General features: G+C 32.5%; 1 protein-coding gene across 1 annotated transcript; it reads left to right on the top strand.

Moving 5' to 3' along the window:
* The first annotated feature begins 6,985 nt into the window (after nucleotides 1–6,985).
* LOC124371245 (histone-lysine N-methyltransferase PRDM9-like) lies at nucleotides 6,986–43,510 on the top strand. The gene is made up of 10 exons (XM_046829581.1): nucleotides 6,986–7,318; nucleotides 10,104–10,156; nucleotides 19,101–19,399; nucleotides 22,741–22,878; nucleotides 23,233–23,340; nucleotides 23,979–24,062; nucleotides 29,105–29,181; nucleotides 35,334–35,522; nucleotides 39,644–39,905; nucleotides 41,217–43,510. Exons 1-10 carry the CDS (start codon nucleotides 7,205–7,207, stop codon nucleotides 41,888–41,890), a joined length of 1,998 nt encoding a protein of 665 aa, XP_046685537.1. The 5' UTR covers nucleotides 6,986–7,204; the 3' UTR covers nucleotides 41,891–43,510.
* The last annotated feature ends 23,096 nt before the right edge of the window (nucleotides 43,511–66,606 follow it).

Below are 66,606 nucleotides of genomic sequence, written 5' to 3'. Positions count from 1 at the left end.
GTTAATTATATCACAAGCTGCCAGACGTATTTATCCTCCAAAGTAGAAAAACGTAACTAGCCTAAATGCTACAAATTGCTTAGTTTGTTATATTTAATAAATGCACATAGCCTAGATAGTCTCCATCCTTCTTTAAATTATTTCTTTCTGAGATATAAAAACAGCTGAATGTTGTAGCCTAATTTGAAATACCTGTAATGTAATTCAGTTTAAAAACATTTTGGGGGTAGAGTACGATAAGTGGACCCAGTTTTTTATATGTAAATTATCAAACTATATTTAATTATTATACCCATTGATATAATCAACCGATAGTAATTAATCAGAACAATAACTAATCATCTGCACCTATATACAGGGTGAGTCAGAAATATGGTAAAATATTTTAAGACGTGATTGTAGAGCTAAAAATAAGAAAAAAATGTTATATAAAGGTAGGTCCAGAAACGCTCCATTAGTGAGTAATGGCTGGCCAAAGATTTTGCTATGTTTTCAGTTCACCTGGTGAAATTAAGTGATTCTGAAATGTTTTTTTCTTACTTTTTAACTCAAATAAGGTGGATTTATAAAGAAAATCACCTGAAAAATCAAATTAAAACCACTCTAGAGGTTGTAGTATGAACATTTTTTGAGAAAAAGTATGAAATTTGGAAATCTAATAACAAAAATATTGTCTTAAATGTTTGATGTCCAATAACATTGTTAAATTACCGATAAACAAATTGCTTTTCCTAATACAGATTGTAGAGAATGTAATTCTGAAAACAACCATAATAAGCAAAGTTAACTAAGTGTGTACAAAAGTTATGAAATTGACTCCTCACTTATTACACTACACAGCAAACTTTTGCTGTTTTATAATAAGGAATGAGTATCTGATTAGTAACAGCTGGTAATAATTAATCATTTAAACAGCAGCTGTTTAAACATTTTTAAATAATAAATAATCAGCTGGGAATTTATTATTAGAGATATATGTCGCCTCATTGTTGAACAAAACAACAAACTGTAAAGATACTGTGTGTTTGTGTTAAGTATATTAAAAAGTTATTTTCATCAATTTTATTAGTGATTTTTGTGTTGTGTGTTTCATTTATTAAAAATGGAAGATAATATTCAAGTTTATTCAAACTCTGAATTAGCAGACATGCATTTAATGTATTGTTTAGGACGCTGCAATAGTACTGCAGCAAGACGTCTGTATCAAGAGAACTTTCCTAACCGCAGGTTTCCAAGTACAAGATTTTTTGCCACTATTCATCAACGCCTATCTGAAACAGGTTCTTTGTAGTCTTCGGAGCATAGTAATGCAGGCATCGCCTGATCATGTAGGACTGTTGAATTAGAAGAGTTGGTTCTTAATGAAATTTCTGATTATCCTGAAAAGAGCACATGAGTATTGTCACTATAGTTCAATGTCAGCCAGTCTAGTATTCGGAGAATACTACACGAGTACCAGTTACACCCATACCAATTCCAGCATGTCCAAACTCTTTTTCCACAAGACTACGCTCCCCATGTTGCTTTTTTTTTATGGCTTCTGGGATAATGTGCTGATCCAAACTTTTTAAATACAATTTTGTTTACCGATGAGGCTCACTTTACAAGAGCAGCTATCATTAACTTCCATAACAACCACACTTGGGCAGACAGAAATCCTCATGCTATCAAACCTAAACGCCCACAACATCAGTTTTCAGTAAATGTTTGGGCTGGAGTATTAGCAGATCATTTAGTCGTATTCATGCTTCCTCCCAGGCTTAACGGCGTGGTGTACTTGAACTTTTTAAGAGACGAGCTACCTAACCTGCTTGATGATGTACCTCTACATTTACGCCAAAACATGTGGTTTATGCATGACGGGGCACCTGTGCACTACTCTCTGGCTGTTCGTGGACACCTAAATGAGTGTTACTGATTTCTTGTTTCACTGAACGATGGCAAATGTCCGAAAAAATCCTGTTTCCTTCACCTAAATGAGAGTTTCACAAATCAATGGATAGGCCGAGGTGGACCAGTTTCATGGCCAGCAAGATCACCGGACTTAAATCCTTTGGACTTTTATCTTTGGGGACATTTAAAAACATTAGTTTACTCATCCCCAATAGATACCATTGAAGAACTCTGATTAAACATTTCTAATGGAATAGAAACCATTAAGCAGACACCTGGAGTTTTTGAACGGGTCCGAAACTCGATGAGAAGACGCCTGAACGAACAAGGGAGGTCATTGTGAGCATCATCTTTAATCTTCCGGTGAGACTTTAAAGCGATTGTAGATATGTTTGTATATCACCAGCTGTTACCAATCAGATACTCATTCCTTATTATAAAACAGCAAAAGTTTGCTGTGTAGTGTAATACGTGAGGAGTCAATTTCATAAATTTGTACACACTTAGTTAACTTTGCTTATTATGGTTGTTTTCAGAATTACATTCTCTACAATCTGTATTAGGAAATCAATCTGTCTTTCTTGGTTTCAAAATGTTTGTTTTGTTGTTACGTTATCTTTATTATTTGGAATGACGTTTTCCCGATCACCCATTTTAAGTTTTCGTTTGATTAATGGTTATGGGCTTTGTATTATTTTTGACATTACATATTATTGTATTTAAACTATTTCTATTAATTTGAAAAATGTGATTTTAATTTAGTATTTTATATACGTTGATATCAATTGATGATTCTGTTATTCAATATATAAAGTATCGATGATTTACCGCTTATCATACTCTGCTCCATTTTGGTTTCTGTAGTTTAAATAATCATAAATATCAATATGATGGTGGTTGCTTATCATACTGCAGCCCAGTGTTCTAATGTATAGGCTACATTGAGTATTAATAGTATGTCTAAACAACAAGAGGGATGTTGAAACGCCACACCATACAGTTTAATGTAAGCTATCTTAATTCCAGGAAAATACATTTTACTACAGTAATATGTTGAAAGCATATTATTACCACCTTCCTGACTATGGTTTTATTAATTTTATTGGTAACCACAATGGAAATTTCATCTCTAGCCTGTACCACTATAGGTGATAGTGGTACAGGCTATCACGGACACGTGCCATGTTGGCATATGAAATGTAGTAATACATGTAAATTCCTAAATAAATAAAGGTTTTTTGAACTTGAACTTGAACTGTGATAGGTATAATATAGCTTAATATTAAATTTACACAGCCCTTTGACTTAAAATTTATTTTTTAATGAAATCTGTTGGCAATTATAAGGAGTTAATATAATATATTTTCACCATAAACATGGGGGGTGCTTATCCGGAGGCCACTATTTTTGGAATAGTTTTTCTTACCAGGGACCTAAAAAATTACAGTATTAGAAAGAACAGACTTTACTAGTCTTACTGTGAAAATTATATGTCATTATGATGATCGGTTCTTGTTTTTGTCTCCCAAAAGGAGGCAATGTCGTCCAGAAGTAGACTGCTCTGGCCTTATCTCCTTTTTGTTTTGAAGCGGTTAGATTAGGTTATCGTAAATATGTCACTAGTAGTACTAGTTAAAGAGAACCTGTACGAGCGCTCGTGTGACCTAAACTTGAATTTGGATTCTATCTCAAGGAATGTTTTTCTTTTTTGCCAGAATTGCGGGGAGGTGTCACCAAGCCCGCACTGATGGCCAGGGGTATTTCCAATTGGTACTTTCCTGCCTCAGATTACTTCTCAGATCATCCAACTTTTCCGACGTCGGATCTCATGCCAGATCGCCCAACGTGATCTGAGGTCAGAAATGTCCTTGGCCAACACCGCGGGCTTCGGTGGCGCTACCCCCGCACTTCTGGCAAAAAAAAAAAAAAAAAACACTCAAGATAGTACCTAAATTCTCATATCACGTGAGCGCTCGTAAATATCAACTTTTAACTTTTATACTTATAACAGGTATGTATTTATAGCCTGTAACAAATAGGTTATAGGGACAGAGTGGTTGGCTTCTCGCCTACATTGCTTCCTTTCGATAGGAAGAAAACAAAAATCAATTGTCGTATTGACATGCAATTTCACAGTAAGTCAAATAAGATCTGTTCTTTCTAATAATGTAGTTTTTTGTAGGTCCTCGGTAAAAAAAGTACTAAAACATGTTTTACTGTCCTATTTCCATCTTGTGTAATAAAATAATTATCTTAATACAAGAAGAATGACTATATATAAAGGAACAACGACCCTTTCAATTTTAAACTTTCAAATTACAATCCTTAGTGTCATAATTATTTTTGATAAGATACTATCTAAGACACCTTATAAATGATGCCAAAATGAACAGAATATTTAATACTTTCAGACAGTCAGGCAGTATTAGAGACTCTCAATGCCTACTCCTTCGACTCTAAAGCAGTAAGGAAATGTAAGAATGTACTAGCAGTACTGGCAAAGAGAAACAAAGTTACACTTCATTGGATGGTGGGCTACAAAGGTATTCAGGGAAATAAAAAAGCAGATACCGTACCAGCACAGAAACCCTTCTGGTGTGGCCAGATCCAGGCTGTAGAGTTGATTTTTCCTACAGCATTACTGGTTTAATTTTGGATCATGATAATGTCTCTTCTCACATGGTTGCAACAACTTTGAAGTTTTTAGCCAAAATTACATCAAAACTATGGTACACCTGCTTTATTCATCCAATCTTGCTATGTGTGCCTGACTTGTGGTTATTTTTCAATCTGAACAAACAATTGCATGGTCGTCTTTTTTTATTGCAAATCAAAATGAGATTTCTAAATATTTTGACTCCATTCCAAAAATTGAGTGGGTGTGTGCTTTCAATGAATGGGAAATTTTTCTCAAATGCATTGATTTTGGATTTAATTACTTTGATTATGCCTGATTTTGGTAAGTCTAGCACAACTCGCATCTCTAAGTTACCTTTCCATTAATTGACTTTTCACTTTGATGTATTGATTGACAAGAAGAAAAGATAATCAACCCTTGGGTACAGGAAAAGTAGTCCTCTTATTAATCCAATGAGCCTTCAACTACTGCACTTTATGTGAGACAAGATTTGTTTAACTTATGACTCCATTTGCTTATTCCCCTTTTACTCATAAGATCAAACTAAATACAACATATTTTGTCCCTCAGAATCTCAGTATGTATTTATAAAGCTGATATAACTGAAAGGTCACAAAATAAGTGACAAACTAGCTGCTGAGAACAGTTATATTAAAACCACCTAGGGGTTACATGGAGCTTCAAGACACAGTTTTGAAAGCAGGCTTTATTTTTGTCAAAAAGTACATGGTAGCCATTTCGAGCATCTCGTCTGATTGAAAATGCCGGGGTGAGATTTCATTAAGCCATTAAATTTGGTAGAGTAACATTAAGAGACCTCTAGTTTTTGCTATTATTCTTCTTTTTATAATACCTTTAAAATGATGAGTCACTTGCTAGGGGTTCTTATTTAAAAATTTTGACTTACCTCCAAACTACCGCATTTTGGGGGGAGGGGTTAAAAAGTTTTCATACATAAAAAACTCCTAAGATTGTCACATAAACATGTCCCAAAGTAAACCACTTCATCTCTATTTATAAGAAAGTTAATAGTGGAGGTTGGACTTTTAAGACACTCAGTATTATGTAAACCATCTACATGATATTATAAAAAGGTTTTTAATGGATTCTACGAGGGCTGTTCAGAAAGTAACCTCCGGTTGGTCACAGTGCGGGTAGTGGAGGGGAGTAGCGCGCCATCTGTGCATTCACGCACTAAGCAGGTCAGTCAGTCGGCATCAAGCTGTAGTCGAGTGAACATCGTACCTGCGCTAGTTTAGTTTTTGTGGCAGTTTTGAAATGTGTGCTGCAATAGAAAATACCGCCAAATGTGAAGTGCGTGCTGTTATACGGTTTTTTTTACAGCCAAAGGATACTCTGCAGCAGCTATTCATCGTGAGCTTTGTACCGTGTACGGACCACAAGTTATGAGTGAAGGAGTTGTCCGTGAATGGGTACGTTTATTTAAAAGTGGACGAGAAAACGTTCATGATGAAGAGAGGAGTGGTAGACCATCCTTGGTGACTGACGAACTCGTTCAGACAGTTGATGCAAAAGTTCGTGAAAATCGACGTTTCACAATGGCGGAGTTGTCTACTGATTTTCCACAGATTTCTAAGACTCTTTTGTACGAGATAGTGACAGCAAGATTGGGTTACCGTAAGTTATGTGCACGATGGGTGCCCAAAATTCTTACCGACCACCACAAAACTCAAAAAATGGCCTCTGCATTAGACTTTCTGTCACGTTATGCGGACGAAGGAGAACCATTGTTAAACAGAATCGTGACCGGTGACGAAACCTGGATTAAGTACGTAAACCCTGAGACAAAAGAACAATCAAAGATGTGGGCACATTCAGATTCGCCTACCAAACCAAAAAAAGCCCGGCAAGATTTTTCTGCCAGAAAACTGATGGCAACGGTGTTTTGGGATGCCAAAGGGGTGTTTTTGGTTGAATTCATGGAACGTGGGACGACCATTAATCAAGACGTGTACTGTGAAACACTAAAAACATTACGACGGGCTATACAGAACAAACGCCGTGGTATGCTGACTTCCGGTATCGTTTTTTTTTGCACGATAACGCCCGTCCTCACTCTGCTTGCAGAACAACAGCCCTTCTTAAGTCCTTCAAGTGGGACGTTTTCAACCATCCCACCTTACAGCCCAGATCTGGCGCCAAGCGACTATCACCTCTTCATGCATATGAAGAAATGGCTCGGGTCCCAGCGGTTTGATGACGACGAAGAGCTCAAAGATGCGGTCACAGGCTGGCTCAAGGCACAGGCGGGTGATTTTTATGCAGAAGGAATTTCAAAGCTTGTGAAGAGATACGATAAGTGCCTCAATCGTGATGGAGACTATGTCGAAAAATAGTGCAAAGATGTAGTTGTAAGATGTATATATTAAAATATTTTTACTTAACTTGGTGTATTTTTTTCAATCGACCGGAGGTTACTTTCTGAACAGCCCTCGTAGCACTGTTCAGCCAGAGTTATTAATACAGCGGTTGATGCTTACAACACACTAAAGGCCACACATGTACAAAAAGAACTATTCAGAGGTTTATATAAATTAATTAAATGTTTGTTATAAATAAAATCATTTATCTTATAATGTTTAATGAAGAAAATCTTGCAAAAAAACTCTCCGAGGTTTTATTTTAGGTTTGAATCCTGAGAAGCCACAATTTATGATTCACAGCTCTCAGAAGCCTTCTCTTAAGAGAAAAGAGGGCAAGAGTAGCGGTCCTGTCCCAGGAAAGAAGACACACCAAGAAATGTCAGATACAAAAGCTACCATTAATGTAAGTTATTAACATGTAAGCAATTGGTCACTGAAAATGTTAAATGTTTAGTCTAAAGGTGTTTAGTACATCCTCTTTTTTCCTACACTTCTGCACTTCTGAACACAATTTTCTGGATGAGGCCCTTTCTTTAACTGTCAGATTTGATCTTTCCCCCTCCTCTTGAAAGTTTAGTCTGGCTAAGTCACTGACACTGATAAACGTAAAGGAGCAAAACAATGTTTAGTTTCTTTTACATTCTTTGGTGTGGATGTGTACATATATCCTATTCAATTATATATAATTCAATTGTATCTTTCTGTCTGTTTGTGTATTACTCAATTACGTAAAAATTACTCGACCGATTGTACTGAAATTTTACATGTACATTCTTAGGGTCCCTGGTTAACATATAGAAATAATTTCTGTTTTGAAAATCCCTCTGGGCCATGTCCACTGGTTTCTAAAGTCGTAAAAAAATCATCTTGATCTCTGAAGTTACATTAAACGAACAATAATGTTACTAATTGAAACATTATGTTAAGTGTAATTAACTGTTCTGTGTAAACATTGTATTATGACAGTACAACCACGTATTTGATTAATTTTACCACTATTTTCAATTTGTTTACATTTATAGTCTTGAAAACATGAAGTACGCTTGATAGTAATACTTCTTATTTCAACCTTTTCTGCTGAGCATAGATTAAGCAAATATCCAGATAAGAAAATTATAAGTTTTAGTAAAAATATACAATTCTAACTGTATGTTTTAGCAAATATTAAGTATGCAGTTCTTGGTCAGTACTGTAATGCAGATATCAAAGACAAAAGTTACTATCTAACTTGTACTATATATTTAAAAACTGTTATAAAACCCCTTTTGGTTGTCTTTTGATAGAAGTGAGCTTCCCAGACCTGTTTTTGTATATATATATATATATATATATATATATATATATATATATATATATATATGTCCTAGATGAGGGCAACGAACAAACTCAATTGTATCACTAGAAATAATTTAGAGTGGAAGTAAATTACAATGGCTGAAAATAGACACTTTATGACCGAAGTAGGCTCCTCAAACCTGTGTATTGCTATTATATATTTTTTCTTGTAAGGGAAACAAGTCAAAATCGGCTATGGCATAAAAAATACTAAGATCACAATAAATTACAATGGGCATAAAATATGCACTTTTTGACATCATGTTAACTAAGATACTCAACATTGCCGTCGGAAATATAATTCACTCTAACCAGAAATGCTCATACATGTCCAAAGCCTACAAAATTGTGTGCAAAGCCGGAGGTAAATGCTAGTAAATATATATATGTATGTGATTCATTGTTTGTTGAAATTGAATTCGGCTACTGCCAATTATACAAATTTAATGAATGTGAATAAGTTGTTTGACAGGGAGTTGGTCTTCCAATCATATGTTAGTTTGGTTATTTAAATGCATATGTGATAGAAATGGCCAAGTACAATATAATTGAATCTTTAAAAGTAAGGGCTCTATGGTGTAGTGGTAGTGAGAGATGCAGGTTCGAGTCCTGGCGGATCAAGTACTTTTTGTGACTCAATGTTTATTGAAATTAAATTTGGTTATTGTCATTAACACAAATTTAATGAATGTAATATATAAATATATATATATATATATATATGTTACCAAATTCTTCAAAATCACTAGTAGCAAAACACGCAAGGCATATCCTATCATCGGCAACTTGTCTTGTGAATCTAAAAATGTGATTTACCAAATTCAATGTAAAAAATGTCCAGCAGATTATATTGGCTCAACAACAAATACCTTGAGGACAAGAATGACAGGACACCGATTTGATTATAAACACCAAGATTTAAAGAAAACTGTCGTGACTCATGGTATAAATCACAATGAAACTTTTGAAAATACATATTCAGTCAAACCTATTCGGCAAGTACATACAAATTCAAACCCAATTTACCTCAGAACATTAGAACAAGCACACCAATTGGTTTTTAAGAGCAAAATTCCACATGGACTCAACATCAGATAACTTAGCCAAAAACGTCTAAATTTGAAATCAACATATGGAAAAATTGTTTAGTTCATGTCATCTGTATTTATTATTATTATTTATTCACTGTTTATTTACTTTCGTTTGTACTGTTTTCTTTTATATTTTTATATCTTATACAATTTTTGCACCTGAAGACGGTTTTCACCGAAATATAGTGCCAATGTTTTAAAAACACTATGTTTTAATTGTACAGTAATTTACTAAAAATAATATATATATATATATATATATATATATATATATATATATATATACACATATTTTCTATGGATAGGTACACCATCATAGGCATTACTCAAAACTTGGCCAGTGAAAAAATCCAATTTGCGCAAATTTACTTATATGTGTATTTATCCAATAGTACAGTATGCAGCAATTAGAGATGCACTTGGCCACTAATAGTTTTTTAATTTTGAGTAACGTATTTCGTCCATATTGTTGTGTTGTAACACACAGTAGCAACAGTCAATTTATTTCTCTGTCTAAATTTGTAAAATATATCTTGATTTGTATATATTAAACTATACTTGTTGGTCCTTGGCTTTTACATGACTTTTCAAGCACTAGAACATTAAATCTAGTCTGAAGAAAAATGCTACGAGAAACAGTAGGTTTGTATCTGAAAAAATTGACCACAGCCTCTTTACCTGTTATTTAGAAATAGATTGCAAAATGTTAATATGATCTGAGAAGGTTGATTATTATGTCAATTCAAAATATTTTGATTTCAGGACAAATCAAAATATGAAGATGCTGGAACCATTCATACTGCTCTCAAAAATAAGTAAGATTATCTAAATAGGATTTAATTAAATGTATTACATCTAAGCTTTCGTAAATAAAACTTACAGTAGTCTCTGACATAAAGTGCTAGAATTACAGATATAATTAGAACTTGCTCATGCACCAACAACATATGTTTTCTACAATATTGTTTTTAACAATATATGTTTTCTTGATATCAAGTATTACAATCATTTGTAATCTATAATCCATATAGATATGACCGCTTTAAAACATGGCTACTGTCACTGCACAGGATTCAAGTCCCAAGCACAAATCACAAGAACAAGGATAACAATCACATATCACACTAGCACAGGCTACAGTGGGATACTAACAAGAATGATGATGTCGGCTTTTTCATCGGCACCTCGTAGTGTCATCTGAAACAATGGGACAGGAGGGCGATGGTCATAAGGGTGAAGGAGTAAAGGTAAGCCGCTTCCGGCCCTAAGTTTTGGTCCTAGACCTTAGTATCATGGTGTGTGTGCGAACTTTGTTGGTTGAGGTTTGTTTGATTGTTATAATCTTATTAGGTTACTAGTTATTATTTTTTTTTTTTAACCCTTTGAGTGCCAATGTCCGATTTTACCGGACGACAAAAGATGTCTGAAAAGTGCCAACGTCCGATTTTACCGGACGACAAAAGTTGGCCGAAAAGTGCCGACGTCCGATTTTACCGGACGTTCGGGAAAAAGTCACTAAAAATTGTAATCTTTAATATTTTTAAATAATACCATATTGAAATGTTTGTGAAGAATCGTTCTTTTCAAAATAAATTGTTATATTACACTTCCGATCAAACTTTAAATTATGAAACTAACATATAAACATTTTTGGTTGCCATAGCAACCGGAAACAATGTGACAATAGTTTTTTAAAAGTTGTAATTTATAACTTACTCATTATTGAAGATAACAATATACATTTTTCAAGATTTACAGACAATTGCATACACTTTCCAGTGATATGGACTAAGGATATATTATGTGGATATGAATTTTTTTGTCATAATAATTTGGTTGAAAAATGAAATTTAAAAAAAATTTTGAATTTTTTTTAGATGAGTCCATTTTTGGTATTCTTAAATTTAGTGTTATGGTAACTTTGTTATTTTATGTTAATGAAACAGAGTTATCAGAGAAAAATAAAAGAAGAATCATGTTGATAGCTTATTAAATAATCGAACTGTGAATTTTTTACTAAAACCTTGCAAATTGCCTGCAAAAGGGCTGGCACTTTTAGGTACACTCACTAGAAAAATACCTGGCACTTTTCAGTATACCCACTCAATAAATACTTGGTACTCAAAGGGTTAATATTGGTACCCACAGTGGTCTAACCTCAACCAAAGTTTGACTAAGCGGTGGGTCTGCTAATTTTATGTATAAAGCCTCAATAAGTTTGCGTTTGAAAACATTTTCCTTGCTGTGTATTTTCTCATTTCATGTGATAATTTTCAGACCAGCAATGTTGAACAATTTCAGGCTTTTGCACTAGTCCTTTTTTCGTTCTTTATGTTCTTTAATTCTCACATTTAGTGGTTTTTTTTGTCTCGCCTGTGTGTTTCCTATTACAAGAACATGTTATACTGTAAACACAGTTTTTTTCCAACTGTATCCCACTGTAGCCTGTGCTAGTGTAATGCAGTAGCGTAGCCAGAAATTTCGTTCGGGGGGGGGGGTCCGAAAGCGGGGGATCCGGGGGACGTTTTGTGTGTTATTTGCCAATGAATTCACTGGTAAAAGGTAAATACCAAAAATATGGAGCTTTAGTAACTACGCCTTATAGAAAGTGGAAAGAAGTAATAGGCAAATTAAACTCTCACAGCAACTCTAGTACCACAAATTTTCTTGTATAGCTACAGAAACTTTACGAAGTTCGATTCTGGCCGAGTAGAAGGCACCAAAGTGATGTTGGATTCACTGGATAAGAAATAAAAAGATCAAAACAGAGCATCACTCAAGCGTATAATTGACTCAACTATATTCTGTGGAGAAAATGAAATACTCCTTCGGGGACATTGGGCCACTGATGACGGCCGAAAACCCTTTAGAAAAGAAGGGCGATTTTCGAGCGTTGCTCGGGTACAGATCAAACTAACGGTCGGAAAATGCACCGGAAAAACTCTACTGATTAGAAGTTCGGCCACTTTGGATTTCACTGATTGGGGTATTTATGAATGAGTTATAATGACGATTTTTTTGTATCATTACACTATAGACGAGTATATAATTATCGGAAAAATCACTTTCGGTCGGAAATAAAATACACCTGAAGAACTTCAACTACTTCGGACTTCGGTTATTGAGGTAAACGTGGTATTTTTTTATTGAGTTAGGATGACGATTTTTTGTTATCATTAAACTGTTCTCGACTACCTATATAATTATCGAGAAAAAATCACTTCCGGTCGGTAAATACCAAAGAAAAGCTCTCTACTGATTCGTTTTGACGATTTTGGATTTCACTGGTTGAGTGGTTGAGGTAAAAGTAGTACTTATAATTATGTTAGGACATTGAATTTAGAGATTAATTCAACGCCGAATAATAAATATATAATTATCGAGAAAAAAAAACAAAAATAATCACTTCCGATCGGAATATACTAAGGAAAATGAAATAATACCTCAGTCAGTGAAATCCAAAGTAGTCGGAACTTCTTATCAGTAGAGTTTTTCCGGTGTATTATCTGACCGGAAGCGATTTTTTCAATTTTTATTTGATAATTATATATATATTAGTCAGCGTTCAATTGATACCTAAAATCAATGTTCTAACATAATTCTAAGTACCACTTTTATCTCAACGACTCAACCAGTGAAACCCAAAATCGTCAAAATCTGAATCAGTAGAGCTTTTCCTCGGTATATTCCGACCGGAGGTAATAATAATACTTTTTATTGTGTCAACAATAATAAAAATTACATACAATCGTCAAATTAAATTATTTAGAAATATGTATATCTATTTTAAATTGCCCCCGTTCATACACAGTCCACACTCATTCCTAAGACTGATACATACTTACAGCCATACGTTTTAAAATCTTCTAAATTTTACCACCAGAAATAGAGGATGATCGAATTACTTTAAATTTCATCCCAGCGGCTCATCTTAAACTCTTCCACTGAATAAAACACCCTCGACACCAAAAAGTGTCTCAATCAAGCTTTAAATTTTGTTGGTTCATTCAAATTTTTGATTTCATCAGGGAGCTTGTTGATCAGCTTAACACCAACCTCGGATGGCAAACGTTTAAATGCGGCTGTTTTGTGCGGATGTAACCGAAGGTTGTCCCTGCCTCTTGTCCCGTATTGATATACGTCCCTGCCCCGGACGAACTCGCACTTAAATCGGCAGAACAGGGCGACATCGAGGATGTAGAGACAGGGCAAAGTTAGCAATCCAAGCTCCCTAAAGGCATCTCTGCATGAATTTCGGGATTTCAATTTTGAAATGATGCGGACAGCTTTCTTTTGACTTCTAAATACTCGCTCAAATTTGTATTTAGAACAGCTGCCCCATAGCCTCAACTCGTACATTAGATGGGGGTGTACAGGGCCGAAGTAGGCCATTTTTAGTACATCCCGGGAGCAAAATTTTGAAAGGTTCCGTAGAGCATAAATGCCTGAAGAAACCGTTTAGCAGGTACTTTCAATGTGATTGTCTCAAGTCAGACTTCGATTAAGGTACATTCCGAGGAACTTGGTGGAATCAGTTTCCTCTATGAGGACATCGTCCGCCATCACAGCAGCGCGATCCTCAATCTCTCTTTGCCGCAAACAGAAATTTAGTGCATTTGATTTGGAGTTGTTGGTCCTCAGATTTAATTTAGAAAAAACTGAATACATGAATTCAGTTCTAAAAAGGAAATGATTTCTAATTCATGTTTTGTTGGAGCTTTAATGCAGAGTGTTGTATCGTCAACATACTGGACCATTTTCCCTCTCAGGAGCGATGAGTTCCGCCTGCTGATGTACACAAGGAACAAGACTGGTCCAAGTATAGATCCCTGTGGGACCCCATAGGAAGGAAGTCGCTAATTTAAAATGATTTCATTGTTTTTTTTTCTCGATAATTATATATGTATTAGTTGGCGTTGAATTCATACCTAAAATCACCGTCCTAACATAATCCTAAGTACCACTTTTACCTCAACCACTCAACCAATGAAATCCAAAATCGGCAAAACTTGAATCTGTAGAGAGCTTTTCTTCGGTATTTACCGACCGGAAGTGATTTTTTTTCTCGATAATTATATAGGTATGGTGTACAGTTTAATGATAACAAAAATCGTCGCCTAACTCAATCGAAAACCCCACGTTTACCTCAATCATTGAAGTCCAAATTAGTTGAAGTTCTAATCAGTAGAGTTTTTCAAGTGTATTTTCCGACCGAAAGTGATTTTTTCGATAATTATATACACGTTTACAGTTTAATGACACCTAAAATCAACGTCTTAACTTAATTCTATGTAGTCACTTCACGTCCCCACACGACGAATTTGAACGAAGTGGTCGCTAATTTAAACTGTTCGCCGTGTTACGGTTCAGGTTACTTTGCGACGTCACGTGACCGCGCCCTATAGAAATACCGTGATTACACTACACTATCCGAAAGACCGAGCCCAAAAGTATCGTTTGATACTTTATGATTTAAACGAAAGGACAATTATATTTTTAACAACGGTCACTTCAATCAGTGAAATCAATCAATTTAATGTTTGTAGACAAGAGTAATGATAACTGTCCTTTTTTCTCCTGCTCCATGCTTTATTTTTTAATATGTCTTAAAATTTCGGGGGGGGGGTCCGGACCCCCTGGACCCCCCCCTTCGCTACGCCACTGGTGTAATGTGTGATTGTTATCCTCGTACTTGTTATTAAATAATGTATTAAAAAATTTTGTGCTTTGGACTTGCATTCTGTGCAATAACAATGCCTGGACCCCAAGCAGCTTTTGGGTATGTTTGAACCCTTTACTTCTTTCTGTTTGTTACTTTTGTATGTATGTTACCTCCCCCACATGACGAAGAGGATAGATTCCAATCCTCGAAACATTGTGTTATGTCTTTTATAAACTATAACGATTACAAATGTCCGAAATCCTGTTATCCTTCCAAATCTTCCATCATCATAACAAACTTTAAACAAAGAATGGTTACTAGCTTTGTATTATAAGTAAGTTTAATTAATGTATTTAGGTTAACCTTTACACAAGTACAATTATTTCTTACTAGATAGAGTAGACGTTCTACTACAACTGTCCACTGCTCTTAACCCTATGCACTCGAAGGCAGTATTTATAATTTGTCTTTGGAGCTCGTATAGCCAGCTCTACTGGCTGCCGCAATTTTGTTGGAAGCACAGATTAATTTTTGCTGTAATGTTGTCTCAGCCTGTATATCCAGCTGTACTGGCCAAGATATAATAAGTCCATAGCTCGTAAGGCCAGCACCACTGTCCACTAAACATAGCAGTTATTTTCTAATATCCTCTTTGTTTTATAATGAATGGTGAGTACTAAAACCTATTGAGCAGCTGTTTTTTAAAGTAATTTTTAGGTAAAGTAATAAATTTTAAATTAGCTTACAGTCATTTTCTAAACATTAACTGTGCAAATAAGATGAATGACGTGTAGTGGTCCTATACACTGAAGTGATAGAAACCTAGAAAATTTTACTAGGAGATGTATGCGCTAACTATTCTTGACTACACATAGGTGTGTGTTTAAAAAGCTTTATCCCGTAAAAAAATGTAAAGACTGAGAAGATATAAAATAGTTCGTGTCTGAGTATAACATAACTGTACATGCTTAATTTATAATATTTTATTTACATATCATTTTAACAATATATATATATATATAAGAGTTAAATTTTCCAAATGTATGTTTATCTTTGCAATAGAAAGACTCATTAAAAATAAATTATAAATTATTTTTCATTTCTTCTTTAAACATTTTAACTTAATATACAAATAACGCAGAGAATATTGAAAAATAATTCAGACCTGCAGAGGCAAACAACAAAAATGGCCAATGAAAATAGTGCGGCCATCTGTACTGGCTATACGAGATGCGAGGTCAAACTATGAAAAAACTAAAGTGAGTTGTCTGAAACCTTGGTGTGGTCGGTGCTGCTGGCCTTTCGAGCGCAAAGGGTCAACCTTCAATGACTGAGGAACCTTGTCATCATTGTCGATACTCTCTGCATTCTATAGTTGCATTCATTTACTGTGCTGGTAGTAGTCACTTCATGTTTTTTATATTCAAAATAATAATTTTTTTTATTAGTTTACATGTTGATTTATGAATGTAAAAATTAAACAAGCATATTTTTACTGTATATGGGATATTATTTAATTCCTATATCTGTGCTCTTATGAATATAAATCAATGATTAATATAAATGTAATATAATTATTTATGCATTAATTCAAAGCAATGAATCATTGCAAGTTTGAGTTACAACCAGACATACATATTTAATCTTTTAAGGAGTAATCACGTCATACAACTTGGCACAAATACCATCGTAGAAAAATGTGGACTTTTGCATATTAACGTGGATAGAGTGAGAACTTTTTCATAGTAATTGTTGTAAATATGTCTAAAAGAGTTTATTTTTAGCCACAAACATACCAAATAGGTAGTAATAAAAATTATAATTTTTAAGATTATTTTTAACTGTCACAAAATTTTATAAGAATAAGATCAGAACGTTGTTTTTAGAACTTAGCAAAACGTGGATAAACACACAATGTCGCCATACATTCCTTGTGTTTTTATGAACTGTCTTTCTTTTTTCTTTATTGTTGCTGTAATCAAAACATTGGCACTGAATCCTCTTCCTCCCCTATTCTCCACTGAATGGTAAAAGTGTGGGAAAATGCCGCTCAAAAAGTCACATTGCATCCTTGTCCTCTAGAGTGGATGTTTAATTTTCTTTACCCTTGATACTGAATGAGCCTGCAGTAGTTGAATTTTGAGATTTAGTCTGAAATCGCAGAAAGACTTTTTCTTTTTGTTTTTACACTTCCTATTTTATGCATGTAATGTGAATGTGAACATGGTGACGTGCACCAAGTAGAAAAATAACTTGTCGTACCATTTGGTGGTTTTTCGTGAACTATCACTGAATGGTATTACCATATCTGCCTTGTTAACAGCTCCCATGTTTTTGTTTTTGTTACACACAGTTACTGGTTTGTTTGTAATCTTTCAAGATTTTTCTGTTACCATTTTGTGTTTGTGAATGGTTGGTAGCATAGTCATGAGTATTTTGTTATACCACTTATCAGTAGGCATTGTACACCTTTCTCTTTTTAATTTTTTGCATTGGTGGTTACTTCTAACAGTTCCGCAACTATCAGTGGCATTTTCAAACAGCCAAATATACAGCTGAGGACTAGAATACCGTGTAAATTATATTTTTCAATCCAATGTATGGTTGCATCAGTGATTGTATTACCTGTGCAAATCTACCTAAGTCTGTAGCTACTGTATTATCTATACTTGACTATATACTATGAAATCCTAAAGAATGCCACTGCTACAGTTACACCGAACAAAAAGTTTGATTTCAAAATGTTTGCTTTTTTGGGATTTTATTGTCTCCAACCTAATCTGCCTCCCCATCCAACCAGGCTTTCGTCAATTATTAGGTTTTGTTTTGGTTTGAGAAAGGTCATGTACCTGCGCCTCAGTGTTTCAATTAGTGTATGTACTTTACACTTGTCTCAATGTGTTTTACTTTTGAGAAATTACTAATCTCATTTTGCAAATTAGTGTAAGCATATTTATTAGTTTCTCCTGCTATGTGGGAAATATCCCAATTAAACAACTGATAAAAATATCATTTCCATTCAATGTCTCAAGAGGTTTGCCATTTATTTCCAAATGAAGGCCGGAGTTAGTAAGACACATTGAATTCAAATTTGTTTAGTCCAAAATTACCATTGTGGTGTTATTGATATAAATTATACAAAGAACCATTGTCTGTACTCACACCATTATTAGGTAATCCCTCTTTTTCAGGAAGGTCCGGTAACACTGAAACATATGTAGAATTCAGGGGTTCATTGCTTGTTGCATTGAAATAATTTTTTTTATGTCCATAGAGTCAAAACTGTTATTAATCAAACCTTCCACTTCTCTTCTATTTTCATCACTTCGTAACAATCAGACCTGTTCATGATAGTGCATTTTTACAATCACCAAAAAAATGCAATAGTTTATAGGGCTACACTTAACGTCTGTGCACCAAAAAGAACATGCAATCACTAATGGTCACATAAAAGGCGCAATGTACAATGATGCTGAAAGAAAAAGTATGAATTCCCACAATTATTTTGGTGGGCGTTTAGGTTTAGCATAAAGTAGATTCCCACGGGATCTGTGGGAAATAGATTGAACTACTGCTCTGTTGTTTGTTATTGGCTGCTAGATTATGTGCAGAACGTTTTACAACTATGGCATAACAATAGCACATTATGTATTCTATCGCATATTATTTCGTTAACATTACCCTTTAAAATATAAACTCCAAATATGTCATATGACGTGATTACTCCTTTACCACAAAGCATGAGCACACCAGATGATGTGATTACTATTTTAACGAAATTTTTTCATACTTGCTAAAGGTTAAGTATCCACATTACATTTTTTGTGTGAACTCTGTCGTACAGAAAAAAAGAAGCATTAGTTAAGTAAATAAAAGTTACTGTAACCGTAATGATTGATAAAATCATGTATTATACATACATTAAATCTTGATGCTAGTATCCTTTTTATAAATTATTTTAGCTATGCTGTATTCAATAGTACAGAATACGATTTTACACAAATCATTCCTGTATCACTAAACAAACAGAATTCAAACCAAAACTATTAAAAAATTATTGTTGGTTGTAAAAATAACTTATTAATTTCTATTTACAGGAGCATCCAAATGCATAATGTATTCAGTGAAGTATTACAAGTGTACCTACGCTGCGTTAGCATAATCAAAGGTAGTTACTTTGACCAAAATATGCCGACGAGAAAGACAATCACAAATGCTGTAAAAAAGAAAGAGGTTTGCATTGATAGTAAGAGTGCAAAAAATAGATTGAGTTTGGATACTGAAGTATTGAAAACACAAATGACATCTGATTCTGATATAGACAAACATGCAGGAACTGATAAGAAAATGCATAGCGATAAAGGGACCACATCTTCAAGAACTAAACACTTGGAAGGCAAGTCCAATGAGTAAAATATTGGATTTAAAGTATAGCTTTAATACCTTATCTGGTTATAATTTGCTGAAATAACTCCATATAATGATAATAAGAATAAGCTTTTTAAATTTAATAATTCAAACTGTACTCTTATAAGCTAGGTGCCTTTATCAATCCGTTCTCTTAAAGAGCAAAGATAATTTGGTTATAGATTTCACCACACATTGATGTCTGATTTATTTGATCATTCTAGGATTTTAACTCCAAATTAATTGGTTGGAGCTGTTTGCAAAGAATCGATCATATGCAGGAATTAAATTCTATCAACTCCCTAGTAATTAAAGAAACGAAAATAATTTTAAAAAACTTAAAAATCTAAGAGTACCTGGTGAATAGATATTTACATTCAATTGAAATTGTTTTGAAAAATTATAACTTTATTTTTTGTTACATGAAAATTGTTTTATTATATGACAAGTAGTAATAAAGCAGAAAATGTGAAATTTATTAAATGATTGATTAGTCTAAGAATAAAAATTACATTTTTAATTTTGATAATTTCTCCAAACAATTTAAAAAAAATATTGTCACCATTTGTATTGTACCATGTACTTTTATTGAATATGATTGATTGATTGTGATTGAATGGATGTAAACAGACTCTTTGGTGATCTTTCGGAGATTTGATCTTGAGGTTAATGCTTAGAAAAAATGCAATGCAAACGTAGGTCAGAAATGCTCGGTTTGCTGTCTGTATGTGCTTTTGTAAATTACACTTTTTATTTAAAAAATCAATAAAGGAAAAAATTGGATAAAAAAGGAAAAGGATAAAATTAAAAATTGTGCACAATTATTGTTCTTCTAATCTCAAATGAATAGGAAAATTGTATTAGATTATTATAACACGTTCCAAGATAACAGATGTTTAAAATCTTAAAATTATTATCATGTAAATAATAATAAAATTATGGAAGTTTATAAAGAATGATACAGTTTCTCAATTTAAGTACAACATTTTGACACCTTGACATTATAACATTATTTTTATTACCTTGGTCCATAAATAATGTATATGTAAACTTTTAACTGTTGTAACGCATCCCAAATTTTCGTTGTTTCCCTGTTCATGGCATCATTAACTGGTCCATTACATAAGTTAATAGCTTATATATGTATATATGTTATATATATAATTTACTGACCAACATTTCTATTCGAGGTGTCACAATATTTGTGATTACATTTTGTAACTTTTATTACTCTTTAACCCTTTAAGTGGCAGTAGTCTGGCACTTTGAAAAATGAGCTAATTTCTTTATAGGATGGTTCTAATGTTGCCAAATATGACTTAAAAAATAATTTCAACACAATTTTATTTGTTTTTGTGTTTTTTTTGGGTGGGAAATTAATATCCCAGCGAAACATAAGCAACCTGCATTTATCCATGTGTGGTGTATGATTTACTGGGATATATATTTCCCACTTTTTGGATATTAGAGGAATTGAATGAAATAATTTAGTCATATGCATAATATTTTAATAATAACAGCAAATATAATTATAATATTATTACAATCATATTATTACTAAAGATAAAAAACACTTTGAAACACAATAAATTATTGTGGGGCTCGTTTTGTATCCTTTTTTATCTAGTTTTGGTGGAATGGGGTAAACAATCCTTCCAGAGAGCAACGTTACAAGTCGGGCAGACCATATTGCTCCTCTTCTCCTTGGCCTTTATAGAACAATGTGCGCACCTCCTATACTTCTCAATTTTTAGGGGTAGATGTGCACCTACGTTTGAGTGCCGAACAGTATTTTGAACAGTCGCTCGTCCTTTTGTACTATTCCTTTTTCTCCCCCATCCTCTTCCTGGAGAAAATCCTTTCCGAAGTCTTGAAGAAAAACTTCCAATGAGGCCATTTACAAGTACAGATCTATAGTGGTTTGTTCTTTTTTGTTTTACAATCATGTGAGTACATGATATAGCTATTGACTACAGCTGAATCAATAAAATAATAAAAAAGCTTCATCCACCACTTTCTTGATTTCTGAACTATTGAGTAGTTTGACATATGCTGGTCAAAGCGATCAACGCCCCCCATGTACTGTAACAAAAATGCTAGGCATAAAATTATATAGGCCTCAACCTCGTAAAACATTCCTGTCTAAGTATGCAGGCTTACAGTGACAGCTAAATATTAACTTTGCCAAATGTGCTTGGACTAAAGTGGTAATGCCCTTTTGAAAACTATAATTTGCTGAATAGATTGATGTATAATACTGTGTTATCTAACCCTTACAAGTGTGTAAGAAAATATTACAAACTCCAGCCAAAAACATAACCTGCAAATCTAGTCTAGTGTCTTGCAACACAATAGTTTTCACTCCAATCATAATACATGAGAAAATGTATACATTATATCATTAAAAATAATCCTAATTGATCATAGATATGTTTACTAACCTTCAAAATATGCAATGTTACATCAGTAATCTATTATCTTGATATAAAAAACAAAGATCCAAGAAGAATCTGTAAGTTAGTTGTCCCAGAGTGCCAGTGGGATAATAATTTCCCACTTTTGAATAAACAGCTGACTGGCTTTACTATTTTTTTGTCAGCTGAAAGAAGCCTACTTCTCCATAGAGATATGTTTATTCATTGAAGGATTCCAAAGTGGGAAATTATTATCCCAGTGATTTTTTGAGCTGTAACAAATAATCCAAAGCAAAACATGGTGGGAAATAATTCACCCACTATCACTTAAAGGGTTAAACATTTTCATGATTTTGTAAGTTTTTATGTTAATAAGCTTAAAAAGTTTGAACTGTCTGCCTTCTTGCAATTATGGCCATTGATTGTTGTTAATAAATCATTGAAGAATCTTTAGTTATTTTTCTTTGTGCTGACAACAATTATTCTTTGAGCCATTTACGTAAAGGAATATATTCATAATAATTGTTGATTATGGAATCGCAAACAGTAGCAGAGTCATTCTAAGAAATACATATAAAATAGTATTGCTTATTTTAAATGATGCTCTGAGCTGTTTCCAGTTGTTTCAAGTGTGGGCATATAAAATAACCTCAAATCACACACTATCTTAATGCCACTATTAGGCAGCTTTAATGACTGGAATCAGTAATTCTTCCATTCTCTTTTTTAACCCAACACATACAAGTTATATGTCAAACATATGTGTCAAATTAACTTACAAAAATAAGGCATTGAAATATTACCGTTGTTTCAAAATCAAACAGCCTGTTTATTACTATTGTTGGTAATAATTTAGTAATAGTATATTTATTAAAACTGTATAAATATTTTTGTAAATATTTTTTTACTTTTTCAGTTGGAAGCAAAAATCAATCTAATAAGGCAGGTGGAGGGATTCCAGTTGAAAGAATAGTTCCTCAAGACATAGAAAATATTCTAAAAAAGGATGAAATGGAGATTTTTGCATTCTCTGATCTCTCAGATCAAGAAACTGGTCAGTACTGAGGTTTTCCATTAAGGGCTACTGTAACAAATAAATTAAATGTGTAGTTCTTGTTTGGAATATAATTTTCCCCCTTTTTCTGAAACTCAATAGTTTTATATTTTATTCCATATAATATATAAAAGATTAAACTAATTTTAAAATACATAGCTGAATCATTATATTCAAATATTTTATCACCCATAAGTAATATTATGGTTAATGCATATATGAACGCCAACTTTTGTAACATTTTACTGATTCCAGGTTAGATTGTGTAACATAAGGAAATATTGTATATCATTTTGATGCTTGGAACATTAAATTAAACACTGTTGTAACTGAAATTGACATTGAATGTTTCAGATGAAATGTGTAAGAAAACAGTTGGAGAGAAATTAGAAACCACTTTCATTACAACAAAACCCCAAGATCAGAGAGACACAGAAACTGCTGACACATCTGGGGAGTCTGGTATGTGGGAATACCGCTGTACAGTTAACTGTTGTAATAGTAGACTGAAGATAATATCTGTTAAAAAAAAGTTAGAATTCTTTGTAAGAAAGGAAACAGAATAGTTTTCTAAACTCACGCTGCAGAGATCTATCTTCAGTCAACACTTTTGGCTGAAGATCATTGATTAGCCAAGTTTCATTTCTGTTGACTAATATAGAAACTGCTGACATGTCCAGGGAGCCTTGTATGTGGGAATGTCTCACTGAGGCCAAAACATCTTCCTTGTGAACTTTTTAACTGGAGAAAATTGTTAAGATAGTTAATGTTTTATGTGGGAAAGCTATTTATTCATTGCACAAGGTATCATAGATTATTCTAATAAAGATACAGTATTTAAAGTGTAGGATGGGCAAAATTGTAACAATAATAATAAGCAGTTACTGGAAAATGTTAATTATAATTATTATTGGTTAGTTTTAATTTAAAACTGTGATATTTTTGTGCTTTGACTTGAAATTGTTAATTAAAGTAATTTGTTCAGTAGGTGGCATTAAAATCTATATATATATATATATATATATATATATATATATATATATATATATATATGTGTGTGTGTGTGTGTGCACGCGCGTTTAAAGTTTGTCTGCTCATAGTTTCAGAAAGACGCTACCCTCGGCGTAATGTTCCAGTACTAAACTACACAGAGTCAGAACTGATTGAGGATGACGAGTATTTGTGTAAGTTTTATTTCCAAAGATAAATAGCTTCATTTGAGAGTTTTATTGTAAGCTTTGTTTGGTAATTAGTAGTGTGTCCAAACATTAAGAGGTATTAATGTATCTTGGATACTGGACACTTACTTAAAGAAGTACTTTGTGTTCCAGTTGCCTCTGTAATATCATCTGTTACCCTGTCACTTCTTCAACTGAGAATGAGAATGAGAGAATGAGAATGAGAAAGTTTATTGTCTTTAAACATAAAATATGCAATCGACAAAGTCATTCTATGCTAAAGCTTAAATCCCACTAGTACATATTGTGTACAATAACAAACTTGTCTAGCGGGCTTAGTCCAATCAATGTTACAGGTAACAATTATTACATTCTTTCATCAACCAGCTTAGCTCTAATTTAGCTAAAATTTAAAAATGTAACAACGATATAACAGAAAAATTTACAAAAGGATAAATTGTAATAGATAAATTATTAACAATTAAATAAATAAACAGGGGGTACTACACTAATTTTAAAATCTTAAGGTACTAATATCACAGGCCAAATAACTTTGTACAGAGTAAAACGCTTTATCTTTGAGCCAATGTTCTAAAACTGCCTTAAATCTTTTTAATGTTACATGCCATGCCTCTTGAGGGCAGTTTAAATTGAACATCTTTAATTTCATAATACAGTGACTACTTCTAGTTTTTTCTAATTTTATTGGTAACATTTCTATCATATGGTTTTTCCTAGTAGGATATCTGTGGACTTCTTGTCTAACCCTGATGTTTGTAGATTTTCTTTAACATCAACCAAGCAACAGTAAATGTATAGGCTAGGTAGAGTCATTATCTGTAGTTCTTTAAAAAGAGGCTCACAGGACTCCTCTTTCTGGGACATTTTTTATTACCCTTAGGGCTCTCTTTTGCCATATGAAAAACCTTTTGAGAACCACAGCTATTACCCCCCAAAGTGTAATGCCATATCTAAGATGAGAATGGAAAAAGGCGTAATAGGTAGTAATTAGCATATTCGTTGTCACAGAATTCAAAAGCTTACGTAAAAGAAATGTGACTCTAGATAATTTTTTTGCATAACTCTTGAATGTGTTGGTCCCAGCTCAATCTACTATCTAGGTGAAGTCCCAACAGTTTTTACAGGCTTTACATCTTTATAAATTATAGTGATTCAAGGAAAAAATAAATTTTTTCTGTTTTGTTACTATTTACAACAAGGTTGTTTTGCTTCAAACCATTGTAATGCAGTTTCTATGGCTTGTGTTTCGTCCTCAAGCAGTGTATCCAAACATTTATTCCAGCTCAAAAAGTGTAAGTATCATCAGCGTATAAAACTGATGTGGCAAGGTAAATTAAAAGCTATGTCATTCATTGATATGATGAATAAAAATGGTCCAAGGACAGATCCTTGGGGGACTCCTGCATTCACACCTTTAAAACTTGATTTTTCTTGGCCCTGGACCACCATTTGTTTTCTATTGTTAAGGTAAGATGCTAATAAATCAAGTTTCTTTATTCTGTATTCCATATGCCAAACAGCTTTTTTACTAATAAATTGTGCGAGATACAGTCAAAAGCTTTTGTCAAGTCAATTAAAGTAGCAGATGATATTAATTTGTTCTCAAAATTAAAAATAACTTGTTCCACAAGTTTTTCTACTGCTTTTACTGTATTTCGCCCCGGTATGAAACCAAACTGTTCATTACAAAAGAGGCTATTTTTCAGTAAAATAGCCGTTTAAAAAAAACTGTTGCTTAATACAAGACTCCAATAATTTACTAAAAATGGGAACCAGAGATATTGGTCGATAGCTTGATGGTCATTTTTGTCTCCTTTTTTTAAATATTGGAGTAACTTTAGCTATCTTAAAAGAACTGGATATACACCGTTCTCTAATACCCTATTAAAAAGAAAATGTAGGGGCTCTAAGATTATTTCAATAATTTCTTTAACAATAAAGTTTGAAAACCCATAGTAGTCTTCACTACGAGATGTACTTAGATTTGCACACTTTTTTAAAAATATCAACTTGACTAATTGGTTTCCATTTAAAATGTTTTCCATCCTCAGAACAATTTGTGACATATGTATTTACATAATTAATGGCTTGATTCTCAGTTACATTTCTATTAGAACTACTTAAACCTAACTTACCTACTAAAATTAACAAAATAATCATTAAACGTTTCAGAATCAATAACACTAACTGTGTTCTAGACTGATTTTTTTTTTATTCTTGAGTATAAAACCTTACCCTTGGAACTAACATACCACAAATAATTATTTTTACAGAATTTATAACTATCTGCAACTAGTATTATGACAAAGACTTTTCACTTTCTGAAAATCCTGAATCTGTTCAGCTTCCAGCTACCCCTATATTATCATTGTAAAATTAAACAACCTGATCCTTAAATTTTGATTGACTCAAATGTCACATATCTGCTGCAAGTGATATATAAAGAATAAACACTATATCAGTAAACGCAAAGATCTTACTACTACTATGAATAGAAGGAATTTTTGTGTCCCGAAACCCTATATAGATTATTTTAGAAAAACATTTAATTTTATAGCTCCTCGTATATATAACGTTATTCCTGGAAATATAAAAGCTTTACCAAGTTTAAAGTTATTTTTACGCAGTCTAAGAAGCTGGTTGTTCAAACAAGACAGTATAGACTACCTATTCAATGTAGTGGGCTAAGGCGTGACTTGTGGCTGGGGCGCCTCGCATTACTGCCTTCCATGCATGGACTGAGCTTTGACGGGCGGAGTGTCTCCGCTCAGAGCCACATGATGGAGCAAGTGGCGAGGATGCCTTCAGTCTGAGTGGCGACCTTGCAGCAACATTCACAACAATTCGTACACTTACACCTACATACAATATTATCTAAGTAAAGAATGCACCCATACCAACACATAAACCGACACACACTCACACACACAAAACGCTGCTCAAATCACGAAAACCTACAGACAGACAAAGTCATTTTTTTTTTCTTTTTTAGTTTTTTTCTTGACACATTTAAACTTTTACGGCCAAAATTAGGGACATATGATCAGCACCTAAAAAAGAATATTTTCCTATCATTATTTGTAGTCTATTAATTATATAATGAGTAAGCTACTATATTATTTATTTAATTATTATGCTCGACTTATAATATTTTGTCAATGTAGAAGATGTACCTCTGCACAGGCTTGCCTTTAGAGGTATATTATATTTCCCAAAATATAAAAAAAGATGAATTATTTAGAGCTGGGGGAGAGTATTTTAAGTATGTTAGTTAACCAAAACGTGTTTTTTTATTTTTAATTTTAATTTTAGTACATTCTAGGAAAACAGTTAAGTTAAACTTTTAGATTATATTGATGTCTATGTAAATATTAATATTTTAATTTTGTGAGCTTCAATTATCTTAGTGTAAATCTTATAGCATATTTTTTCTGGTCGACACCCTGGCAGGTCAAGGACTTTATTGTATACATATCTGTTATTGTTTATTATGTATTAACTATGTTTTATTTTTGGGAAATAAATATTTTCTTTCTTTCTTTCTTTCTTTCTTTCTATGTTGTATATTAAAATTCACTGAGTATCTTGGATCATCCTTTAACTATTATATATCAAAGATCAACCAATGTTTATCCAAATACTGTTTGTAGCCAACCTCATTACGTCATTAGATGTGCGAATAAAATAAAAATAATTACAAGTACTTGGGTTGCTGTAGATGGAGCTTATATTGGTCACTGTTAAATTACATTAAAAACATAAAACCAATATTTAATACATTTTATTGTTTTGTGAGGCCTTTCGATATCTTCGATATCTTGGATATCAAAAGGCCTCACAAAACAATAAAATGTATTAAATATTGGTTTTATGTTTTTAATGTAATTTAAGTACTTGGGTATTTGCATGCAATTACATGAATAAAATACAAGCACAAGCTCCCATTCAATACAAGTAAGCTGTTCACCTACTTGATTAAAACAGCTTTGCAATTGGCCTAAACATGGTGAATACATTACCCATCACTGACTCTAGAGCAGTGATTCCCAACCTGCATATGTCGGCGAACCTCTCTGCTTAAAAGGTAATTGCCACGGACCACCCAGTACATTATTACATATAGAGATCCGTAAAAATTACATAACGTATTTTGGAACACATTTCATGGTAGAAATGTTTAATAAGCGTGTCTCGTCTTTCATAGTCAATCCATACATTGCAACATTGACACATTAAAATTGTATTAATTTACAAATTCTGACTTTTTATTCTTGAATAAATTCTAAATTTAAACTCTAAATCTCGAGATTTTGCACTAACAGAATTTTTGTGCATTTTTGACGACCTCTGCCTCTGGCCTAAGGATTGAAACTACCGAACTGTTATATGAGATGGCATCAATAGCTATACCATTGTTTTCTTGAAATGCCTAATGATTGGTAGGTCACTTTGACATCACACAACTGATCTTTTCTTCCATCTCTCTTTCTGTACCATTCCTACCTTTGCGGACACCCTTTCTTGAGAAATTACATTTTAATTTACCTATGTTTTGACAAATCTAGTTATATTCTAAAATATTGTTGTATCATTATTTATTTATTATATTTTTATTTACTTACTGTAGCAAATGCTACAGCAGTTTGATAGATTCTGGATGATAGACTGTACAGTGTCAACTAATATGAAAGAATACCTGTGTTTGATAAACTCCTCCTCTCAGTTAAGTTTACCATTCCCGAATTCTTGTGCAACTGGTCTTCATAAAAATATTGATATATTGATATTGTTAGTAACCTATAAACTTTGGGTAGAGTACAATTTTATTTGTTCCAAATCTGTCATTAATATCAACCGAGAGATAATCCTTCCAAATCGTTAAAATATATCCACATTCTGGTTGGTTGATTTAAATAGCTTTCAACATCTGTAGAATACCGTTTTTGACAACGATTCAGATCTGCTTTTATTGCCAATTCGTGTGGTTTTCTTAAATCCAACTTTAAATGTATTGTTTTACGTTACAGTTTGTGACATTTGTGATCGAGAGTATGAAGGTGATTGTCCTGTACATGGCCCTCACATTATTTTCCATGACAACTATGTAAGTCACTTTGAAATATTTCAATTTACAGGTAGCTAATAAAATCTAGAGATTACAATTATACTGTTTCTCTTTGTAATAAACCATACAGTTTTATAAATTTCATGTGTTTGGTTCCAAATTGTTAACAATTTATGTTTAATTTTATTTGCTCCTAATATATCTGATTGACATTGCCTTATGCTTCTTTCATATGATTTAAGTTTGGTTATTTATGTCATGTTCACTTGGAAAAAGAATATAAGAAAATCTCTCATTTCACTTAATCATATAAGGACTGTTTTGCTACTTTCGGAGTGACAGGATTGGTAAGGTTGGTGATAGGAGCTGCCTTCTTTCGAAATACCATGAGGATAACTGACAATATGTGAGTCATGTTATTTTAGAAGAAGGAGAAGCTAGCTGTGTTTCAGCCTATTCCAGTCAGAGCAGGCAGGGAGACAATACTCCCTTATGTTTAGACTTTTAATACAGCATTTAATATTAACCCATTGCGGATCATATTGTTTTGGCGCGCGGGCACCAGCGGGCACGAATTAATTTACGGTCAGCGGCCCGAACGAACAGCAATTGTGCGCAACATTGTATGTATCGCTCGCTATTGTATACTAGAATATTCAGCTGTGAAGGTATTCGTTCAGATAGAACATGGGCCTGCTGGGGTATCTGTGATGTAGGAACGATAACACGCTAGCAAGGTTCCGGGGTGGCAGGGATGATATCTGAATCATAATCTAAATAAAGCGGCTCAGGCGAAGCGATTACAACATCCGGGCCATTGTCTAGACTAAACCCGCCAATATGTACGTCTGCGTCGTTTAGTTGTGTCATTAACCTCAAAAGTATTATAATAACAACTGAGGAAAACACCCAATCAGAAGCGCTAAAAAGCAGAGAGTAAACTCATATAAATGATTTTTCAACTTTGACATACAACTGCGATCTGTAGGATATTTATAAAACTCTAAACATAGACCGTTGTTAAACACTCTTAGTTGACAAGTGAATTTCATCATTAGCTTTGTTGCCGTCAGCTAAAAACATCGCCATTTCCGTGTTTGTAAAAAAAAACATAAAGGAACTTTGAGCGATCACCAAACTGTGAGTGATTTTTTTCTAGTTGCCACAATAGCAATTATTTACTCCATATCTTATGTTAAAACAACGTACCAATTATTAAGATAATTGGACATTTATTTTAGAAGTTATAAATTTAAATGTTTCAAAAAACAGGTGTTTCCTCAAACATTTTAAAATCACAAAAAAGTTCATATTTTGAAAGATTTTATACATAAAGTAATGAAAGTCACACCAAAATACTTTGTTTTCATTGCGTTAATGGGGAAATATATAGAGTTGGCCAATCTGCTGTTAGCATAGGGACACAAGTAGCATATCACTTTATGTGGGGTGTCCCTAAACTTTCTGGCAACACTGTATGTAATTAATCGTCAGTCACTAAACCGAAATGACTTTGCAGCTAATGCATTGATAAAAATTGTATCCATAACTTACTTATCCACTGTAATTGTACAAGTAAAAGTGGAATTACCTTTATTGGATGAATTATGAGATAAGAAAGAAGTAATTAAAGATAATTCAAAACATAGAATAGGAGATTCATTTTTGAGTATCTTTAAATAAATTTTATAATTGTGTTATTATTTCTAGGAATATGCTTTGATCATCTGCCATAATGTAACGTGAGTTTACATGTAATATACTTTACTTGTGTCTGTTGCTTGCACCAATTGTTATGTTTTCACTGTAACAAACTACAATGTTGCATGTTGGTCACTGGTCTTCTGTGTTACTGAGAATATAGATATAGAAGTAATATACACATAACATAGTTTTTTTTTATCCACGCTACATCAACAGCTCTTAAAATGTATAGGCCTAGGCCTTTTACTAGCTTTATAACAACACCTCAAAATGTGGCACTACCATTTAATATCTTATTGTATTTTTATATCAAGAAACTTAAAAGGCTCATTACTATTGCTAACTATTTCAGTCTTTTTTACTTGTAAAGCTTAATGTAGTGTCTTGAGTTTTACTCTGATTAATATAATGTTAACTTTGCCATGCACCAGTCTTCTACAATACAGATTATATGTTTAAGCTCATGCTTGGTCTAAACCTAGTTTTTACAACTTTAAGCAACAAAAATCATTGGCAAAAATGTAGGAAACAACTATATTATCTGTAGCGATATCACTTGGCTTGTCATTTATATACAACATGAACAAAATGGAACCCAGAATTGAGTCTCATGAGACCATTGTATTCAACTAATTTAAGACCTGATAGAGAAACCATTGACAAAAACACTTTGATACCTTTCTGTAAGATAAAGAGTTTATATTATAAACTATACTGACTAATATCCAGACTATAGAAAGACTAAAAGTCGAATCAAGATTGTATGGTTCAGTGTCCTAGGCCAGAAAATCTTCACTAAAAAACTACCTTTCTAAAATCTGGCATAGGCAAAAAGAAATTGTCAATATTTTGAATGTCCAGCAGTAGAGGGAGGTTACCAGTAAGAGGTTATAACAACATCGGAAAGTGAAATTTTTTCGAACTGTAATAGCCTAAACCAGTGATTTTATAGTGATTATCTCAAATGATTTACTTTATAGCCCTAAAGTATATATATTGATTATATATATATATATATATATATATATATATATATATATATATATATATATATATATATATATTAATATTAAATAAAGTCTGACAAGATTTCCTTTAAATCGATTGATGAATTACATGTCATGGGATCACAGTATTTATTAATGAAATTGATGGATGCAGATGAATTCCAAAGCCATTACCATTACTCTTTCTCAAAATCTTGTCAATTTAGGTATATAAGGTATGTATACGTTACTTTTTTGTTATTAATCTGTGATTGTTGTACCAATAATAACACATACCTAATGCTTTTATTTTTGTCTTAGAAATGTTTTTAATATCCAGTTATAACATTTCAAAATAGGAATATAATTATTTTTGTATTAGAAGACAATCATGAAGTAACAACAAATCTATGTGGATTTTACCATTTACATTTTTATTTTTTCATCAATTTCTTTATCTGTTCATGTATATTTTATGTATTCTGTGACGTTACATACCACAGTTGGAAATTAACTATTAAAAATAAAAATATATAAGGCTTTATTAAAACTACTTTTATTGATGTTATTTTCAAATATTTTAGTAAGATTATTTTTGTATCCACAAAAGTTCTTATTCTCATTGCTTACGAAAAAACATTTATTTATTATTGCCTTAAAGTGATTATTTTGCACTACTGAATTAGTCCACTTCGTACAACAGATTTGCTGAAAATAATCAGATGTATGTTAACTTATAACATATTCTATTTACTGTACAATTATGGTGTTATCAGTTTTCAAGCAATAATGTATTAAGGGAATGTCATTCTCATTTAGACAAAGTTAAGAATAATTTTTAATTTCTTACACATTTATTTGCCATGACATTTTTATATATGGATTTTTTTAATGTTTGTCTAACAAACATTTTACTTCATAACAATATTTTTATGCAAATCAATTTCATTTATCTTATGTAAAAAAATTAAAAAAATAGATTTACTGTATGGCATACCAGAATGGCATTCTACATTTCCTGATACAAAACACATTTAGCAATATACATTTTGAGTAGACTTTATATAAATAACGTTTTTTTTTAAATAAGCTTTCAAAGTGCTGAAAGCAGGGTGGCCATTTTAAACATTAAACATTTCCATACATTTAGGGTTAAATTAAACTACGTTATATTTCCCCTGAAAAAATTAAGTGATATACAATGTTTGTTGCAGTGGTCCTACACGATTTTCTGATATAACATTATTCTATTTAGTATTGAGTTGTTGATATAAATAAATCAAAAGAGTGTACCAGAAAGAGTATTGAGTAAAAAGAAGATACTATAAAAGAAATCTGTATGTGTTTACGTCCTAAATATTTTTAAATGTTCTTTCAAAATCTTTTTCACCTCATAGCATGAAAAATATTTAAAATTACTAAAAAGCATGTAAAATAATATTTTGTATAAAGCTCCAAATCCTTGCATGTACATTTATAGTTTTAATATAGTTATAAGAGATAGCAGCAGCTGCTTTTGTGTGTACTTAAAGCATGCTTATTGTGTGACCACATATTTACTTTTGATGTTAAATGTGCATGTACTCAGAAAGTTTGCTTGTTTTCAGAAGGAAGCTTCAGTTTTCACAAAGAAGCTTTGTATGTGGTTACTGGTTAATCCTTTTAACAGCCTTCAAGAGTTTTTTACAGTTGGTTAAATTGCTTTTTGAGAATTATTTACTCTCTAATGTTATTAATCTCAACTTTTTACTAGTTGCTTTTTCCTTGTAATTGCAAATTAGTCTATAATCTTTAGTTGTTATTTATGTACTGTTATTGTTAGTTCATTTGTAAATGTTTCATTCATTGTTGAATTTTAGTTTTATTTAATTAATACCATTGTTTTAATTGCCATTTAATTGTAATAATTTATTTTAACTAATTTATAGCATAGTTTTCTCTTTTCACACCTCAACATATAGACCAAATTATAAAAAAGTATGAATTTTAAATATAATCATTTATCTGTCATTTATAGTATATCTAGATTTGGCATGGTGCTGCAATACTGTCATTGTTAATCAAATCAAATCAAGTCTTATAACAATAAATTTATATTATATTATTATACTCGAACAAGTGTGTACTATGCATGAATATAATGTGACCATGAGTTTATTTTCAACGCATGTGTATTGTGAGCATTCACAGACACACTCTGCTTTATCATGACTTGCACTAAAATTGTACACGGCTTCAAAATTCTGAGCCCATGTTTGTTGGCATTGTTATGTTTGAACTTGACTGTCATGTAGATAAGAATGTTTCATACTGAGCGGCTATCATATAAAATTATACAGTTAGTAAGGTCAAAAATGCAATTTTTTAAACTCAAGGAGTAAAATGTTTTATAGTTAACCTCTTAACAGCTGTAGACGTGTTAATACATAAAGTAGCGCCGAGCCAGCTGAGTAAGAGTCGCAGTACAGCCAGTTCAAGGTTAGATCATGGATTTCGGTATACTGTTTCAACAACTGCTTATACTTGGAATAAAACAACTGTTTCTTTACCTAAATTTTAATTTAAAATTGACTGGTTATATTTTTGTTGTCTAACTGTGAACTGGATTCTTCAAGAAATTGTCTCATTTTACTTTTGTCATTGTCAGCCATAATTGCCTTACACCGTAAAATATACAAATCATAAAAACTATCACATGAAACATACACAAGGTTAATAAATTACAGTTAGACATGAGATAATATTTTGATGTAAACATGTGCTTTCTACATATTACCAAAGTTGTAAAACAGGCTATTCATCATAGTACTGAAAATAGCCACCAGAGAGCAGTCAATGTTCCTTCGCCAGGAAGAAATAAACAATAATCAGCCTTGCCTAAAAACTTTTTAACACGAGAGTAGCAGTGATGGCACAACACGTCGGAACATGTAAACATGAGTAGTGCTGGGTGCAATCAAGTCGCTATATTGCAAAGCAGTTAAGGGGTTAAAACATTTCACATGTTATTTATAATGTATGTTACTTTCAATTAGTTATAATTTTGTGAATATTTTTGCAAAATTTCAAATTAGTAATTAACACTGTTTATTTAGAGGTAGAATAATAAAATCAGGCACAAAAATACTCTTCAAATATGTCTAGTTACAGTATGTATAAATAACTTACAAATTTATGTGAATTCAAAAAGAATCGATTTTGATAATTTATTAGAAAATAAGAAGATCTTTGTTAAATAAAAATATAAGCATGTTTTAGGGTAATAAATTACAATTTATGAGTGAAACCAATAAAAACTCATAAAACGATATTCATTTGCAAAGTAAATATTCACTTTTTAACCGTTATTAAAGTAAACAGTTCTCTTATCTAGAGGAACTTATAGCATAAAATCTTAATATGCCAAGTGTTATTAATTTTGGTAATGTTGTACTGTCATGTCTAAGTTTGTATTACATAAAGAGAAATATTTCTAATACGTTTAACAATTGTTGACTCCAGGTTCCAGTCACAGGTGAAGAAGGCAGAGCTGAGAAAACTTCTCCTGCCCTGGTGCATGTGGCTAAGTCTAAGATACCAGGAGGTGGTAGTGGAGTGTGGACAACAGTAGGGCTCCCAGGACACGCCAGACTGGGGCCGTATGAGGGCAAGAAGAGTGACCAGCCAGACCCTCTGGGCTACAGCTGGACTGTAAGTTACCTATAACACAAAACTAGCTACAAGTACCGAAACAGTAGCCAAAAACAATATCAATTTAAATAGCTATAGTTAACTTAATTATAAATCCATGCTTTAAAAATTATGTAAAAAAAGTAAAATTAATTTTTCCTACATAGATACATATTCATAATCCATCCAGATTACACTAAAAATTTGTAGTAGAGAATTTTTAAATATGAAAATACTTGTAAAGCTAAATAAAAACACAAGGTGCATGGCTGTAGATCATTTATGCTTGAAGCCATTTCTTTCAGCCTATTTCTTTTTATTTTGATTGTACTAATATTTTTATAACTATTAAAAAGAACTATTACAGATTTTTAGTACAGTCTAAATTGAATTAATCAAAATCAAATCAAATCTAGTTCTTTGTTAAAAACTTCATATTGTTTTGCTGGGGTTTGGTAACACATTTAATTCATATAAGCACTGATGCATTACAGATATTAATTAATAAAACAGGAATGTTATACATCAGAATCTTTATTTGTAAAAATATATTACATACATGCTGCATGGTACGAACTCACAAATAATTAAAAATAATCTCAATTTAAAATTAAAATAATTTTATTATCTACGTTACTAAGCTAAATTATTGTCATATCTAAAACATGGTGAAATAGAATATTACATAATTGATATTAGTCCAATAATGTGTTATTAAAAACTCAATTGAATGATAATAGGTTTTCCTCAGTAATAGTTGCTAATTATTTTCATGGATCTAATAATATTTTTGTAATTTAGTGGTAATTTATTATAAAATGTAATACCTAAGTAAATCCGACTGTTTTGAAAGATGGGATAGTCTATGATAGGGATATAGCCTTTTAAAATCATAAGCTATTTGAACATTTTTAACTTGAAGAAGAAAATGAGACTCAGAAATGTATATTTCATTGCCATTTTACCATTTTACACAATACTTATAGAGTCAATTTTAGATTGTTTTGTACAAAACTTAATAAAACGTATTATACAATATTTCAATAGTAAATTATTTTGTACAGACCATTTTTATAATTTTTCTTTCTTCCTAGTACTATAATTATGCGAAAATTGAGAAAATTTGATCTAAATCTATACTATTATTGAAACATATTAGTGTTTCGTATATAAATAAAGGTGGTAGGGTTAATACATGTAAATTTTGAAAAAGAGGGTTGCAAGATGCCAGGTAGAAAATGTTATTACTATTCTTATGCATATCTTTTGTAATTTAAAACCCAATTCCACCGTACTACATTTCCTCATATAATTAGTTCATATTGCAAAACTGACTAAATACAAGCATAGTATTAGTGTTCTACAAACCTCCATTGAAGTGCATTATGATATGTCCTGTTATTGACAGGGCAGGACAGGAGGTAGAGATAGCCTTTTAAAATCATAAGCTATTTGAACATTTTTAACTTGAAGAAGAAAATGAGACTCAGAAATGTATATTTCATTGCCATTTTACCATTTTACACAATACTTATAGAGTCAATTTTAGATTGTTTTGTACAAAACTTAATAAAACGTATTATACAATATTTCAATAGTAAATTATTTTGTACAAACCATTTTTATAAGTCAGACTATGTGTTTAACACAATTTATTTATTGCAAGTAAAGCAGTATTATCATATGCAAAAGTAATTAACTGTGAATAGTTATGGCTTTTATATAAATAATATTATTACAACTGTATATGTATTCATTCTTAGAAAGAAGATATGCAGCATCACATAATATTCATGTACAATTAATTATATTACTAAAGTTACCAAACTCATATACACACCCGTGTTTCTTCACTTCCTGTACATTACCACTCTGTTATATAGCACATGTATGGTTACGAAATTCATGTTTTCTAGAACTGTAAAAAAAATTGACACAAAATGGTTATCTCACATTTAAACTTTCCATCAACACAGTAATTTCATTTTATAAGCATAATTTATTGTGCCTACAAATGTTTGGAATTTTATTACAAATCAATTTGCCTGTAACATTCCAAATTTATAGCTTTAAATCCAAAAATTGTCTTTGTTTCATTCTGAATTAACAATATAAACATTATATAGCTCCTTATTTTAACTCCTAATTAATTAAAAAGACTTTATATGAAGCTCCAAATTTGTCTTACACTACAGGATAAAATGATAGCCACTTCTAGGGTTCATTATTGAGGGAAAACCTGTTATAGGTGTTAAAAACTAATGGTTTCTGTATCAGATCTTAAGAGACTTTCAACCCCATACTTTATGGTGTTTGTTGATAGGAGTAGGCTATTGACATGATCAGTTACTTCTTTCTGTTTTCTGTCAATGAGATATGACCAGCATAAAGCTGTGTCTTTTTTCCCAAAATAAATTAATGTTTTAAGTAATAACCCATGAGAGGAACTTGTAAAATCTTAGTTAGAGCGATGAATATTAATATAACTTGCTCTTGTTTTTTTCAATAATCTTGGTTTTATTATCAAAAGTTTTACCAACTGATTCACTAGGATTGACTCCAGTATCAATCAGACTTCCCTTCTCTTAATTCAACACAACTACTAAACTAGTAAGTTACTGTGTGAGAAATTTGTGTACACAGATGCATTATTATTTCAAAAATTGTGCATATAGCTGATAACAAATTATAAATTTCATATTTTTAAGTCACAGAATTCATAACATAGTTTAGTTTTTGAAAGTTTCAGGAAAATATCTGTTGTAATCAATTATGATTCAATGGTGTTATTATGCTTGATCAAGGTGCTTATTGTTGGTGTATATAATTAATTCATCTCAGCCTGTTGAATATTTACTATCAACAATGACACTATAATTTTGTCTAATTCTTTAGAGGTAATAGAGATTAAATGTAATCTTTTATAATTTTCATTTGTTTGGTGGTGAATCATGAGCTAAATTAATAATTAATTCAGACTTGGGCTGTATAACGTTATTAACCATTGGTAAACAATACTAATAAATATCTTACATACATTACTAATACTAGAACATCTTCCAACTTTTGTATACTTTTGATTCATATACTGTTCAACTCCTTTATACCTAATGTTTGAAGTAGTTTTAATAACATTTTGGAAGTTTAGTTCAAAATAGATAAATAGTTTTGTTCATAGTCTGGTCTTTAGTTTATATTGTCTTATTTAGACTCAACATATCTCTTTTGTAACTTTTCATTTACTTTTAGCTTTAAAAATCATACATCAAAGTGAAAAATAAAATATCAGAGAAAGCATTCAATTCGCACGTGACAGAAGCATTAAAAATATTGATTCAATTTTTATTTGACATTCTACAGTAAGTAACAGTATTTTCCTTGTGCAGTGAATTTTCTATTCTCTTATCTCAAGTAATTTTGCATCTTTAAAATACAATATTATGATTGCCACAAAAGTAACACCATGGAACCTTCTGTTATAGCTTATTTTAAAAACTGTTATTTTTTGTGACCAACAAGATACTGTCATTTAACATAAAAGTTAACTTATTTTATGTAATCTAAAAGTCTAAGGGTGAAACTAAACTATCAAACCAGTTACTAGAGTCAAAATGTTTCTAGTTTTCAATTGATGGTAAATGTTTGAACTTAAATAACATAGTTGATCAAAGTCTCTTCCTTCAAATCTAAGGTGAATTGGATGTAGTCTCTTGATTCAGTAAAATTACAGAGATTTATTCTTTTGATTTATAGTCTATTTTCTCTACTTGCTACCCACGTCCTCAAAATCTATAGTTACAGAATATGGAAAACAAGACGTTGTACTCACCTAAATTGGGCATTAATAAAGCTATACATAATGTGGTTAGATTTTATGAAGTGATTATATACAAATGAGTAATGATGGATCTTTATAATTTGTCTTGAAATCATCACAACAATAATATTTATTTATACACTGATTCAAAACTTAATACATTAACTGTGGTAGACATCTTAGGCTATGATGCAGGTTTAGAGTACTCAAGATCACTCAGTACAGAGTCATAGTGAAGGTGTTAATGGTTTTACTCAGCATAATTAAATGCTGTACTACCATATTATTAATATGATGCTCATACTTGACTTTTATGCTGTTCCAGATCATGAAAAACAGGAAGGTAGACCACTACATTGCAGCAGACTCGACAGTCACAAGCAACTGGATGAGGTTTGTGAACTGTGCCCGACACGAATCGGAACAGAATCTGATGGCCTTCCAGTACAAGGGCCATCTGTACTACCGGACTGTGAAGCCAGTGCCACCCAAGGCAGAGTTGTTTGTGTGGTACGGCAAAGAGTACGCAGAGAAACTGGGCATATCTCTAGAGAGTTTTCACAGCCGCAACACCAGCCACTTGAAGAGTAAGTTGTATATTAGTTATCTATATAGTATTCTGGTTCATACTTAATTAGATGCCCTTCTCCACTACTGCTTGATTTGTCAACATTTTTGAAACGGAAAACTTTAATATGCATTATTGTTGTGTAATATAGTAAAGGTTTTGTGTGAAATGAAAGGTTTGTAATGGTGGGTAGTTTACAAGTGATGTGGCATCATGACTAAACATACAGATGATAGGACTTATTGTGTGTCCATAGAATGTACTGGAAATTTGAGACAAATATAATCAACCAATTAACTACAAGTAACCAAGTATTTTGTCAAACTGAAGTATTCTATAATAGTTGTACTAATGATGCAAAATGTTTTGGTCATTATTTGACTTTGACACTCAGAACAAAATTTCTATTCAATTTAAATTGTAAAACCTTTGGCTGTCATTACATATTCCAATAAAACAGGGGATATCAATGTAAGACAGACAAAACCAGATTCTTCAACATGATCTGGAAATTTTACTTGCTCTCTCCCTTTTCATATAAAAGTTTCATTTTAATTGTTTTAATTTTGATTTGGTAAAATGGTGGATGCAATTTATTTGTGTAATTTTTACTGTTCTTAAAGTGTCAATGGTATTTTCTGTTATTAGCCATTTGTATCTAAAAGTACTATTAATTTTTGTATATTAACTAATACGAGTAAGATAGATGTAAAAGTAAAATAAAAATAACCAATCAGTTTTGTTTACAAATGACTATGTGATGATTAAGATGCAGTAGAAGTTTTCTTCTATGATAATATTTTTGTAAATTATTCTTTTTTACATCAATTTCACTTCAATGTCCTGAACTATTGCTGTTGAAAGTAAACGAGTCCTTATTTTAAATGTAACTCATATAGACAACTATAATCTAATAATGCATAGACACTACTTATCATGTTCTAAGTCTATAGTCGGCATGTACTACTGGTAAGTTTTGTAACAAGTTGATCAATATGTTTGTTTGTATTAAAATAGTGAACTTAGATACTTTGTTTGGTCTGTTGTGGAGAGTTTTGTGAAGCTATCCAGTTTGAAATGGAAATTATAATTTATTTTCAATAACAAAAAGTAAATGCAAGTGAACTTGATATACCGAATTGTATATTTGATGTTTCTACTTTGTAGTGTGCTGATGTTGATAACTTACCTATACTTAAGTTGATACTACTGTAAATTAATTTCATAGTTCAATATTACAGTATAACTATGAGTACCAACATATAAGTTCAATAATTTCATTGATAAAAGAGTCAGTGTAAGAGATATAAAAATGTTTCTGTGTTTCCAGACCTGGTGTTTCCCTGTGACAGGTGCAACACTACATACACATCCCCCCTCTATCTGGAGAACCACAGGAAGGTGTGTAAAGGTAACAGAGGACCCAAGATACTGGTGGAGCCGGACAGTCTGCCGAGTGATGTTCGGACTCTGGGCTCGCTCCGTGATGGCAAGCAGGTGTACAGCTGTCCTGTCTGTCAGTACGAGACTGGACACTTGCAGCACATGAAGCTACATCTGTTGGCACACACCGGACAGAAGCCACACACTTGTGATGTGTGCGGTAAAGGTTTCTCTCTGACTTCTGACCTGGTCAGACACAGACGTATTCACTCAGGAGAGAAACAGTTTAAGTGTACAGTGTGCACCTACAGTTGTAATCAGTCTAGTCATCTCCACATGCACATGAAACGACACACAGGGGAGAAAACATTTGCTTGTTCTCTGTGTGACTACAAGACATCTGTTAGCAGCAGTATGGTTGTACACTCTCGTACTCACACAGGTGAGAAACCGTACAGTTGTAGCCAATGTCAGTACAGAGCTGCACGTAGCAGTGACCTCACTAAACATATCCGGGCTGTACACTTGGGGCTCAAGCCACACACTTGTCCTCACTGTTGCTACAGTACCGCATGGAAGTCACTCTTGACACAACACATCAAACGTAAACACTCACAGTAACACACACACTGTCTCAGTCTAGCACTTGGGAGGCATCATTTCTTACACATTAACAGCACCATAATAGTTTGTGACTCATTAAAAATTATACGACAATACTGCCACAATTGTAATTACCTTGTCTTAAATTAGACTAAAAGTTGAATAATTTTAATTGGCAATCCTACGCTTTATTTGTATACACTTAAATATAAAACACTATTTTCTCTGTGATAGAACACTAAAACCAAGAACTATTTGTATGTTACACTCTCTGCAGCTGTTACCGATTACAACAGGTGTTTGTTTTGTATGATTACAAAATTAAATTGTAAATCGACTTTTTGTAAATTCAAAAGTTGTTATTAATAATGATGACACTTCTGTGGAAGTTTTTGAGCGTTTTATGACATGATAGAAGACTTTATTCTCACCTCTTTTATATAGTTTAGTTTGTAAACAGTAAACATAGTCATATTGTATGATCTCAAATTTTGACAAAAGTTTTTGTGTGTCATATTCAGTTTTCTTAATTGATTTGTGAGGAAGGAACAAATTGTATATTTACATACAAATTGTATATATCCATTCAATCTAGTTAATTAAGTTTTATACAATTGTTTTGACTTTAATCCAGTGATATGTTAGTATGTAGAAGACTCCTTAGTTTTTAATGAGAATTCACGTATATGAGCTATAAAGTGGTTGGATTGTTTAACATATATATATAGAATACAGTTAAAATATTGTAATAATAATCAACTCATTAGTACTTCTCCAAGGCTATTGCTAAAGCAGGCTCAGTGACATAGATTTAGCTCTGAGAGTGTGTTAAGTTTGCCACAATCATGACAGCACATCTACGCTGTTACTATGTGGACAATGGAATGCAAAGTTATATTTCTGAAGTATTTAAAACATAAGATTTTTTCAAGATTGTGTATAAGGATGATAATTGTATCAATTAAGTGGGTCATGTTTAAATTAGATGTAACACAGCGATAACATACTTTGGCATTATTTCTTTTCCAACTAATTAACGTAAATAATGAATGAACAATGTTTTTAAACCTTTGAAAGTAATAAATTGCATTTTGCCATAAACCAAGTTAAAAACATTTAAGCTTTTTACTTATTTGTTATAGTGATATCTTGACTGAATTGAACTAAAATATTATTTACGCTATTACATTCTTCTTTAATGTAAACAGATGACTAGTAATATGGAAAACAAAAATGTCATTTAAAGCTGACCTTTTTCAAGAATTTGTCTGGCAAGGTCTGTAATATTTAACTGTGAGTATTACTGGGATTGAAGAGTGTGAAATATCTGTTTTTGTGTGTTTATAAGCGGCCTCTTGAGTATCAGTGTGGAATTAATAATTAAATAACAACTGTTGTTAGTAAAAGTAGTGATTTAATTCTTTGTCATGAACATTTCTTATTTTTCCTGTAATTGTTAATAGTAAATAACTTCTATCATAAGTGACATGCATAATGTCAGTTTTGTGACTGTTATTAGAATTAAGTTTAATTCAACATGTTAATTTAGAGCTTAGTTTAGTTATAATTATGTATGTATATGAATTGTAGAATTGTGTAAATTAAATCTATGACTAAATAAAATCTTATTAAAATTCATATATATATGTAGTGTTGTTTATTCCAGATTGTTCACTTATTTTAATTTAACTCCACTTGATAGATAATATCTATTTAATATTAGGAACTTCACCAAACAATGCAATTTATCCAAAATAAATCCATTTAAAACTAGAAACTTCTCTCCATGTTCCACTATCTTATTATCACATCAGTTTACTTTCTGTTCTATTAAAAAAAACCTTTTACAAAATTATGCTGACACATCTTATATTAATTTTTGGTTTTCATTTGTTATACATGATCAGCAGTTTGGTTTCAGTAGACCATATTCCTCTATTCATAAACTTCACAGTATGGTGGACTTTTTGACTTCAGGACAGAGAAAAAAACTTGCATTGCTCTTACTTTATGTTTGCAATGTTAGCTCTGCTCTTGATAAAGTGAGGAAGAACTGGGGTTTAAATTAGTGACAGTTCTTTGCAACCATTGATATTCCATTTTGGGTGACAGAATTTTCAGAGCAAGGCAAGGATATGCTTACTGTACATTGGAAGCTTGGATTCTACAAGGATTAATTTTACTGTTGCTGTTTATAGTATCTTCACATCTGACTTGCCAGTATCTCCAGAACATATGAAGGTCTTAGGCAAATGCATTAAAGAGAATTTAACCAAGTTACCTTCATCTTTATACATATGTATTTATCAATAAATTATTTCTATTCAAATAAGTAAAAAAATTAAAAGGTTCGAAAGTTTGTAAATCTTCATACATTTACCATTTACTTCTTTGTAAAACACAATTATGTATAAATATTTACAAATATAGACAGTACAATAAAGTTTTTATTTTTTTTTAATAGAATATTTGTACATACAGTAATACATAAACAGACTAACTAATCTAGTACTCTTATGAAAATAAGAAAATCTATAAATACAACGGATTAAAATAAATTTAAATACTGTTTCTGGGCAGAGGTGGAGTCAGTTTTTAAAGTGGACAGACTAGCAAAGGGTTTGAGCATACAGTAACAAAATAGTTAAAATGCTTAATAATTGCAGTTGATAAATAACTTAGGCGGATTAATTCGAAAAATATGAATATTACAAAAAATAAGAGTAAAAAATATCAGTCAATAGGAAATTCCACCTTTTCAAAATCTGAACATCTAAAAATCCTTTTTGTTTAGTCTGTTTGTGTGCTTGATTAAAATTATTTGTTAATTAATTTGAGGCATTTAAAACTATATTCTATTTTTTGTATAGCTCATTTTACTTATAACTGCATTAGCTACTGGCCATCATACAAAGTTAGCCAAATTAGTAGTATTTTTTGGTAGGTTAGATGTTTTCCTTTAAAAATGTACTAAAACACTTACAAATTATGATCTAAAAATTACTTTTGTATTAATGACTATACCTCCACACCCCTGGGATAGCTCATTAATTGTTTGTGGAGAGTCTTTAATGTCAGTGTATGTTAAGTGGACTATGATCATTTATTGGCTATTGGCCTTAGTACATTTACACTAAGCTGATAAATATAACAGTCATCTGATTTTAAAATAATGGATTGCAAATATTTTTATAAAATTGTTCATTTGATCCATCAAGCTTTTTGGTTGTCTTAAGTTTAGCAATTTAAACATTTTTACTCTTCATAAATAGATATAATGTTAATTTGGTGTCTTTTTAACTTATGAATTATTGATACTATTATTAATAAAAGTACTGATTATCCCCAAAATGCCAGTGTTCTAACCAGTTATTCAATCACAGATAACTGTGTAATCCATTTTTACTTATGTAAGCATCATTATATATAATACATATAAAGGGTGACAATTAAGTCTGGAACCTCTTTTTTAATTTTTGAACAACAATAGAAAGAAATACCAAAGTTCACACGTGGTTACTGGTGATAGTAACGCACACATCTGCCCAATTACCAACCGGATAATCCCTTCCACAAGGAGTCAGACAATATTCTTAAATAGCAGCATAGGTCAAGTTTGGTATCAAATTAAAGGTCTTACTTAGCAAAGTACAATGCAGCAAACCGGACTTCAAAAGGTGGATTCATTCAGTAGTTATAGCTATTTGAATTTTAAAACAATTGAACAATGTAAATTATGGGAGGGGAACATTTTGAACACTTACTTTGATCACAGGTACTTAAAAATTGGTGTTTACTTGTAATACTTAATAATTGAACAATTGTTCAATAGTTTTAAAATTCAAACAGCTATACCTACTGAATGAATCCACCTTTTCAAATCCGGTTTGCGACATTGTACTCTGCTAAGTAAGACCTTTAATTTGATACCAAACTTGACTTATGCTGCTATTTAAGAATTTTGTCTGACTCCTTGTGGACCTCCCCAAAGGGATTATCTGGTCGGTAATTGGGCAGATGTGTGCTACTATCACCAGTAAGCACGTGTGAACTTTGGTATTTCTTTCTATTGTGGTTCAAAAATTAAAAAAGAGGTTCCAGACTTAATCGTCACCCTGTATACATATGAATAAAATTGTAGTTTTTAATTGAAAATTACTTTGCTCATTTTACAAAGTGATATACTGTGTACAATTAGTGGACATTATGGTACATGTGTTGGTGGAACTGTGCTAGACAATTACAGTTCTACATATTTTGTACAATAATTTAACTTTTATGGGTGATTAAATTTTTATTAACTATGTAGTTGCTCTTAGAATCTGCAGATTGTTTGTTATAATCTATAGGGCCCAATTCCTGTACACTACGAATTGTCTAGCGGAACTTTGTGTTCGTTGCTAGCGCACGCAAACGTGCACTTAGGCCCCGCCCACTACCGCATGTTGCCGGCTGAATTCCCTGCTGCCAGTAGTACCAACGCTAGAAATGGAAATTGTTGTTGAGCGGCTACGCGTTGCGACGTTATTCTACCAGATGACTCGGTGTTATTTCAGCAACTGTTGCCGACTGACCATTGCGAAACGGTCGTCGTTTATCAATTGAGCAACGTTTCCCAGTGTCTGTTGCTTGTATGTAAAACATTATTAAAATACAATAAACTATTAAAACTCGGAATTTGTTACTATCATAATGTATTCAAACTGTATTATTGAATCTGCTTACCCTCGTTATTGTGATTTATTTTGAGATAATTAAAACTACAGTTTGATACAATTTAGAACAAACTTAAAATTAATCACACGTTATTCGTTAAATTCTTTATTATTAAAATAACTCGTAATAAAATAATATTTTTTATTGTTATTGTACCAATTAAGCATTGCAAAATTTAATACAACTCAACCATGGTTTTATCATATGACTGATTATTCATTCACATACTTTTATCGTTGAGAATTAATTATCAATAAATATTACCGGTAATATGAATTTACATCATGTATGAATAATTATTAACTAGCAAGATATAAAACAAAATATTATTTCAGTTTTTTAAATGCATAAGTTTAGACAATGCACATATAGTAACTTTACACAACAAAGAACACACATAAACATACTCAAACTGAACAATTTGTTTTGTGGATTAAACGTCATAATTGAACAATTAAATTTTGTCCACTAAACATAAATTACAGTAAGGCTTTATAAAACTTAAATTCAAGCTGTAAACAGATTTCCGAAATTAAATAATAATGGTAACACTACACCTCTGTTGTTCATTATACACCCGTTGCTTAAAAATAACAGGTGAAGAGCTTCGAGTCGGCCGCTTTAGACTGTTTGCAGGTCAAGCTCATCGTTGCCGGCAATGAACCGAATGAATTCATTGTTCGTTGTCATCACGTTGCCAAAATAACAGGGAGTTTTTTATAATACATTGTGGGAGCAACTGTTGATGCGCGGCAACACCGTTGTTTATCCTGTTAAAGCCCATCTCTAACCAACGCTATGCTACGGGCAGTGTTGTACTCGCCAGCTTTTTATCCGAAGCTGCTCGTACTTTGTGCACGCAATGTACATTATCGCTGGGCCGTCGCCATCTAGACGAGGATTCTGAACAGAGAATTAACAGTATACATGCTGAAATCTGTTGTCGGCGGAAAAGTAACGCAACGGTTGTACCAAAAAAAAGGTAACTTCTTTCACCTTCACTTAAAAAAGAATTTATACACAAATTCTGACATCTTTGGACTCAAGCGAGTACACTCTAGGTATGTTCTGTGATCTAAGCCAAGCGTTAGATGTAGCCAATTACAAATCCTGCTTGGAAAATGTGAAGTTCGAGGTGTAGCACTTAAGTGGTTCCAAATGTTCCAATCCTTTTTTCTTGGTTCCAGCTGGTAGAAAGTGTTCATTGCATCTAAATTTCAATAATATTCAACAATTTCAATATTTATCGGAATTTTCAATTTTTAGGACCTACCCCAGAATTCGTTGCTAGGACCATTATTATTCCTGTTAAATATTAACGATTTTTTGTATTTCCCCATCAACGAACATAACACTCATGCAGTAACTATTATTCTTTTTGTAGATGTAAACGCAATAATTATCAATTCTTTCTCATCACTTTGGTACAACTTTTATACGACTTCTTGGATGGATTACAACTCCATCTTAATCTATCAAACACTCAACTAATGGAATTTGATTTTCCGAAACCAAAGTAAAGGTCCCAAATCAATTTATTTTCGATCAAAACCCTTTATACAGTTAAAAATATTATACGTTCTCCCAAATTATTTGAAATCCAAATAGATTTCCGTCTCAAATAGGGTTATCACATTAATTTTCTTGTAAAACAGCCTAGTTCAGTGATTTTTGTTCCGAGGTGTTTCTCTTTGTTTGCCTCAGAAACAACTCTCAGACTGGATTATAATGGTTTACTCGAATCTAGAATCATATGCTGTATTATATTCTTGTGATCTTATTTCATCTAATAGGATATTCTGTTTTCAAAAGATGAGGCTGAGAATCATCTGGGGATTATAACCAACAAGGGAGCTGTATAAAATTCTTTCGATTAAATACAACCCATCATTCCTTGCATTGGCAAGTCTCTTTATTTACCAGACTGAAATTTTTATCTTTAAAAATAGATCTAGTTTTGAGATTTTAGATTAATCCTATATCACTAGGAATAGACAAAATCTTGTAATTAACAAATTTAGACTGTTTTATTGTACAAATTCTTTGTTCTCTTTAGGCTCCACATTGTTAAATAATATTTTCTAACATATAAAACAGATTCGATATAAATAGTTTCAAACCACTTGGCCGAGAGAGCTTTCTACGGCCTTCAGGAGAAACTGGAAGGCATATGAGCAGGCATGTGTTTTTTTAATTGACCGCCATTGTAGCATAATAAAACTGCATGTTGCATGTTTAAATGTATTTTAATCTTTTATATATTTATGCGTGTATGAGTATAAAAACGTAATTTTTATTGTAAAAATAAAGAAATTTTTAATTTGAACCTTTGGAATTAGGTTATTGCAAATTATAATACACAAGTTTTACTACGGGTAACATCGGTGGTCAACTTTAACCATTTTATGGATAATGTAAACACTGCTATATTAGCCTAACTTAAGGGGATTCCCTAATGAAAAATGACCAATTTTTACAAAAAATTTAAAATGAACTTTTGTATTTATTTCAATTCTATGGCTTATAAGAAACCATAAAAAACATAACATTTACTATAATATAACTTTTCATCACTGTGAAAAAATATTTGAAGAGGAGCACGCACACCTACTTTTGGTCTAGTCAGCCAGTGCCAGAACCAGACTCCAGCAATCCTTTTTTTTAGTAATAATAGGCCTATAGCAAATATAGCCTTTTCTTTCTTGTTATTGGTTTATTAGGCCTACATATGTCTTCAATATATAAATATACCATTCACCGACTACAAGTACCAGTATGGTAAGTTACTTTCATCTATAGCTACTAAATAGCTCGTGTAAACTTCAAACGCTGATTCCCGCAGATTTAAAATTTTTATATTTTTCATACAAAAGTGCTTATAACTTTTTAGCTATTAAAGCTAAAGCAGTGAAACTTTTACTACATATTATTTATAATGTTGTAAAACTTTTTGTGCATGGATATTATTACATGTTAAATAAAAGTTTTTAATAAAAAATAATTAAAAATACTATTTATAAAAAAAAAATTTTAAATGTTTTTGTCAAGCCATAAATTTAAAACTATTTGAGAAATAAACTTCGGCATGCACAAAAACTTAGTACTTGTCATGTTCTTAAAAATGAGATAATAAATAATAATATTGGTTCATTAGTTACAAAGTTATAAGACATTCAAAATCCCATGTATTTTTCTAAAAAAAACAACTCAAAAATTCCAAAAAGGAGGTAAATATATGTATATTTTTAAAATATAACAGTGGCAATCATTATTCTAGGACCCCCCAAATATATAAATATTAAAAATCATTAAACATGTTTGAATGAAAATCACTAGTTTCAGTAAGGAATCCCCTTAATGAACAAAAGTAAGAATTTGCGCTCGTAAGGCACTCGTAAACAATATTTCCTGACGTTGTGGCCGGCATGTTTATAGTAACAAAAGGAAACATCAAAGAGACGATCACTAACATAAATCAGAGAATCTTTCACATGGATACTACAATCTAAGTAAAAAAACTAGTTCTTAGAAATCTTGATAATTATTGTTAAGCGTATACAAAACAATGCACCAGATTCATATTTGGCTAAGGAAAAGGTTGTAAAATAGTAACATAGCTGAAAGTAAGGTTGTTTTAAATTGTTCTGATTAGTCGTATTTTAGGATTGATAATGTGAAAATATGATGGAATTCTACTGTATTACTTAAATTGATAGAAAATTGTCCAGGAAAATAAATAAGCTATTGATTTAAGAAGTAAGAAATTCTCTTTATCAGAACGCATAATTTAGCATTACAACATTAGCTCATTATCATAACATAATTTTTCATCATCAATCAAAATAAGAGCATATTAGAAGCTGTGCTAGATCATCAACTAAAGGAGTTTTCATTGTGTCAGGAGGGGACAGAGGAAAAGCTTCTACTTAAATTTGTAGTATGCAGTATTCCGGGTGTCTTAAAAGTCCCCCCTCCCTCAATAACTTTCTTATGAATAATAGAGATGTAGTGATTTAATTTAGAGGGGCGATTAAATTACCAACTGAGGATTTTTTTATGTATCAAACTTTTTGACTCCACTCCCTCAAAATCGAGTGTTTGGGGGTAAGACTTAAATGTTATAATTAATAAGTTTATTATTGTTATACGATTATACTGGGGTTCCTTTAAAGAAATCGAATACTCTTTGTAGCGTTTCTTATTGATACGGTTTGCTACAGCACCACCGTGAAGTTAGCGTCACTTTATCGTCCAGACCGTCTAGTGCATCAATGTTGCAGTCATCAATCTGAAGGCGTTAACAAAAATTCAAAAACTGAGATAAATTGTATAATACTAATTATAAAAACGATCTTTCACAAAATCAACACAGTTTTTTCTATTTATTACTTTCCACAAAGGTTTCCCATTAAATGTGTCATGAATAAAAATCCCAAATATAATACCTAAGTAAACCGTAGGAATGTATCGTAAAATGGACGTCCTCTAATAAAAGCCACTCCTAAGATTAAAACAAACAAATGCCCGCAATGAAACTTTGTACACAGATGCTCTGTAAGCTGAACTTTAATATACCAACGTCAAAAATGTGGTGTCGGCCGTCAGAGGTCCTACCGTCTAAATTAAATGCACCGTTGGACGGGCGTTCTCGTATAAAAGTCACTCCTGAGACTAAACCAAACAAGTGCCCGCAATGAAACTTTGTACGCAGATGCTCTGTAAGCTGAACTTTAATATACTAACGTCAAAAATGTGATGTCGACCGTCAGAGGTCCTATCGTCTAAATTAAATGCACCGTTAGACGGGCGTTCTCGTATAAAAGTCACTCCTGAGACTAAACCAAACAAATGCCCGCAATGAAACTTTGTACACAGATGCTCTGTAAGCTGAACTTTAATATACCAACGTCAAAAAGGTGGTGTCGGTCGTCAGAGGTCCTATCGTCTAAATTAAATGCACCGTTAGACGGGCGTTCTCGTATAAAAGTCACTCCTGAGACTAAACCAAACAAGTGCCCGCAATGAAACTTTGTACACTGATGCTCTGTAAGCTGAACTTTAATATACCAACGTCAAAAAGGTGGTGTCGGCCGTCAGAGGTCCTATCGTCTAAATTACATGCACCGTTAGACGGGGCGTTCTTGTATAAAAGTCACTCCTAAGACTAAACCAAACAAGTGCCCGCAATGAAACTTTGTACACAGATGCTCTGTAAGCTGAACTTTAATATACCAACGTCAAAAAGGTGGTGTCGGCCGTCAGAGGTCCTATCGTCTAAATTAAATGCACCGTTAGACGGGCGTTCTCGTATAAAAGTCACTCCTGAGACTAAACCAAACAAGTGCCCGCAATGAAACTTTGTACACAGATGCTCTGTAAGCTGAACTTTAATATACCAACGTCAAAAATGTGGTGTCGGCCGTCAGAAGTCCTATCGTCTAAATTAATTGCACCGTTGGACGGGCGTTCTCGTATAAAAGTCATTCCTGAGACTAAACCAAACAAGTGCCCGCAATGAAACTTTGTACACAGATGCTCTGTAAGCTGATCTTTAATATACCAATTTCAAAAATGTGGTGTCGGCCGTCAGAGGTCCTATCGTCTAAATTAAATGCACCGTTAGACGGGCGTTCTCGTATAAAAGTCACTCCTGAGACTAAACCAAACAAGTGCCCGCAATGAAACTTTGTACACAGATGCTCTGTAAGCTGAACTTTAATATACCAACGTCAAAAATGTGGTGTCGGCCGTCAGAGGTCCTATCGTCTAAATTAAATGCACCGTTGGACGGGCGTTCTCGTATAAAAGTCACTCCTGAGACTAAACCAAACAAGTGCCCGCAATGAAACTTTGTACGCAGATGCTCTGTAAGCTGAACTTTAATATACTAACGACAAAAATGTGATGTCGGCCGTCAGAGGTCCTATCGTCTAAATTAAATGCACCGTTAGACGGGCGTTCTCGTATAAAAGTCACTCCTGAGACTAAACCAAACAAGTGCCCGCAATGAAACTTTGTACACAGATGCTCTGTAAGCTGAACTTTAATATACCAACGTCAAAAATGTGGTGTCGGCCGTCAGAGGTCCTATCGTCTAAATTAAATGCACCGTTAGACGGGCGTTCTCGTATAAAAGTCACTCCTGAGACTAAACCAAACATGTGCCCGCAATGAAACTTTGTACACAGATGCTCTGTAAGCTGAACTTTAATATACCAACGTCAAAAATGTGGTATCGGCCGTCAGAGGTCCTATCGTCTAAATTAATTGCACCGTTGGACGGGCGTTCTCGTATAAAAGTCATTCCTGAGACTAAACCAAACAAGTGCCCGCAATGAAACTTTGTACACAGATGCTCTGTAAGCTGAACTTTAATATACCAACGTCAAAAATGTGGTGTCGGCCGTCAGAGGTCCTATCGTCTAAATTAAATGCACCGTTAGACGGGCGTTCTCGAATAAAAGTCACTCCTAAGACTAAACCAAACAAGTGCCCGCAATGAAACTTTGTACACAGATGCTCTGTAAGCTGATCTTTAATATACCAATTTCAAAAATGTGGTGTCGGCCGTCAGAGGTCCTATCGTCTAAATTAAATGCACCGTTAGACGGGCGTTCTCGAATAAAAGTCAATTCTGAGACTAAACCAAACAAGTGCCCGCAATGAAACTTTGTACACAGATGCTCTGTAAGCTGAACTTTAATATACCAACGTCAAAAAGGTGGTGTCGGCCGTCAGAGGTCTATCGTCTAAATTAAATGCACCGTTGGACGGATGTTCTCGTATAACATAAATATTATTGCTTCTCTTTTGCGCACTTTTAAATGACGTTGTTCTCTTATATCCATGAAAATAATAAGTAAAATTTGTAGGCTAATTAACAATATATTTTTTCTAACCTCACATATATTTCAAAAAACAATTTATTTTATATTTCATTTATTATGTTTATTCTGTTTACTTCTGTTTTTATCTGCAACAATTTATTTTTAAATGTGTCACCAATTATTTTACTATTGTAAAGTTTTGAACTATTGTTGAGGGTTTTTTGTAATCACTGAATTTATTCAGGGTATGTGAATCTTATTTAGAGTTATTATATCGCATGGTTGTATTGTATTTAAATGTCGTGTAATTTAGGACATTAGGGTTTCCCTGATTTTTTTCTAATTTTTCAGAGTCAGATGTGCTTGAGGCTTGAGAAATTTATGTTATTGCTGACACCTGGTAGGTATGAGCAGATGTTATAATATGGAAGAAAAGCTATTGTGTAGACTTATCTCTTTACCCAATACCCCTCACGGAATTTCTGAGAATAGTTTTATAACCCTTACACGTAATTTCATTAGACACATTCAGAAGGGACACGCAAACTCGAGGCCGGTTGCCATAAACCTATCGTCTGGTAATAACACCATTTCGAGGAAGGAACCACCTCACCCGAGCCTTTACCTGAGAACAAGGAACCACCAGAGAGTGCAGTTGGCGGCGACCAATAGAAATGGACTGGCCTGCGCGACGTTGCCACACAACTGCCGCTGCCGCCCGGCACGGCTGGCGCATTGTGGCTGATAAACCGCTGCTCGCTGTCACAACTAACACTGACACTGAACATTTAAAACTTATCAGTATAATTGAAAAAACAATATTTAAAATGCGTTGACAGTTTGCTATATTATATTTAAATTACTTGTATAGTTTATTAATGTTATTACAAACTAACTATCAATTAAAACAAACAAATCGTCCCGTCAGTTAGTCAGAGTAAAGTACTTGCTTATTTCCATACGATACAACTTTTCAGTGATTTTTTAAACGATTACTAAACACACACAAAAATTAATATACATGTTGCTTATATTGGACACTGCATGGACGTGTTGCTTGATTAAAAATAATTAAAAACAATATAACAAGATAATCAATTTTAAAATTATCGAAACAATTATATTTTTTAAATTATGAAATAATCAAATTTTCCACTATTTTAAAATGAAATACGTTAAAAAGCATGATTGACTTAATAATATTCTTACCTTTGCACTTGTATATTATTTATTCGCTCTCAGGCGGCAATATCGTAGCCAAAAACCTCGGAGTTCTTCTTCATTTTCACTTTCTGCCTCACTGCTACTCGTGTCAGAATTGTCTTCTAAGTTTATAATTATTTGATCTACAACACTTGTGCGGATGGATTCCTTTTCAAAATCAGCTTGCTGCAAGGCTTCTGCGTGCTGAACTCTTGATTGCCAGTCTTCTTTAGTCACTTTGTCCAGAGCATCATGAACAAGTTTCTCAACGTCGGTTATTTTAAATGTCTTATTATTACGTGCTACCTCTCCCTTCACTTGAGCCCATTACCATTTCGATGGGATGATTGTACTGGCAGTGATAAGGAGGGAGCCTGACAACTGTATGTCCCATTTCATTGGCTAATACGTCGAGTTCATAAGTTTTTTGTTGGGTTTTATATGGGAGAACCCTCATTATAAGTTCTGGTTCCGTTTCTTTCATACAGTATTGTATGTTTTTTCGAGACAGCCAATTTTGAATCTCTTCCTTTCTCCACGATGAATTTGGAATTTTCTCGGCGAGTTACTGAGTGGTATGGAGCATTATCCATAACGATGATCGAGCCTTCTTCCAAAATGCATAGCAATTTTTTAAACCATTTTCTAAACGATTCAGCGTTCATTTCATCGTGATAGTCCGAACTGGATGATGTCTTAGACCGAAAAACCCACTTACATTCTTTGCAAAAACCCATCTTTTGCCGAACCGACATGACAAATTATTAATCTTCTACCTTTGCCGAGAGGAACCTTTAGTCCACCAGACTCAGTCGTATCCTGCCATATGTATTTTCGAGTATGGTTTTTCATTAACCCATGTTTCATCGAGGTAATATATGGGCCCTACAATCACCAGATTCTCTAAGCTCTTGCATAGTTCTCAAAAATTTTAAACGAGCCGCTACAATTATCATTTCGTTCCAATAAAACTTTCTACCGTCATTGGTTTTCTTATACCTGAAACCAACATGCCTTAATAATCTATTTGTTGAAGTTACCGATCCGGTGTAATCAAGTTTTTGTTTTGAGATCCCTGCGTGATTCTTTTTGATGTGGGAAATTCCCCTCTGTCGTAGTTCGAAAGGACAGTTCGTCTCAAAACATCTTTTTCAAAGTCGTCAAAGCCTGTTATTTTTGATTTTCGACTTCTTTGTTTTCCTGGCGTTGAAAACTTAATTTCTGATGATGAAGGTCCATCTTCTTCGGACAGCTTAGCTTCTTTACTTATTTTGTTAATGTTTCTTTCACTTACACCACAGGCCTCAGCACACAGTTTACCACTTTGCTTAAAGTTTAGGAGTTTCTCGGAAATTTGTCAACGACAGTTTTTTGAAAAAGTTGTAAACTTTGTAAATAATACGTCGTTCTCCACTATGTTAGGGTTTTTCCGCTACTACTCTTACTTCCGGATGGCTGTGCACTTGAACAAAACATCATCACACTCCATTTTGTCCAAATATGGAATCACAATAACAAGTATATTACAATTGACACTACACAGAAAATAATCTGTACACTTATAATAGCTACCAATAAACAACACTTAAAAACACGAAATTGTTTTTATCAACAGTAAAATTCAGCACAAAATAATATACGCATACTGGAATTGAAGAGAATGCAGTATTTTCAACCGCCACTGATGAAGCGACAATAGGCACTGACTGACGGCAATGAATACAAACCTTCTATATATATACAAACCTTATAAGGTTTGTATTCATTGCTGACGGTCAGAGACAGGAAGGAGGAAGGGGCTGTTTCTTGGAAACAGTATGACTCATCCGTCTGGTATTACCACCACTGTGGCTGGTGCGGCTTTTGTTTACAGGTATTTCACCCGTTTCCTCCACATTTTCACTCGTCTGAATCATCTATTATGTACTGGTGTGTTCTAAATTTCATTGGATGTTATAGAAAAACCGTTACTTTAGAATTTTATAAGAAAGTGCATTCATATTATATAAAATACTTGTGCTGTATAATTTTTCAACTATGACCAGTTTAAATATTTAAATCACCCACTTTGTAATAAAAAACAATTTTACGTAACACAGATTCAAGACTATTAATAGCCAGGTAGGAAAAATGCTTTCAAATGGTTATAAATTTATGAGAACCGAAGTGCGTAACAAAACCGTTACGGCAACAATTCCCATCGTTATGTACTGAATAAGTATATTTTATGGAAAAGAACATATATTTCAGATGTATTTGATAACTTTCTTACCAAATTGAAACTCCATTTAACATAACATGATTATACTATGCAAACATGTAATGCCTTTATTATATATATCAATGATAATGGCATTATCTAACTGTTAAATACGGGAAATTAACGTTTTTGCGGTATTTTTATGTTTTCTTTTTTATTTTATATTTCGGCTAAAGATTTTAATCCTACGTATCTTCGTATATGAGTAATATAATACAATAATTTATTTCAATCCATTTAACTCAACATGGAAATAAGCTACAGAGATGTACTTTTTTTTAATGACCGTAAAATTTACATTTTGTAATACGTAGTTAATTAATTCAAGGACAGCTCTAACATTTCTTTCGAGCGTAACGGTTAAGTATTTTAAGAATGCTGGACTCGCGCGGCTTATGGTTACAGCGGGGAACAAGTTTGGCAACGTCGCTCATCTCTCGTTGGCCGCTCCAAGGTTACGGGCAAAATAGGCTCCTCCCTCAACTGCACTCTCTTGTGGTTTTTGTTTTTTTGTTTTTTTTTTTTTTATAGTTAAAATATTTGTTCCATTCCATTATTTGAACGTTGATTAATTTGAACTGTAAAAATCATGCAATGCTAACAAACATCTTTGTACAACTTATACATGAAATTAACAAATCGATTACACGGAATAGTAGGCTAATCACGCCAAATATTCTACGTAACAATATACCATATATGACGCCAGGGACTCGCTTATTGGAGAAAGAAAACGTATTATAAGTTTTTAATATTAAAGCTCGTATGCATTAAACAGAGGTAAACATCAATTTAATACTAACAAATGACCATTATAATTTTCAAAATAGACAAATAGAATGAATAACATGATAATGATGCATTGACTTAAGAGAAAAAATCCTTCTAGAAGTTCTATATTTTTAGAATTAATAATATAATTAAATGGCGGTACCATTACATCAACTCATAAAAATAGTAATACCATTGAAGCATTTATTTCATATTGACTATGTTTAATAAGTCATAAATTGCAAACCTAAAACATGTGGTTTTAACGCACAAACCTCGGAAATTGTTTGCTGCTTAAAATACAAAGTATGACCTCAATATTGGCTTTATATTATAATATGCGTCAGATACGTTTGATAACATACTGTTGTAATGACTCATTTCATACGCCCATCTCACATTCATTTCAATACTTAGGCCTAATTTAATTTAGAAATTTGTTAGTAATAATAATTAAGGAATAATTATTTATAAATTGTCTCAAAATTTAATACAAACAATAATAAATACAAAATTAATCAAAATTCACCTTATTACATATAAAATTCAAAAGTTATAAAGTGAACTAAAGTCAGTGATACAGTGTGCAGGGATGATTGTTGAAGAGTGAAGAGAGCAGAGATTTGAAAGGTGAAGAGGAGAGAGGGATCTGGAAGAAGTGAAGCAAGATTATTATTTTAAATAAAGAAACTGGTTACATTTATTCAGCAGTATTTGAAAGGTTATTTTATTAAATTCTTATTATCACTGAAGTACAAAGAAGCAGAAGACAGACATTGGGTGAGAAAATTGTTTTTAAGTTTAACAGTGATTCATTGGAAGAACATAAAACCCAGGAACATTCAATTTGGTTAATAATTCAAAATTAATAGAATTAAATTTTAACAACATTATTTTTCAAAATTACAATATCTTTTATTTAAAAAAATACCCAATATTTCTATTTCATTAAGCCAGCACGACCACCCTGCCCTAAAATTTAAGAATTGTATTTAAAAATTTACCATTATTATTGTATCCTCCATCTTGTTTCAAAATTCAAACTTGTGTGTCAATTAATTTATCATCATTAAAGTTCACATTTATATCATACTGAGTTATTTGTTATTTCTAGCTATAATCATCAGAATACAAATTAAGTTTAACCATTGATTTAAAGTGTATAATAATAGTAATAGTATATTTCACTGTATCGTTGAACTTAATATTTTAGTGCGGAAATATCAAAATACACGTTATTGGCATAAGAATGTATATTTAGAATCTCCTTAAAAATCGAATGGAAAACTACAAATCTGTTTATGTATACAAAACGTAACACGCGTACGTTCTTACTGTAATTTACTGGAGATTATATAACAACTCCAGATATCTTAACTACACTGAGGGCAGTTTCCCACTGGGGCATCAAAGAGTAGAGGAAAGGTTTATTTTTTACTCATAAATTTAATGTTAATGCCAATTTAAACGTGTTTTAGTTTCTATACGATTCTAAACGATTAGTAGTGTAAAAGACCCAACACTGATATTGCAAATATAAAAATATAAAAATAGTTGAGATCACGATTCGTAGAGTAAAAGAGCTGCCCCCCAAATAAAAGATCCTTCTGAGACTAAACCAAATAAGTGCCCGCAATGAAACTTTGTACATAGATCCTGAATTTTAATGTAAAAAATGTATTTGTTAATTATTTGAATAGCGCTCTTTTTATAAAATCACAGTATAGATCTTTTTTAAACTTGTAGTTTAAGTAACGTCCTGGAAGACATTGAGAGGAAAATGCCTAGCTCTGATTTTGCATTCCTTGCTTTTGTATGGTAGGTAGCGATGTCCTTGCTTCTACTAGGCAAAGTGAATATTGGGATTTGCCAATATAATCATAAATTCTATTCAAAATTGCTGGCACAAGGGCGGCACACGGGCGGCGCCCTTTGAACCCCGGAGAAAGTTGGACCTCACACTTTGCTGAAAACCCTACAGTAGTCTAGGACCATCTTCCTTCTGTTCCCTGTTGTAAATCTCCAATATGTCAAATAAATATAAAAACGATGCCTGAGGGATGTTTGTCACCATTCTTGGATTGGCTGTGATCTGTGAACGTTGTTTGCATTAGTGCAAAGTTCAACACACGGAGTGCTACTTGATCTTCTGTATCCTGTTATCTGAGGTAATTAATTTTAAAATTTTAAAACGTATTATAAACTTTACCTGGTATGGATACATTGGTATTAATATTTTATACTTATCACTCGCGATTAAATTTTTAATGATACATAATTATGACGTAATAGATAAAGTCTATCATTTCGTACTAATAGTGAAATCGAAATTATGTATATCATCCATCTGAAAACAACAGATGTAGGCTTCAATTGATTATTTTATTTATCAAATAGCAACAAGTTTGAATTTTAACATAAACATTCCGTACTTTACAAATAACGGAAAATATAATAAGAGATTTATACTTAACAGTTAATTTCAAAACTCAGTGGTTACACGTAATCTAACACAACTTTTTTTAGTTTAAACCTTTCTACAGAAAAATTATTTTGTTCATACCAGTTACAAAACATGGTTTAATTTTGTAATACGATTTTCTAGACAAAACATTACCTGTAATGAACATAAATTAAATTATTACACGACGATATTGGTTCTTACCATGCCTATCTGTACACAGCAAGGAAGATATTAAATTAATATATTCTGGACCCGATCCAATTTCTTTCATTGTACAGACATTCATATCGCCTATTATTAAAGTAGGATTTATTGATGCATTTAAAATATTTTCAAAGTCATATTTAAACTGAGCATTACGGTATTATATTATTTTTTTGTGCACGTGTTTTTATAAATATGACAATTAAAACATAAATACATGCGCGGATTTAAGAACAGTGAATACAGAGGCCAGTCTTTTACAAAACAAATTTATTTATTTGCTGTGCATTAATATCTGACCTTATAGTGCTAACCACCATCTATCATATCCAAAATAAAAGTAGTTTATTATAAGTTACGGTGACTTAACTGTGATTAAATTTGAAATTTATTTAAGTATTATTATGGAATTAAAATAATTTAGTAAAATGGAACTATTGAATTTAAAACATTTATTAAGTAATCGTTTAAAAATAATCAATGCACATATATTTACGCTTACAACTTAAACACATTATCCTCCTTACTGGCCGAAGATACATGTTTCGATATTTTTTCAGGATTTGTCAGTTATACTAAATCCTGTTGGTTGATAAATCTGCTACTTTGTCATGGCTTTGTTGCGTGGTGTCGCTACTACAATTATGGAATATAATAGCAGAGACAAGGTAGGCCTGTATTAACTTTAACAAAGGTTTCATAGTTGCAGTGGTTAATTTCAGTGGGAACGCAAGGGAACGGCGTTCCCTTACCTCCCAAGAGTGCCGGAACGCAAGGGAACGCTTTTAAAACTACGAGTACAAGTTTTAGTTAAAAAAAATTGTAGGTAGGATCAATATTATGCTATGCTTTGTTTGCGAGTGACTCGCCCGTACAAGCAGTTGTGAGCTGTGCTGTGATGAGTCTTGCACGGAATACGAGCTCCTCCCGTGTGTGTTCAATGGGGCGATCATGCCAGGTGGTGAGAAAGATTGGGGTTGGAGGGGCCCCTCCTGCCAACTAGAGATAGCCCGCGTATTAGAATAGTGGAATGAGCAGCCGCGTGTTCTCGCTCTGTACTCCTCTGAATTTAATTTAGTTCAGTACCTGGCAAACCTATTCAAATGTATCACTGTATTTTTAAACCCCTTTCCGTAGTTTAGTACAGTATACATATATTTAAATTACATTTTCAAAGCTGGATGTTGCAGGATGCAGCACAATTAAATTGCAGGCAATCAATGTGACAAGCCTCTTAAAATGTACCACTGTGTTTTTAGCTTCTACTCTGAATTAAACACATTTCAGTAATTTGGTACAACAATATATATATATATATATATATATATATATATATATATATATTACATTTTCAAAGCTGGATGCTGCAGGATGCAGCGCAATTAAACTTATTTCATTGAACCGTGATTTTACAACGTAATTAATGGCAGGCAATTACTTTTGTCTACATACAAATAAACCAATACAACGGAGTATCGAAATACCAAAAAAGACGTAAGGAAGTCTAATGTAACAAAGTAACTTCGTTACATTCAATGGCGTAGCTATAAAACATTTGAGGGTGGATTAAACATCCAGGAGGATTAAAAAGAGCCCTACTTAGCATAGTAGTTAAAGAATTATCTTCAGGGTCTCCAAACACAAAATCAACAATTAAGTTGAGTTTTTTAATTGCATCTTTTGTATTAAAATGTAAACCAATAAAATTGTTTCGTAACATTATATTTGGTTCATTGCATTTTCCAACTGCCTTAATCAAATAAATATAATTTGTAGGTTACATTACTATTAGTTAGAAATTATTCGATAATTGCCATGTACTATAGATCAGATCAGCATTATAATCGCGTAGGCCTACGCCAGACGACACATGACACTTATCACACTATTCACACAAATGTTAACTACATTAGAGGCAATGGCCACTACTGCGCAGATACCAGTTAAGGTAAGTCCAATCACTTTATGACCAGTTTTAATTAAACCACTATTTATTGTTTAGTAGTAAAATTTAAATTGAATTAAATTTAAAACAAGTAATAGTAGCTCATAACTATGCCACGGAAAATTCTGTCAAATTTATCGAATTTATGTTTTAGGAAGAAGAGTGTAACAGAAGGCAACCAGGTAATACCAATATTACTAAACAAAGGAGTTATGTTTCCACGAAAAAGAAAAAAAAATCCTCGCAGAGAAGCCTCACAGAGGAGAAAAAGTTGGAGATTTGCCTAGACTTAAGCCTTCTGAGTGACAATGGCAGACTTCAATAAATTATATAAATTTGTGTAATTGTATCATAAATCTGTACAGTAATATAATATAATTAGGACAATTTTGTATTTATTAATGATGTCACGTGCTATGTTAGGTATTTAAGTCAGGTAGTTGTCATTGATTTTGTCATATTTCTATAATTATGTTTTTGGTTAAGTAATTATTAATTTATTTACTACCAATTAAGGACTGCACATTATAATATGTTGCTTTTGTCCTATTAATTTGTATATATATCAGTATCACAAAAAGATAACTGGATATGGTTATAATTTATATTTATGGCATTTTATGTAGCCTACTGAATTAGCTTTAGACTTTGAAAATTATATAATGTGTTTTTTATTCAAATTTGTTTTATTAAAGCTTAGTTTAAATGGGAAGATTTATCGTATTTGAATTTATTTGTTAATTTCATTTGCTTGAGTGTTGTTTTCTTTTGTTTTTCTAAGAAAGTTGGAGCCTCTACACAGGCAGTTCCTTGCCTTTTGAGGTCCTATTTTGTTTTCTTGAATTTTGTTTATTGATGTACCCTAGCTGTATTAAAATAAAAAAAGACATGTTCATATTTCTTTAACAAAAAGTAACATTGTTTTATTTTTATTCTCATGTCAATTGTGTCTACAACTAAGGAGCAATGTTTGTGTTTGTGCTTAAGGTATAAATGATGTTTATATAATTTTACTATTGTACATATTTTCAAGAAAATAAATAATTTTTCTATTCTATTCTAGATTATGACATTTTATTCGTTGTGCACCATCTCACATTTTGTAAAGTATCTTTGGAGTTATAAAGAAAGTTCAATATTAATATAATTAATTCGATATAATTTCTATGTTTTGCAGATATGTTCGGATATAAAACGACTCATTAATTCGTAAGATAATAGAAATCAGAACCGTTCCGAACTGAGGTCGCTATCAGCCGCATGTACAGGGTTTGTCAGGAATGTTCGGGATTTATCGGTACTGCTCGGCTCTGCCCCCACTCTTTCTCACCACCTGGCATGATCGCCCCCGTGGGGGTTCACAGCACCTAATCTAATAGCATCTAATCTCACAGTACCTAAAATTTAACCGTCTAATAGCACCGATTCTCATAGCACCTAATATTATAGTACCTAATCTCACAGCACCTAAGGAAATGCCCGAGAGTCGCACGGCACCTAAAGATCGTGCTGGAGTTTTATAGCACCTAATATCACACCACCTAAAAGGGGAAGTGAGTGGTGGGGATCGTCGGAGGTGCGGCTTCATAGCACCTAATCTTTTAGCACCTAATCTCATACCACCTAAAGAAAAAAAGTCGTCATTTAGGTGCTGTGATATTAGGCGCTATAAGATTAGGTACTGTGCAACGATCCACGGTTCGTTTAGGTGCCGTGAGACTGTTTCAAGTTTCAGTGTCACAGCACCTCTCGCTTTGTTCCAAAGGGGCCTTGGTGGGGACAGAGGGGATGGAGGAGAATCCAACCTTGCCCCTCACCCCGCTCCCGACGACCCGCCATTACTGTCCTCTACAGCAGGGCGAGCAGTCGACAGCACAAGGCGAGGCGACACGAGATAGACAATTGTCTCCTCGCACAAGAGAAGGGTCCGTGCGCATGGCGTGCGGCGGTTGTTGATTACAACTAATAATGGCACCAAGATTTATTTACCTTGAATTTGAATGAATGTTTAGGCCAAACCGCAAATCTTGCACATAATCCAATAATGTAAATTATTTGTTCATCTAATTTCATTGTGTTTTACATTTTTATATAAGTTTTTATCGTCATTGGAATTAAATGTGTTCAAATCGTATATACCGTGCACTGAAAACCGGTAATAATTTGCATTCAAATCTATATAAAATAGGCAAAGCCTTAAATCATTCATCTCTTATTCTGCAATTTCCCTATGTCAGACAAAATAAATATTTTATACACGTAAGTATCATGACTTACATAAAAAGCAAATTTATCTATATATATAAAAATGAAACTGTTCGTGTGTAACAGCATCACTCACAAACGGCTGGACGGATTAGCCTAATTTTTTTTTAAATTTGTTCGTCTTGATCTGTAGAAGGTTATAGGATACTTTTTATCCCTTTCCCGATTCAGGATTCCGCCCCACTGGTTACAGAAATACCCGTAAGAAATGCATTGCAGCAAACATATGTTATTAAGTGAAAGAGTCTTTTCAAATTTTTAATCAGCTGTTCTTTGTAAACATATATAATGCGACAAAAAATATATTTATATATAAATTTCTTTACACTTATAGTTTTAAAGCATAGAGTAAGCTTAAGAGAAACGACAAATTTTGTTTAAACTGTTTCTGCAATCATAATATATAAAAATGAATGTTTGTGTGTTTGTCCTTTATAGACTCAGAAACTATTGGACCGATCACTATGAAAATTTGTATTTTTCTATGTAGAAGGTTTATACGCAATGCCCATTGATGTAACTAACCACCAGGCTGTACTGCAAGATATAAAAGTTATCAAAGCGCCTGCACATTATAAACTGCAATTACAACACTGTAGTTACGTATATTAAAATATCCAAACACTATTTGAAGGCAAAGAAATATACGGGCAAAGCTTAAGAGACGCGTGCGAAGCCGCGGGAAACAGCTAGTTTGGATTAAAATTTAACATCCATAGGGAATTTTAACCATTAGAAGAACTATAGTTTAGCTTTTTAACCTCCCAATGTTCTATAACAGTGAAATTTGACTCACGAGTTTTATACTTTCAGCCGAAAAATCTAGCTATTTCATGCCAAACTGCTAGATAAGTGTTATAATGAATACAAGTACTATACATATATGATGTTTTTGTGAACCAAATACGAGATTACTTAAAATAACCCGAACGATGTTAGAAGCATTGAAAGACTCGACAGAGTGTAACGTAAATGGTAGCGCACAGACGATTCTTCTTTATCTTAAAATCAATAGAGTTCTTATTTAGACCAATAAGAGCATATGTACCAAGTTTGAAGTCACTAGGGCCTTTATAATAAGAGTTATCGCACAGACGGACGCACAACAAACCATTTCAATAAAGCCTTTCGATTCTTCATAAAGCGTTAATAAATAAGCGGCTTATTATATTGCATTAAAAAATATATATTTATTTTTTAATTACTACATTTACTTATAAGTCAAATTGTAATTTCTATAATTCATTCCATAAAATAACGAAACTAACCTGAGCAGTTTATAGTAACAAAATCAAACCTGACAAAAATAGATTATATTAGTTTTTAATATTTAACGCAATGCTGTTTGAGCAAAATTGATTTAAGAATATTATTTTAATATTGTATTAAACAGTGCATAATGTTGTCAATCAATTCCATGAGTATACATATTAAAAAGGAGAAGATGTCTAAAGTCTTTCAATCTGGCTTATGGGCTTATATGAAATAATATCCATATTACGATTACAAATAAGGCCTACATATTATACATAAAAATGAATCACAAAACATGCTTATTTTAAGAACGGCGAGACAAATTTTTGGTAATCCGTTGAAATGTGAAGACATTTTATAAGAAGAGGTGGATCAGAATAGCTGCCTGGAATATTTTACAATTTGAAAACTATTCTAATATTATTGTTTCATAATCGAATTTTAACTGAGTATTTAACAGTTGTTGACTCTTTCAGTTCATGTTCGTAAAACAGGCAGAAACATTTTAATACAAATTAAATTTCAGAACAGTGCTTGATCAGTAGATATGTAGACAGCAAAAATTTATATATATATATATATATATATATATATATATATATATATATATAGTGGAAGACGACAACACTGAAAAAGTATCTTTACACATTTGTTGCTGGTATATACTGAGTGAGATCGACTGCTCTCAGTCCTCCCACTGCGCCGTAAGAAGTTTACCGCAGTCCACTTGTTGACTGATTGTTGTTAAAATTAATCTTCCTGATTTGATGTTCCATAAGATACTATTAATAACATATCCATTTCATTGTAATCTATTTATACAGG

Source organism: Homalodisca vitripennis, unplaced genomic scaffold, assembly GCF_021130785.1.
Source record: "Homalodisca vitripennis isolate AUS2020 unplaced genomic scaffold, UT_GWSS_2.1 ScUCBcl_1134;HRSCAF=4374, whole genome shotgun sequence".
NCBI classification, from domain to species: domain Eukaryota; kingdom Metazoa; phylum Arthropoda; class Insecta; order Hemiptera; family Cicadellidae; genus Homalodisca; species Homalodisca vitripennis.
Note: the sequence above shows the minus strand (reverse complement) of the source record. Positions and strands in the feature narration are given on the sequence as shown.

Bases quoted from the DNA above. Each gene is read 5' to 3' on its own strand.
- LOC124371245 (XM_046829581.1), top strand. From the start codon at position 7,205: ATGATTCACAGCTCTCAGAAGCCTTCTCTTAAGAGAAAAGAGGGCAAG. The intron at 19,400-22,740 runs GCAAGTCCAATG...TTACTTTTTCAG, and splicing joins AAGAACTAAACACTTGGAAG to TTGGAAGCAAAAATCAATCT. The intron at 23,341-23,978 runs GTATGTGGGAAT...GTCTGCTCATAG, and splicing joins TGACACATCTGGGGAGTCTG to TTTCAGAAAGACGCTACCCT.